This window comes from Lutra lutra, chromosome 13, assembly GCF_902655055.1.
Source record: "Lutra lutra chromosome 13, mLutLut1.2, whole genome shotgun sequence".
Taxonomy (NCBI): Eukaryota; Metazoa; Chordata; class Mammalia; order Carnivora; family Mustelidae; genus Lutra; species Lutra lutra.
Genome location: NC_062290.1, coordinates 92388094 through 92455472, shown reverse-complemented (window position 1 = coordinate 92455472; position 67379 = coordinate 92388094). Strand labels below are relative to the sequence as shown.

At 63.9% G+C, this 67379-nt stretch overlaps 2 protein-coding genes across 19 annotated transcripts; one reads left to right on the top strand and one right to left on the bottom strand.

Moving 5' to 3' along the window:
- The first annotated feature begins 33599 nt into the window (after positions 1-33599).
- EGFL7 (EGF like domain multiple 7) lies at positions 33600-46115 on the top strand. Of its 17 annotated transcripts, none has more exons than XM_047698831.1 (10): positions 34503-34523; positions 38655-38746; positions 42263-42384; positions 42642-42758; positions 43565-43680; positions 43847-43942; positions 44083-44247; positions 44837-45016; positions 45504-45666; positions 45847-46115. In XM_047698831.1, the coding sequence occupies exons 3-10, from the start codon at positions 42305-42307 to the stop codon at positions 45980-45982; spliced, it is 1053 nt and encodes a 350-aa protein (XP_047554787.1). In that variant the 5' UTR covers positions 34503-34523; positions 38655-38746; positions 42263-42304; the 3' UTR covers positions 45983-46115. The 17 variants fall into 17 exon arrangements, 15 of the variants coding, with proteins under 15 accessions (XP_047554795.1, XP_047554793.1, XP_047554800.1 ...); XM_047698829.1 differs by lacking the exon at positions 34503-34523 and adding an exon at positions 37168-37218; XM_047698830.1 differs by lacking the exon at positions 34503-34523 and adding an exon at positions 37171-37218 and having other exon boundaries at positions 38652-38746.
- A 317-nt stretch (positions 46116-46432) lies between these two features.
- AGPAT2 (1-acylglycerol-3-phosphate O-acyltransferase 2) lies at positions 46433-60140 on the bottom strand. 2 transcript variants are annotated; one of them, XM_047698848.1, is made up of 6 exons: positions 59811-60140; positions 50723-50856; positions 50086-50261; positions 49751-49846; positions 48010-48082; positions 46433-47167 (listed from the first exon to the last, which is right to left on the bottom strand). In XM_047698848.1, the coding sequence occupies exons 1-6, from the start codon at positions 59990-59992 to the stop codon at positions 46992-46994; spliced, it is 837 nt and encodes a 278-aa protein (XP_047554804.1). In that variant the 5' UTR covers positions 59993-60140; the 3' UTR covers positions 46433-46991. The 2 variants fall into 2 exon arrangements, with proteins under 2 accessions (XP_047554804.1, XP_047554803.1); XM_047698847.1 differs by lacking the exon at positions 59811-60140 and adding an exon at positions 59062-59315.
- Positions 60141-67379: the final 7239 nt, after the last annotated feature.

Genomic DNA, 67379 nt, shown 5'->3' with positions numbered 1-67379 from the left:
GTGCTGGGGGCCGGGCGGGGAGACGGTGAAGATAGGGTTTCTCCTGAGCTGATGAAAATGTTCTAGAATTGATTGTGGTGATGCCCGTATTTATGAACACACTAAAAATAGTTGAATTGTAGACTTTAAATGAGAAATTGTATGGCATGCAAAGTACATCTCACTGATGTCGTTTCAACAAAAAAAAGACTTCGCAGGCCCCCACGCGGGCTGTCTCTCCATCACTGCGGCCCTCCCCGCAGCGGCTGGGGGTGGGTGGCTGTGGGAGGCCAGATGGGCTGGGAGGGGGATGGCCTGGGCCCGGCTCCATTTGCGGGAGGCACTGTGGTGTTTGTTCAAGAGGCCCCGGGCCCTGCTCCTGACCTGGCCAGGGGCCTCCTCCCAGCCTGCCCTTCTCAGATCCTTCCCAGAAGGATGTTTTTCCAGGGACCTGCTGAGCAAATGGCATTTGGATTCTGGCCTGGGAGCCTCGTGGGGAGGGACCCCACGTCCCAGCCCGCTTGGGAGTGGCCTGTTTCCTCCGGACACTTGGATCTGGCCAGAGCCCGGCTCTGAGTCCTCCCACCCCCTCCAAGCCATGGGACCCCCGGGCTACCAGTCCCATGGGTTATCCTGGGTGTCAGAGAGGCTTCGGGCAAGGCCTGAGCCCCCAAGCGGGAAGCTTTTTATCACTAGGGCCCAGGGAGGGACTTAGGCAAACCCGATGTGGCCCTCCCCGGGGACATTGGGTCCTGACTCAGCAGGAAAGGCCAGTGTACAGAGCTGGGGAGGTCCAGGGCTGGGTAGCCTCAGTCTGGAGGCTCAGAGAGCCCAGCCCAGCAGCCCATCTGGTCCCTCCCCTGGGTCCCCTTCTCCTCCCCCAGACCCCAGCCCCTAATTATAACCACACTTCCCACAGCTAGCCCCCACTTGGCCAAGCTCCACACCATCCGGATCTGCTGGGGTGGGGGGGGGGTGGGAGTTTTCCCAGAAAAGGGCCTGTGAGTCACCAGCCAGCCCAGGAAGTGGCTGCCTCCTGTCCAGCCAGCTCACCACTGGGGCTCCATTTGGACCAAAGCGCAAGAGGCCATTCACGCATGACCTCAGAGTTGACCGAGAGCCTTCTGCACCCAGGCCTCAGAGAGCTTGGCAGTAGGCGAGCCTGCGAGGCAACAGTGATGGGCCCTGAGGGGTGGGGAGGGGCTTCCCAGTGGAATCAGCTGGTGGGGAGCCCTGCGGTCAGAGCAGACAAAGCCCAGAAGGGAGGCCCGGAGGCTGAGCTAAACCACTCCCCAGCCTGAAAGGACAGAGCCACCAGAACCTTGCTTTCCTGGCACTCAAGGCCCTCCATGCCTACCCTGTAGCCAGACTTCCCCTGCACACACTGCTCCCGCACTACCTCCGAGCCCTTGCCCCCCTCTAACCCCTACCCTAGCCCGGAACGTCCCCTCCGGCCCGAGGCAGCCTTGCCCTGGCCCTCGCTCTGTCCTGTCTCTCTCTCCGTCCATGGCCCTTTGGGATCTGAGAGCACAGATGGCTAGAGCCATTGTGGAGCTTTCTGTGTACCTGGGGGACACTGAGGCAGGGGAGTCCAAGCGTTTGCCCCAGTAGACAGACTGACCTCCGCTAGCCTCACCAGCCCAGCTATACCCATGTCCTGGTCCTAGCTGCAGGCGGGGTGGGGGCGGGGATTGCACACCTCTTCCCGGTGCCCCAGAGCGTACCCACCCCTCCCCTGCTTTCCAGAGCCCCAGCCAAGGTGGGTGGGGGGCCCAGGGCAGGAGATTCTCCGTCGCACCTGTGCCCGTCTTCTGCTGCCGCCCCACCCCTGCCAGAGGGGACAGTGATGGAAAGGATGTCGGGGGGGCTTTGCTTTCTGGGGTCAGGAAAACATCGCTTTACCCCCCATCTTCCTGCAGGCCCGGCATGTGAGTCCTCCCAGACCCCCAACCGACAGCAAATTCCGGAGCCCCCGCCCTCCCTCCTCCCTGCAGCCGAGCTGCCCTTCCCGATGGAGGCGATTTCCTCTGCTCAGTCCTCCCATGCCGGCCTCCAGAAAGACCCATTAAAGCTGAAGCCAAAGCCAGGCAGGTCGCAGGCCAACTCTGGGACCTCCAGCTGTGCAAACACTCTGCGGGGGCTGGGGAGGAGACCGCCTGACCCCACTCCTGCTGCTGGGGAGCGGCCAGGGGGTGGGATCAGCAGCCGGGGCCTCGGGCCCAGTCCTCCCTACACTGGCCTGGACTCCAGCCTGCCCCATCCTGGCCGGGGTTTATCACCATGGTCGGGTTTAAGCCCTGGGCTGGGGAGACCCTCGGGCTCTGGGAGGTAGGGGAGGCCCACAGCTCTGGGCCACCACGAGGGTATGGAGGAACAGGGGGAGGGACAGGTTTGGAGGCAGGGGTCATCCTTGGGGTCCAATGGGATCTGGACCCAGGCAGGCCTAGAGACACAAACCCCCTAGTGGGGAGGCCAGACGTGGTGGGGCGCGTGGCTCTGAGCTCGGTGTGGGACCCATAGCGGAGAGTGGACACGTCGCCCATGGCCATGGTTTTTGTGGCCTTCTGCAGTGGGGTCCTCCCTGCGGGGAGTGCTGGTGCATATGGGATTGTCCGTGTCTCAAGCAGGCACCGGGACCACAGTGGGCCTGAGGGGGTCTCCTCCAGGGGGGTGGACTTCGAGCAGGGATGGATGGAGTTGAACGTGCCAGGATAGGTGGCTCCTGAGCCCCCCGAGGGAGGGGACAGGGCAGCTGGGTGCAGGACTTGATGAACCCAGGCTTCGGGGGTGGGGCCCCCAGGAGGGGGTGGCCCAGGCGGCCTCTGATGGAGCCCTCAGTCTACCAGGAATGGGTGCTGCCACGGCCCGGCTGCCTGGACAGGCTGCCTGGTGCAGGTGAGCTCACGGCCCGGAGACAGCAGTCAGGAGCTCTGGGGGGCGGCGTGGGGCATTGGTGTGAGTCTCAGTGCTTCACAGAGGCCATGGGTGAGAAAGGGGCACCAGGGGGCTGCCATCCGCCGGGTGACTAGAGTGCGTCTGCCCCCCTGGTCCTGAGATCCTCTGCTGGGGGCAGGCGCAGCTGCTAAATGAAGGAGATGGTAGAGAAGGGGTCCTCCATCGGGTGCGGCTGCAGGGCGATTGCTGGGTTGGGGTGATCAGGAGTCTTCCCGGAAGAGCTGGCCTCTGAGCCTGGACCCTGTGGTCAACTGTTCCAGGGGCTCCCTGTACGGGGTCTGAGCCAGGGCACGCCTGCGAGGACAGCAGACAGGTGCAGGGCTGGCCAAGCCGGGCGAGGCGGCTAACCGGCGTTTCAGGGCAGGAAACTCCCCACCAGCTGAAAGGGAGGAAGGAAAGGGAGGCCTGGGCCTGCCTGGCTGCAGGCAATGCGGCCAGAGTACCGAGTGCGTGGGCTACTGGTCGGCCCCGCTCATTACGGCGGGGAGAGGCGTGGACAGGGTCTGGTCCGAGCAGGGCTTCATGCTTTCAAAGGAAAAGATGCTGGGAACTCGGATTTATTGTCAGGCAAGATGTGTCGGAGCCTCCGTAAAACAGAGAGCAGGACCAGCTGACGGGGCAGCCTGGCTCTGTGGGAACCGGTGGGGGGTGGGAGGGGCGGGAGGGGATGGCGGGGGCACGGGGGTCCTGGCTTCCTCCCTTCCTGCCTCCCACCGTCTGGCCTGGCTGTGCCGTGATCAGGCCCCTTCAGTCCCCGGCAGGAGACCTCTCCACGGTGCTGCCTGTCCAGCTTCCGTGGCAGGTCCTCATGAGGTGACCCTCCCCCGGGGCTCGGAGCCCACGTGCAGGGCCATGAGGCCCGGCTCCCAGCCCAGAGCCTCCTGCCAGCACGCTGACCCAGCAGCGGGAGCATCCTGGCCTCGGACAGCCCCGTCACCTCCTGCGTCCTCACTTCTTCTACCAGTGAAGAAGCTCGGGAGATCAGTGAATGCTTGGGGAGGGCCTCATGTCCCCCAAATCTGGCGAAGAAGGACAGGGAAAAGCCAGATGTACATACAGGCTCCAAATGGCCCCAAAGGGACCACTAGTGCGTGGAGAAGGGCTCAGGGTGGCTATGAGCAGAGGGGCAGCAGCAGCTAGGACAAGACTCCACTTTTAGGGAGGCTGAGACCTCTTCTAGGTGGAGTAGTCCTAGAGGACTTCCTGGAGGAGGAGGAATTTCAGGGGCCCTTGGAGGCTAGACATCTCTCTGGGCCCTAGTTTTCTCCCCTGTGAGATGGAAAAAGAAGCTTGTCCTATTTGCTGCATGGGCTTCTCATAGAAAGGAGCAGGTGAGCTCACGGCCACCCACCCCTCCCCCCTCTGTTACACCATGTGCAAAAGGGATCCCAGAGCGGTTGCGTCCCAGTGAACACAGGGACCCTGGAGGCCGAGCCCTGGACAGACTGAGGCTGGCTGGCACTGGGGATCCCCCTGGCCTGCCTCACCGAGCCCGGGAGCAGCCTCAGGGCCTTGCCACAGGCTCACGAGGCTGAGCAGTAAGAGGGCTGCACCCCCACCGGCCCCAGCTGGGAGAACTGGGTCCCTGCTGGCTCCCGGCAAGGCGTCCGCAGAGCAAAGAGGAAGTGGGGCTGGTGCAATTCGGTCCTTCGTGTCTGCGATCTCACAAGCTTGTGCAATGAATGCGACCCGGAAAGCCGGCTGCCTGAGGCCACACGCAACAGGCAAGCCGTGGGTCACTCGGGAGGCGGCTTGCGCCTTGGGCGGCCACAGGTCACCCTCGCCCAGCTGGGGCCAGTGGGATCCCAGCTCCTTCGGCCCTTCTGGCTGCCGAGGCCCATGCCTGCCCCAGCTTCAGTGCCCCCTGCCGTGGGCTCCGAGGGCTGTTCTCCCCACTCATGCGTGTGTGGCCACTGTCCTCCCGCTGAGCAAGGCCAGCCTGTGTCCCATTGCCCTTTGTGCCGTGACCCCCCCAGCACAGAGCAGGAGCCTGGCCCTGCTCCTGGGGGAGCTGGTCTTAGAGCCATCCTGGGTTGGAGACCCAGCCCAAGGTCTGCAGCAAGACCCTTTCCACTTATGTACTCAGGGGTCATGGACGGATTCACCCACAGAGCCAGAGAGAGCCCTGAGAGAAGGCCAGGGCCACACACCAGCCCAGGGCCATGCCCGTGGCCAGGTGTGCCCTCAGGGCTCCTGTTGGAAAAGGGGAGCCAGGAGGGGTTCCAGCACGGCTCCGGGTGGAGCATATGTAGATGGAGCCAGGAGAGGTCAGGCCACGGGGGCCATGACACAAAGGCCAGGGAGCTGAATGTGGGCCCAGTTCTGCCCAGTGGGCGCTCGGAGGAGGCCCAGGCTGCCCCAGATCCACCGCCGGTACCAGTAACACGTGGTGGGAGGCCAGCGCTCCTCCCGCGGCACCCAGCCGGCACGACCCTTCCCAGTCTTTGCCCTGGTACAGAGTCAAGATGGCTTGGGCACCCCCAGGTGTGATGGCCCCCCCAGAGGACAGCCCAAGCCAGCTTGGGTCTGGGCTTGGGAGGGGCCGCGAGAGACCTGGTTATCTAGGCTCCCCTGACAGGGTGCTGGATACAGAGCCCAGAGCCCCCAGCCCAGCCAGTTATCAGGGGGCCGCTGCCAGCGTGACCTCACTAAGCCCATGTCGGGCCTGGGGGCGGGGGTGCCCGAGGCGTTCCCAGCCCTCCCAGTGCCGGCAGCCTCGCCCGGCTGGCCGGAGATAGCTGCCCCAAGCAGAGATAGGCTGGGAACCCTGCCACGGGGCCGGCTCCCAGCTGGGGCTGCTGGGAAGGGCTGTGGGCGCTGGGAGGGGCTTCGAAGACTGCGTCCTGTCCTCGGAGCAAGACCGAGGGGCTGAGCTTGCGCATCTGTTGGAGAGACCAGAAAAGGGAAGGGGTTGCAGGGGGCCACCAGGGTATTTGAGCAGGCCCAGACTAAAGCTTGGTCCCTGGGTCCCTGCCCAGAGCGCCCTCCTCCCAGGACCCTGGCCTCTGCAGGAATTGGCTGGGTGCTGAGGGAGCTGCAGGGCAGAGGGGACAGGCCCCGCTCCCATGGCGCCAGCCCACACGCAGCTCCCGGCCACACAGCTCTGCCTGGCACGGCTGGCTCGAGCCGGTGCCCGAGGCAGTGCCTCCTCTGTGCCAGGCCCTGTGTGTGACTTGTGGCCGGGGAGGGGGAAGGCCACACCTGTTACACACCCACCTCGAGCCCTGGGGCCTGGCCTGGGCTTTGAGAAAGCAGAGTGGGGCCAGCCCCCCCAGGGGATCCCAGAAAGCCCCTCTTCCCATGGGGACACCGGGCCCACCTTCCCGCCAGCATCCCTGCTGCCCTCATGACACCAGAGTGAGTGCCGGGCTGTGGCAGAATCCCGAGTCCCAGCTCTGGCCTGACCGTGTTCCCGGCTGCTCTGTCTCCAGGGCGCTTCTCCCTAGGTGAGGAGAGGGAAGGGGCACCCGGGGCTCGGTTCCCCTGCGTCCCCACAAAGGCCTTGTCCCGCCAGTGGATAGGGGTGTGAAGGAAGGAGTCTGGGTCTGAATCAGCCCACTCCCACGTCTCAGACTCCCCAGCCCCCGTGCCTGGGACTCTGCCCAAGAGCTCTGCCCATCAGATGCCTCAGTGGGCACCCCCGGCCACAGGGGAGGGGGCAAGCTGTGCCGCCTTGCCCTCTGACACTGACCCCTCACATTCGGGACCCACATACTGTTCGTTTCCTAGGAGCCGCTGTCAGGTAGGGCCGACGGGAAGGGGACCCTAGAGGTCAAGGGGAGATGGCGGGTTCTGCCCGGGCATGTCCAGGAGGCTTCTCCAGGACAGGTGTGATTGGAGCTGCGGAGAAGCAGCAGGTGTGGGTGGCTGAATGGGCGCTGGGGGCCCCCAGGACCTTCCAGTCCCAGGCCCAGCCTTCCTGCCTCTTCCTGCTCCTCCCGGGTGGAAGGGCAGGTGACCTGCTGCCCTTGGCTTCCTGTTCCCAGAAATGGCCACCGCAGGTGGGGCTGGTGACAAGGGCCTTCCTTCCTCCACCACAGATGGCGAAGGAACAGTGGTGACTGGAGATAAACAAGCCGAGGCCCCTCCCTGTGGGGAAGCTGCCTGGCCAGGGTCTCCCAGGTGGGCTCAGTGGGGGAGGGGGTCGGCCCTGCGGCCAGAAGCCCTCTGGAGGCCAGCCGTCTCTGCACACCAGGACCAGGGCCTTGGGCTGCGGCCCACACTGAACCGGGCAGGGTTGCCCTGTGTGATTGTGCAGGTTGGGCACTGCTCTCGGACTGCAGGTTGTTGGTGCCGCTGTCCTGCCTGCATAAGGCGTCTTTCTATAGAGCTTTCTAGAGCAGCTCCAGCTGGGCGCGGCACCCTGCATCCTCTGCTGGCCTGCGCCTGCTGGCCTGCGCCTGCTCCCCACAGCTCTCCCTACATGGCTCCTGGGGCCTCCCCTGCACCCACCACCATGGCTCTCAGCCATGGTCTCCCTTTCCGGGGTGGGGGGTAGGTCGCGCTGGCTCTGTGCCTGCTGAGACATCTCTCCCCCTCCCCTGAGACTGTGGTGCTGAGTGAGCCTCTGGGCAGGGCCTGAGGACAGCCCCTGCTCTAGGTCCCGGAGGCTCCCTGCTGCTGTCCTGTGGGGAGCAGAGCCCAGACTTTCTGTTCAGGGGCCTGGGCGTCCCCACGCCCGAACCTGGGAGGTGCCTACCCAGCCACAGGTGTAAGGCCTGCCCGTCCCTCAGGAATAGCTCTGTTCGGCTGCCACGCCGGGCCATCCTGGCCTTCGGGAAGGCAGGACATGGGCCACTTCTTCCCGGGAGCCCCTGGTGTTCCTGGCCAGAGCCCGTGTCTCCCCGAGGTTCACGGGACTCCTGAGGGGCCTCTGTGGGGCCTAGCCGGGCTCTCGGGACATTTGAGGCTTGGGGAACATGGGAGGCCCTTGGCCAGGGTCCTGCTGTGAGGCAACCACGCTCGCTGACCCTGCTGAGCCTCTGGCCTGCCCAGCCCGCGCTCTCAGGCAGCTCAGAGAGCGGGCGCTTGCCCGGGCAGGGCCCCTGCACTCAGCAGCTCCGAGGACGGCACTCCCTTCCCCCTGCTGGCTTATGCCCCCTCAGGGGTCAGCATTCAAGGAGCTGCCCACCCACACGTCACACCCATCTTGCTCACTCCTTGTCTCCAGCGTCCCAGCGATGCATACAGGACCCAGCACCACTCACAGGACACAGACACCAGGCCTTGGTTCCCCCGGCCCCGAGACACCACCCAGGAGCTGGGGGCCCCCTGTCCTCCTCTCATGCTGGGGGGCAGGGGGTTCTCCAAGAACTCTGGTTCCTCTCAGGCCTGCACACCTGGCCCCAGGGGCCAGCACAGCTCAGACTTCAGTGACTGGGACCAGGAAGGAAACGCTCTGGCAGCGCGGCAGCCCCTCGCTGGCCAGTGGGCCACGCTGCCTGGTTCAGTCTCCTGGTGGAACAGGTGCCAAGCGCCTGCTGAATGCCGCTGGGGGGTGCTTAGGGGGTGCGGGAGGACTGGGGGAGCTGCAGCCAGGAGCCAGGTCTGGAGGGGCCGGAGATGGCCGTGGTGTCTCCAGGCCAGCTCCAGAAAGGGCCAGGGCTGGGGCTGACCTCCTCCTCCAGGCACGTGGAGGGTGGGGGCTTGCTGGGACCCACACCCCGGCCACCTGCCACACCAGCCTCCTCGGCTCGGGATTTTCTCACGCTTGAAGCTGGCATGGGGGAGCGGGCCAGGCTGGGACTTGTCCTCCCGATCCTAGGAAGGTGGGCGAGGCTTTCCTCTGGGCCCAAGGGCAGGGGCCGATGCAAGTCCAGACGCGGCCTGGGGCGGGCGGGGGAGGGGGGGTGGCCGGCTTGCAACACCGGCTTAGCAGCTGCCCTGGCCCGCCCTGACACCCACCCCCACGAGCCAGGGGAGGAGGCAGATGGGGGAGAAGTTCCCATCCTTCTGAGATCGGATGCAGGGACACAGGCCAAGGCCCTGACCCTCTCCGGGGCTCAGTTTCTCCCCTTTGAGACTGAGGCTCATCGGAGTGGTTTGGGCACCTCCATGGGTGATGTAGGCCCCCGACTTGGCACCTCGACGGAGCCTGTGCTGGGCTCACCCTGCAGACCTCAGAGCTCCCCTCCGGAGAGTGGGGTGCTGGGGTCGTCACCCATGCTGTGGGGATACTCCAGGAAGAAAACCATGTGTGTAAGGCCTTCACCCTCCTGGCACTCCTGGCTGTGCCTCTGGAGCAGGAAGGACATCCTAAGGGCCCCTTTCTGATGGGCTGGGAGTGGGGGGCAGAGGCAGGTAGCCCCCGATTCCTGGGCCTCATCCAACCCCAGGCTGAGATGTGAGATCCATCTGGCCAGAGCTGGTGGCGTTGGCCCCACCTGAGGGGCCCTGCCCCACTCACCAGCCAGTCCTTCTGAAGCTGCCGACCCTCCTGGTGAGGGACCAAGATCCCCAAGCAAATCCATTACACTTGAGGTCAGGACAGCCCACGGGTCTCTGTGCATCCCACCCGGTCCTGAGGGGCGGGGTCCGTGGTTTTAAAGACCAACAGGCCCCTCTCTGGGCCCCCCCACTACAGCTCCCGTGAGCCCCTGGCTGTCAGACTTGCTGTGGTGGGACATGGGGCAGGCTGGAGGATGCAGTAGACAGACCCTCCCTGCTCTGGTGTCACATGGGGAAACTGAGACCCAGGCCAGTGCAGGCCCCCGGCGGGGTCCGGGAGACAGGCTGAGCCCCCCTGGGGAAGTACTTGGCCATTCTGGCCTTGGTGCTCAGGCGCCCATCTCGTCTGCCCCCTCGCTGGGCAGGAAGGAGGGCGCCAGGGTGCGGTGCTCTAGGCAAGGGACCCCACAGGCTAGAAGCTGCTTCTGCCGCAGTCTTGGGCTGCGGTCAGAGGCTGGGGAGGGCAAGGCGCGGGTCCTCTGGGAGGCAGCCCCTCGACACCCCAGAGCTCCCCAGCAACTCCCCAGGCAGGCGTGGGAATGTGACCGGTGGGGGCAGGTCTCTCCCCCGGGAATGAGCTGCTGGGCGCCAGCCAAGGACACTCAGATCCAAAGAGGAAGCAAAACGTCTCGCGGCAGTTCGACGAGAGCCACTGGGGGCACAGACGAACCCCGGCCAGCCCCGACCCCAGACAGCCCCGACCCCGGCCACAGACTGACCCTGGCCACAGACCGACCCTGGCCAGCCCTGACCCTGGCCACAGACCAACCCCAGGCGGCCCTGACCCCAGCCACAGATTGAGCTGCCACCCCACAAACAGACTGAGCTTTGACTATAACCATGGACTGATTCCTGGTCCCGGGTACAATTTGACTCATCATCCCTGTCACAGACTGAGCCCTGACCTCGGCCTGAGCGGAGCCCTGATCCAAGTCATGGACTGATCCCTAATCCCAGCTGTAGACTGAGCCTGGCTCCCAGCAGACTGGTTCCTATTCCCGGGTACAGACAGACTCTGGCTCCAAGCAGAGCTCCAGCCCCACGTCTGCAGACCTCAGGCTGCTCGGATGGCCCCATCCCGGCTCTTTGTCTTCTCACAGCTGGAGACCTCCCTGGGCAGCATCAGCAGAGGCCAAGCCCCAGCACCTGGAAGGTGGCCATACAGTCTGCTGGGTGTTGTGTTCCTTCTTGGTCCTGCATTTTCAAAGGGGACTCAGGCCAGCTAAAGCGGGGTGCAGAGGGGAGACCAGAGGGCAGGGGCTGGGTGCAGAGGGAGCCAGGGATGGCCTGTGTGCAGGTGGGAGACTGGGTCACCCTGGTGGGACCCACTGTTTGCTAAGCATTCGGTGTGTGTCAGTATGTCCCTCCACAGGCTGTCTTCCCAGCCAGCCCTGAAAGGTGGTGAGTGCCCGCCCCACTTTGTGGAAGAGGAACCTGGGTCAGTGACAGGGTCAGTGCTGTGCAATTGTCACGTGGCCCCACTCAGTGTGACCCGAAGCTGGGCCAGTCAGCCGCTTACCGCGGGGAGCAGGGGCTGCTGGGGAGGCTGGCGTGCCTTGCAGGGGGGAGGTGCAGCAGACACCCCTCTCTGGGAAGTCCCAGTCCCAGCGGGATGGGGGCGGGGGTTCAGCCCGGGCTCTCAGGTCCCTGCAGCCCTGAGCTCCAGCTCCCTGGGCCTCCCGGGGTCCAGGCTGGGAGTCCTGTGCTTGGGCTGGGCGGGCGAGGGGGCGGCGCTGCTTATTTGCGGCTCTAATCTCTGTGCCTTATCTCTGCCTATTTGCCCATCAAGAGTTCAAACACGGCAGAGGTCACAGGGGGTGTGGGGAGGGTTGACAATATTTGCTCGGCTTCTCCCAGCGGCGTGACAAATAGCAAGGAGCGTCTTGGCTTGGAGGGATGTCCCTCGGGCACCAGATGCCAGGTGGCGAGCTCGCGGTGTTGACACTGCCGCCCGGCTCGAAGGCTGACTTCCGATAGCGTCCTCTGGGGCGCGGCTAAAGGGGCCGTTCTCATAGGAAAGCACTGAGGAATCACTGCACCCCGCGCCGCTGCAGCCCACACCTGCCTGATGGGAAAATCCACCCCCGGCCCTGGCCCCTTCCCCTGGGCTGCCGCCAGCAATGCCCCCGGAGGAGTCCGGGCCCGGCCAGGGCTCCCAGCTCTTTCAAAGGAGGCGGCGCGCGCTGGGGGCTACGGTGCTGGGATGTTCCGGAGGCCCGCATGGAACTTGTGCGGCTTGTTTCCCAGCTGCTAAATGGGGGCCCTGGGGCCCCGCATCACAGAGGTGTATGGAGACTGAGCCCAGCGGGGCCCTTGTCCATCTCCCTCCCCAAGGCTGCCCTGGCCCCCCTCCTGTGAGTGGGACTCAGCCCGCCCTGCCCCGAGGTGTGCTTGGCTGCCCGCACCCAGCCACGCCCCGACTACTTTTCCTTCTGGGTTTATTGGGGTTTAATCACCATCACCTGGCTTACGTGGCCTCTGGGTCGCTTCAACCTTCCCTGGGCCCCCAGTGATGGGTGTCTGCCTGCCGCTCCTGGAGGCTGAGGGGGCCCAGCACACAGGCTCTAGGGAGCTGCCCGCAAGGCTCCCCAAGCTCACGACCTCACAGGGGCTACTGGACCCACACAGGGCCTCCGCTGGTCCAGTGGGCGCCGTGTGGAACCCAGGCCAGGCTCACAGGTCTGGGCAGGCAGGCCCACCCCAGGTGAGGGAGCCCATGTGGCCAGCATGGGCTGGGGTGGGCCCGGGCACTTAGCCTTCCCGGGCCCCTACCTCCGTAAAAGACAAAAACAGTGAAGGTAGGACTCTATGGCTGCGTTGGTCTAAAGACAAATATATTAATATTATATGTGAAAGCACTTTCTCATTCTAAAAGCTTCAAATTTTTTCTCCTGACTTTATTTTAAAGACTTGGTGAGGAGACGCTAGGACTCAGCCTCACCACCACGAGATCGCGACCTGAGCTGGAGTCGGGAGTCAGACACCGAACCGCCCCAGCCATCCAGGCGCCCCCTCCTGATTTTATTTTTTATTTATTTATTTTTTGGATTTTACTTATTTATTTGACAGAGAAAGAGAAGAGAGAGAGAGTGCAAGCAGGGGGGGCACAGCAGAGGGAGAGGGAGAGGGAGAAGCAGGCTCCCCGCCGAGCAGGGAACCCAACGCCAGCTCGATCCCAGAATCCCGGAATCATGACTTGAGCCGAAGGCAGACGCTTCACCGACGGAGCCCCCCAGGCGCCCCTCTCCTCTCCTGATTACCCTGAACCCCTGAAAGTCTCTTGGGCCCTAGTCCCTGGGCATGATGAAGGAGTCTGCCCTGGGGACAAGGAGGAGCCTGACCTGGGCTGGGGGTCAGGGAAGCAGCTCAGAAGATGCGACACCAGAGCAGGGACCCAGACTAGGGAGGAGCCAGCTAGGGACAGGGAGAGGGGGGAGGGGAAAGGGGGGGCTCCTAGAGTTGGGCAGAGCCTGGAGGGGGGCAGCCTCCAGGTAAGGAGGTTGAGGTGGGGCCTGTGGGAGGAGGGGCACAGGGAGCCGCCCTCTTCCCTGGGGGCGCTGGGTGGGTGCTGTGTGATGACACGGGGGCCCAGCGGGCTTAAGCAGGAGACTATTGGACATGTGGGGGAGGCTGTGAGGTGAGGGTGGAAGGCTGAAGTCACAGCCTGATGTCGGGGTGTGGGAGGAGACGCAAGGGTCCCAGCAGGAAAGGGAGTGGGCAGGAGGCTGACTTTGCCCCAGGCCTCGGTTTCCCCACCTGCACAAGGAAACGTCGGGCTAGCCGGGCTCCAGGGAGGCTCCTGGCGGCTGTGGAAGGACCTGTGGCCCTAGGGGGAAAAGCGGAAGTTTTCCAGCTGAGGGGTCCTCACCCAGCATTCCAGGAGGAAGATGGGGGGGGTGGGGGCAGGGCAGCTCCCCACTGAGGCTTCCCAGACACAGAGCTCTGCCGCCTTCTGCCCTCCCTCCTGGGGCTGGCTGCCGGCCGGATCCGCCTCCACCAACCAGCACCTCCCCTCCCCCCGTCCGGATCCCTTGGCCAAACCGCCATCAATCAGGCTGGCAACACCTGCAGCTCTCCGCGTTCCCACGTTCCACTGCCTGCCCCGCCTCCCACTGGACTCAGGGGAGCACAGGCACCCAGCAGCCCCTCGAGGACCCCGAGGCAGGGCTGCCCAGGCCTGGAGGCGATAGCTCTCTGTCCTGCTAACCCCGGGGAGAGCCCTCAACCAGAATACTTCCCAGGAGGAGCCTGGCCCTGCAGATCCTGAGCTGGACTTGCCATCCTGTCTGACAGATGAGAAAACTAGGGCACAGACCTCCCAGACTTGCCTCCCCTCAGCTTTGCGCCTGCAGAGGAGAGGAACACAGGTGGGAGAGGGCCAGACACCCCAGATAGATGGGGACACTATGGGGCCACTGACAAGTGCTTGCGGAGCTGGACAGGCAGGGAGGTGCTGTGCTGGTTCAAGTCCGTGTGTTCCAGGGTTCCCTGAATCCTGTTAGGGGGACCCTAGCCCAGGCACTGCCCTAACCAGCTTCCAACCCTGTACCTCAGTTTCCTGGGCAGGACCAGGACCTGTGGCATCCCTGACCCTAAGCACAGACTGGACGACCAGGAGGAGACCGGCCCCTGGGACGAGACCTCGGAAGCTTTCCAGCAGCTTCTCTCTGGGCAAACAAAGGGCCTGCAGACCATATGCTGCTGCTCTGATTTGTTTGGGCTGGGACAGCGGGGACCGGCGTGCCCCACCCGCCCACCTGCACACATCACAAGCTCTCCTGAGCCTGTGGAGGCCTCCCTACTCAGGGCTCCCACACCCCCAGACTCCCCCCAGCCAACCAAGCTCCCTCCCTGGCTGCCTGGGGGGTGGGATCCATACCACACCGTTAGCAGGGCCTGGCTCAGCTAAGTCTAGCGGATACGCTGCCCTGCTCTAGCCCTGGAGAGAGGAGGGCAAGTGTTGGCTCCCTGAAGTGTGGCCTCCTCCCCAGGGCCCCCAACTTATCCCCCTCCCCCAGGGACGGAGCCCCAGGTCACAGCACAGTGGGGTCCCTACATGCTCTGCCCTGCCCCTCCTGAGCCCTAAGCCCCCAGACTCCTCCCTGTTCCCCTGCCCTGAACCTCCCTGGCTGGGCAGGTCCCTCTGCTCCCCTACCCCAGCACGGAGGAGGGGGAAGGTCCTGTGCTCTGTCCCTATCGGGAGACCACTTGGTGGGGTCTGAGACTCCTACCTGGCAGGTGCACCCCCAGTCCTTGTCTCCAGGCCCCACTCCTCCCAGTCTTCCCCCAGCCCCGCCCCTAGGGTGATTTGTTAAAGACCATGGCATGGGAAAACATCTCAGTGAGGCCTGGAAGCACCCCCACACTTCAGACCAGCTCTTGGGGCTCAGCCCCCCCCCCCCCCGTTCAGAGGAAGCAGTCCCCAGTCTCTTACCGCAGAGCCCTCCCCTATCCCACCCCTGCACCTGCCCACAGGATCTGTTCCCAAGCTCCTGACGCCACCTGCCGGGCCAAGTAGGTGTTGCTGGGGCTCCAGCAGGGAGGGCTTCAGGAATGGAGGGCGCTGGGGAGGGGAGCGGTTTGGGGGAGGGGAGCGGTTTGGGGGAGGGGCTCAGGAGAGGAGGAATGGGGGGATTTAGGAAGAGAGGGGCTGAGGCAGGGAGATGCTCAGGTGAGGAGGGTGCTCAGGAGGGGCGGGGCCTAGATGGGATGGATCAGAGGAGTCCTGTGAGAGCTTTGGGCACGTACACACACACACACACACACACCCAGCTCTTCCTGGCCCAGTCCTATCCCCTCATCCCCTACTCCCCCACCACCAACCCCCTGACTCCTGATGATGGGCTGCTCAGACTCAGCTGCCCAATCCCAGAGGGCCTCCAAGGATTGCCCTGGGGGTGGAAGCCACGTGGAGTATGGAGACCCCAAGGTCTGGGTGAGCGCAGAGCCTGGCGAGACTGGGACCCCTTGCTCTGACAGTCTGAGGTAGGGATAGGGAACCCTGGATCCCACATCTGGCTGCCCACCTCCCGGTGGGAAAAAGGGAAGAAGACACAAATGATGAGGACAGGCGCAGAAGGCACACCTAACCAGAACCCAGCTGCGTCTGTTACAAAGACTCCATATATAACTTAAAACCTTGCCACAAAGAAAATTCCTGGCCCAGAGACTTCCCTGGTGAATGCAACCACACGCTCATGGGAGAAATACCAATTCCACGGAGACTCTAAAAGAAAATTAAATATCACGAGGCCACAATATCCCAAGACCAAAACCAGATAAGATATCCCAAGAAGAGAAAATTAGGGACCAATATCCCTCATATACATGGACACAGACATCTTTTAACAAAACAGGGAATCTAATCCAACAAGGTACAGAAGAGCTTCTACATCTTGACCAGGGAGTTTCCCCCAGGAAGGCAAGGCTGGTTCAACATCCTCAAACCAATCCGTGTAAACCACCACACTACAGCCTCACCAAGAAAACCCATATGATGTTCTCACCGGGTGGGGAAAAGCATTTGACAAAATGCAGCACCATGCGTGGTATGGACTCTTAGCAAACTAGGAAGGGAAGGGAACTCACTAACATGCTGAGAGCTTCTGTACAAAACTGATGGCTTGAGTCTCGTTCGTGGTGAGAAGCTGCAGCCCCCAAGGCCAGGAGAAAGGTGATGACGTCAGCTCTCCCCGCCACGGCGAGAAGGCGAGAACAGGGATAGAAGACATGATCTTATGGGTGGATCCTCCTAAAATCACGACAACAGCTGAACAAACAAGACGGTCCAATTTAGAAAAAGGAGTTACATTTCTTTTGGCTAATAACAAAACACTGGAAAGTGACCTCTGAAAAATTTTACAATAACATCAAGACATCACATGCATAGGAACCAAAATAACGAGGAAAACAAGCAGAGAAGAATTTCGAACAGGAAACTTGGCTGAGAGAAACCACGAAAGGCCTGAGATCTCAGCGAGATTAGAAAACCCGGTGTTTCTAAGAGATTGATTCTCTCTGAAATAATGGGTAGACTCACTGCAAATTCTATCAAAATCTCATCAGGTTTTTAAAGTTTTCAAAGAGGGACGCCTGGGTGGCTCAGTCGGTTGAGCGGCTGACTCTTGGTTTCGGTTTCGGTCGTGATCTTGGTGCCCTGACATCGGGCCCCACGTCAGACACCACGTGCCACGAGGAGTCAGCTTGGGATTCTCTCACTCCCTCTGTCCCTCTTCCTCTCTCTAAAATAAATAAATTAATTAAAAACAAAGTTTTCGATGAGATGATTCTAACTGGAATTGGAATTGCAGAGGATTTAGAACAGCTGAGAGAATTCTGAAAAAGTAGACGAGGTCACAGGGCCTACATCGTAAAGACCACCAAGCAAAGGTTGTCTAGACAGCATGGCGCTGGCGGAGGACAGATGAAGGGGTTCGTGAAGACAGAGTGAGGACTCCGGGAACAGACTCACAAACACGTGGCCATCTGATTTCGAGAAGCCACGTCAACTCAGTGGGGAAAGAAAATCTTTTTAACAGATGGTGTTGGAACCACTGGATATCCACACAGAAAAAAATTGGGCCTCAACTCTCAGTCCCCTCCTTGCCCCAAAACGAAATTGGAGTGGATCATAGGCCTGAACATGAAACCCAGAACCTTCTAGGAAAAAAAGCATAAGAGAAAATCTTCTCAAGCTTAGGATAGGCGAAGATCCCTTTCAGGTCACAAAAGCACCAGCCATACAAGAAAAATCAATAAATTGGTTCTCATCAAAGTAAAAATTTTGTACTCCTCAAAAGATACCACTAACAAGGTGAATAGGAAATCTGAAAGCTGGGGGAAAATTCACAGCACAGTCTTTGACAAAGGATTTGTGTTGGAAGATGTAAAAAGCGCCAATGAACAAAATACAGAAAACCCAATTTTCTTAAGCAGACAAAATATTGGAATCAGCATTTCACAAGGAGACACACAAATGGCCAGTAACTCACGGAAAGGTGCCCAGCACCTACAGAGGTCAGGGTAATGCACAGGAAAATCACAGTGAGACACTAGTACGGGACCCCTGGAAGGGCTGAAGTCCAGGCTGACAGCGCCGACTAGTGGTAAGGACCTGCAGCATGGGCAGCGCGCGGATTTTGCCCACGGGAGCTAAGACAATCCAACCACTCAGACTCCATGGGAGAAGTTTCCAGAGTTAAGTGTGCATCTGCCCTAAACCCCAGCAGTTCAACGATCGGGTATGCATCCTGGAGAAATGAAAACATGTGTCTCTATCATCTGTTTCCGGGTAACAAATCGCCACCAGCTTGGCGGCTTAGTGCAATCCCACTGGTCCACTCAGGGATCTGTAGGTCACAAGTCCCATCTGGGCTGGCTCTCACAAGGCTGAAAAGGAGGGCGGGGTCAGGCTCTGCGGAAGCTCAGGGCAGAATTGGCTCCCACGTTCATCCAGGTTGTTGACCAAATCCAGTGTTTGCTTTGCAGGACCCAGACCTCCATTTCCTTGCTGGTTGTCTCTGTGCCTACGGGCTACCCTCACTCCTTGACAGATGCACCCCTATATTTAAAGCCGGCGACAGAGTCCCTCCCTACCTCCACCGGAGAAAACCTGCTTTTAACAAAATTGTGTGATTAGATTATTCTCACCCAGACAATCTCCTTTGGCCCCGTGCGGCAAGCTGGGGCAGGAGTAGCATCTGGTGGCATTCACAGGTCCCGCCATGCTTGACACAGAGGGGACACAAGGGCCAGATTATCAGGGCCGGTCCTAGAATAGGCCTACCAGGGTCACCAAAAACCTTGTACTAGAACGTTCCAGGAAGCCTCATTCAGAAGAGCCAGAACATGGAAACCTATGGAGCGTGGGTGGGCGGGTGGGCAGCTCGGTGTAAGGACTGCCTGGGTCCAGGGTTACACCGAGCACTAAAAGGACCTGCAGTTACACCGAGAACAGTGCAGGGGTAGGACTGTTCCCCAAGGGAGCACAGGCAGCAGTTCTGAACCCACGACGCTGTGACCCGGAGCAAGGAGGGAAGTGGCCGGCTGCCGGAGGAGGCGGGCTGGTCTCTGTTGGAGCAGGACTGACAGCACAGCGGGGAGGTGCTGGAGTGCCCCACATGGGGAAAGGTCGGCACAGGGCGCTCATGTTAGACTCCTATAAATGCTGGGGGGGGGTCCCCTGTGGAAACGAGTGTCCACACGCAGGTCCTTGGGTGCATATCCACTGCCCAGCTCACCTGCTGAGAGCGTTTGGAAGATGTGGCTTCCGGTGGCAGCGAGCACACCCGCATCCAGGCCTGGGTGTCCAGCGCTGCCCCCCGCCGGGAGGGACGGCGGGTGGTGGGGGGTGCTCCTTGCAGCAGCGCTGACCCCTCGAGGAGGCGGGAAGTCCGCGCAGGGAACCTAGAACCTCTCAGAGCCAGAAAGTAAGGAAGTGCTCGGCCCCCAAATAATGTGAGGGGGTGTGTATCGGGGGGGCCCGGGGGGACCCTGGACAGAAGAAAATCTGAACAGAGCACACACTTAGAGCGAATGACAATGTACATTCAGGGGTCAGGTCTACCCGGCGCACCAAACCAGTGGAAGGTGTTAATAACGGACGTGGGGCGGAGACATGTGGACCTCAGCACCGCACCGTGCTGCGGCTTCGTGTGAGTCTAGCCCTGCCCGCAGCTCGGCTGCAGCTCACGGGCCGCAGGGGCAGACTCTTAAAGTCCAAGCTGCACTCCCAGCAGCTCAGTTTCTGCTTCTGGGTCAAGAACGTCAAAATGAAACCACACCACAGGCTTCTTGCTAACCATGCTCAGGACAGGGTTCGGGTCTGGTTTTATTTTATTTATTTATTTTAAATGTTTTATTTAGTTGTTTGAGAAAGAGCTCTCAAGCAGGAGGGCAGAGGGAGGACTCACGGACGGGGCCCCGTCCCAGGACCCGAGATCGAGGCCCGAGCGGAAATCAAGGCTCGGGTGCTTCGGGCTGAGCCGACCAGGTGCCCCCCGGGGCTGCTTTTCAAACTGTCCTCCTGGGTCACACCGGAAGAGTCCTCAGTCTGCCTGGTCTCGGCGCAGGCCCCGGAGCCGGGGGCGCCCAGGCGGTCTTCCTCGTGGTGGAGGCCACCCCTCCCTCGGGTGATGCCTTCCCTGTGTCCACTTCACTTTTTAAAAAATTATTTTTAGTTGTGGTAAAATACACATGACAAAATGTATCATCTTCACTGCTTTTAAGTGCACAGTCCAGGGGTGTCAGGCCACTCACACTGTTGTGCGCTGTCCCTCTGTCCGTCCCCTCCGTCCGTCCCCAGACCGTGGTTCTCTGCCCAGACTGGACTGCGTCCCGGTACACACGGGCCCCCTTTCCCAGCCCCCACCCCCCAGCTCCCCCCCGCCCCTCCCCCAGTCCGCAGCCCCAGCACCTGCTCTCCGCCTCTTGAGTCTTTTTCTTCCGGCTCTCCCTGTGTTGCGGGAAACACAACATTGCATCTGCTATCTTGACCGTTTTTGAAGTTTTGTGGTTCAGTGGTGCCAGGTGACCGGCCACCGTCCACCTCCGGGACTTGTCCTCAGGTCCCTGTGAGACAGCAGCTCCCATCCCCGTGTCTGTGGGTCCCACGGTCCCGGAGCCTCACGGGGGACGATCCTGAGGCATTTGTCCCTCTGCGTCTGGCTGCTCTCATGGAGCGCGGTGTCCTCCTTCACAGAGCACCGCGTGGGCTCCCACCTTCTCGGGCTGAGCCACGTTCCACGCCGTGGACAGACCACGTCTGCTTGCCCATTTACCCGCCGATGGACACCTGGGCTGCTGCTACCTCTGGGCTGTTGTGACTGTGGGGTTTGGGTATCTCTTCCAGACCTTGCTTTGAATTCTTTTGTGCAGACACCAAGAGTGGAATCGCTGGGTCGTATGGTAACTCTGATTTTTTTTTTTTTTTTTGGTAACTCTGATTTTTATATTCTAAGGATACTGCACGCTCTGCCCCGGCCGCCACCGCGGTCCTGGTTGTTCCTGCCCACCGTGCAAGGGCTCCCACTTGCCACCGCTGAGTTTTTGAGTCTTGCCAGTAGCCGTCCTCCTGGGGCGGGAGTGGTGTGTCACCGTGATTCTACTTGACTTTGAGGGTACGGAACCCAGGTCTCATAATTGCCCCGACGGCCCCCGGTGCTGACCGGCTGGGACACCTGCGTCAGCTCTGGGCTGCTCTGGGGTGGCTGGTCCCTCTCCTTGTGCGTCATCTTCTCCTGCTTCCTTGCACGTCCTCTCCTTTGGCTTGGATGCCAGACGTTGAATTTTGCTTTGTCGGGTGCCGGTGTTTTGCATTTCTGTCAATCTTGAGCTTGGTTCTGGGGAAGCAGGTGCACTACCTGGGAACGGTGTGTCCTTCCAACCCACGCTTTTCTGGTTGGGTAGGTGCCCAGTTGGGGGCCAGTAACTCCGCACCACAGAGGCAAGCCCTTCCTGAGAGCTCGGTCTACACCCTGCAGAGAGTCTCTGATGCGGCCACTGGGAGCCGGTGCTGGGTTGGGGCATGGTTCCCGCTAAGGCAGATGCTTCCTCCCCTGCGCCCGGGCACGCCCTCCCAGGCCGGATCGGCCAGTCCTTCACTGGGGGCTGTGGACGGCCAGCGCTCTGTGCGGCTCTCCCCCTCTCACACTCCCTCATATGAGCTGTAGCCACCTGGCCCCCAGACTGTCACCCAGGGGTCCGTCCCAGGCCAGGGCAACCCCCTCGAGGCAGTGAGCTGGGACAGGGGTAGGGCACATCCCATTCCTGCCCGCATCTCTCAGGGGCCGCCATCACGTGTCACCTAGTGTCCAGCCTTAGAAGCTGCTGCTTCATGTTTTTTGTTTGTTTGTCTGGTTTTGTTTAGGGTTTCAGGTAGGAGGGTAAATTCTCCATCCCAGCTGGAAGAGAGTCTCCTAGGGTAACGAAGATACCCCACGTCTGGTGCTGTAGTGACCACACGTGGTACTCGATGGACAAAACTCTGAGCTCGTGTGGCCCAGCAATGCCACCTCTGAGTAAATGACCGGCAGCATTGCACACAGGAGCACAGACCCTCCAGCTCCGCGGGGCGTCCCTCACTGTGGCCACCATGTGGAAGCAACCCAAGCAGTCGTCGATGGAGGAGTGGCTGCGCTAGACGTGGTCCATCCAGACAGCAATAACAACACTGTAGCAGTAACGGTAGCAATGACAATAATATAATGCATGAGGGGAGCCTGGGTGGCTCAGTGGGTTGGGCTGCTGCCTTCGGCTCAGGTCGTGATCTCAGGGTCCTGGGATCGAGTCCCGCATCGGGCTCTCTGCTCAGCAGGGAGCCTGCTTCTCTCTCTCTCTGCCTGCCTCTCTGTCTACTTGTGATCTCTCTCTGTCAAATAAACAAATAAAATCTTTAAAAAAAAAAATATAATGCATGAGTAACAATGACATAATAATAAAGACAATATTATTCAGGTTTAACGAGGAAGGGACTTAAGACACCTGCCACCCTGTGGATGAAACTTGCGGGCGCTGTGCCCAGTGAATATGCCACAAAAGGACAAATCCTGTAGGGTTCTGCTCACGATCGGTGTGAGGCTTAATTTGTGTGTCACCATGACTGGGCCACGGGTGCCCAGTATTCGGCCAGACAGTGTCCAGCTGTTTCTACGAGAGGCATCCTTTCAGCTCAGCGGACGAGTGGCGCAGATGTGCGGGCCGCATCCGATCAGACGACCCGACTAGAACAAGGAGGCTGACGCCCTGAGCTCGAGAGCGTTCTTGCTTCCTGACCGCCCTAACGGGGACACCTCCTGCCTCGGACCCCCAGGAAAGCCGCCCCCCCCGCGCCTTGTTCCTGCAGATCGGGGGGGCCGGTGCGCCTTCTTCACTGCCTGCGCCAGTTGCTTGAAAAGTGTGTCGTCTGCCCACCTCGGCTGGTTGTTTCTCTGGGCAAACTGTGACCGCCCTCGAGTCGGAGACCCACAGACGAAGTGGGCGGGGCCGACGGAGGGGCGTGGCGGGAGGGGAGGGGCTGAGGGAGGTGGCAAGGCCGAGCCGAGGGCGGGGCCGTTGCTGAGGAAGGGCTGGGGGGCGGGGGGAGAGAAGGGGCAGGGGACCCGAGGGAGGGGGCGGGCCAAGGCGGGGCTGAGGGAGGGGCGTGTCGGGGTGGGGTGCGTGGGAAGAGGGGTGGGGCGGGGCCGCACTGAGGGAGGGGCCAGGAGGGCGGGGCGGGACTGGGCCTGCAGGAGGAGGCGGGGCCGAGCGGGGTGGGGGCGGGGCAGAGGGCGGGGCGTGTCGGGGCGAGGGAGGGGAGTGGGGCGGGGCTGCTCTGAGGGAGGGGGCCAGGAGGGGTGGGGCGGGCCTGGGGCTGCAGAAGGAGGCGGGGCCGAGCGGGGCGGGGCGGGGGGGTTGCGGCGCGGGCGGGGAGGAGCTGTGCGGGCCCGGGGCAGGGAAAGGTGTGCGGGGGCTGGGGGAGGGGAGAGGTCCGTGTGCCACCGGGCAGAGTCCGGGATGGGCAGACGGCCGCGTCCTGAAGGCGGACTCGGCCGGTGCCCGACGCGGGAGCGCTGCCGCCCCGACTGTGCGCGTGGGAGCAGGGAGACGGCAAAACTGCGTCCGCAAACCGCGCCCGGAGCAGCTCGGCCCCACGGGGAAGGGTCGCAGGGCGCCGCCCGCGGGCCGGGTCCGGAAGTCGCCGCTGCGGCCGCCAGCGCCCGGGCCTGAGGGACGCTGCGGCAGAGGCCGATGGCCCTGTGACCGCGACCTTGCCTGCCGGCTGCAATGGCCTCCGACTTCCAGCAAGACCTGCGGCCCGGCTCGTTGCCCAAAGCCGCGTGGTTCTCAGGAGGCCGCCGCCGGGAGCCCTTGGTCCCCTGTCCCCTCCGCACGGGCCGCTCTTCAAGCCCACGTTTCCCGTCATCGCGGGGAGGTTCCTGTGCGCTCCCCCTGAGGGTTAGGGAGTTAAGAGCCAGACGGGCCGGGTGCGGAGCCACTGTTTGTGGGAACCCCCCCACCCCAGCGGCGCAGCACAGCCGGAAGCCTTCGACTAGCCACACCCTCGCGCTCCTGGGGGAGCGGCCGGTCGGCCTCCTGCCCTGCTGCTCCCCCCAGGCGCCTTATGACCAGGCATGGCCAGCAGACACGGGGCACTGTCAGGGAGTGCGTGGCCCAGCGCCAGAGGGCTGGGGCCCTGGGATTCCCCCTGAGGCCTGAGGCTGATGTGCTTCCAGCGATGCTGAGATCCAGCTGCTGGCCACTCGCGGGTGGCAGGACCTCAGGCAGAGGCCATCAGCTCAGGCAGGTGGTCTGGCACCGCTCCTTCACCTGAGGGTGAAGCCTCAGGTGAGCTCCCTGGGAGGGTGCCCTGGCCGTTCGCGGTGTAGATGGGGAGCCCCACGTGCAAAGGGCAGGTTCTCATAGGCAGAAGGAACTGGCCTTGGCCTTCTGGGCCCCTGCCATCCTCCCCACCCGCCCCCCACACACATCTTGAGTAACTTTGGCAAGAAAGGACACAGAAGACCGCCCTGTACAGTTGCACAGGTTGTCAGGGGAATGTGTCTAGCCATACGTGTTCCACACTCAGGGTCCCAGGGCTGCCCAAAACCCTGTCCAGGTTTAGAGTGGCCCTGGCTGGGCCAACCAGCCCTTGGACATTTCCGTGGCCTGGAGTCTTGCCCACATGGTGAAACACTGCCACCCAGTGGGCAGTGGCCGAGCGCTGCCCACAGAGGGGCACAACTGTCACCTGATCCTAGGTGAGGTCACGGAGGTCACATCCCACAGCAGAGGCAGGGTGTGAGCCCCACGACCAGGCCCCCTTGTTCCCCATGTTTGAGTGACTGGCCGGCCCCTCCCCACCCGCCTGCCCCCATCGCCCAGAAGGAGAAGCATCCAGGGCTCCTGCCGACGGCTCTGGTGCCTCCTTGAAGTCTGTGTCACTGGGACAGCCTGCGTAAGCGTGGGTACCTGGAGCGTGGCCACCAGGACCCTGTTGTCCGTGGCTATGCACTACCTTCGTCCCGTCCCCCAAGGCCCATCGTCCATTCCCACCAAGACAGGGACTCCCCCCCCCCGGGCCTCACACGGGCACCCTCCAGGAGCTCCCAAAGCCCCCACTGCCCAGCCCCTGACCCTAGGGTCAGCTTCCCCAGGCAGAAGGACTGAGAAATCTCTCTGTACTTGGTCGGTTTCTTAGGGAAATGGGAATGATTAGCCCCCTGCGGTTTACACCATGAAAGGGCATAGGAGCTGGAAACCTTTCAGACAAGGCCTCAGCCCGGCCACAGGGGCACCCCAAGCCACCCTAGCCACCAGGCCCCAGCAGGTGTGTAGGGGGAGGGGCGGAGCAACATCACGTCCAACCCAGGGCTTGGTGCTGGGGAGCAGTCACACCCACCTTTGGGTTTAATGTGCTGGGGAGATGCGGGGGACCAATTGTACTACTCCTGACAAGCCCAGAGGACCAGCTGTGTCTCCTCCAAAGTCCCTACCTGCTCCTGTGTCCTCCAGGCAGGGTGGGGAGGGAGAGGGTCTTGTGGGTTTCGCCTAGGGTGGGACACATGGGGGCTCACTGGGAATCCTGCCGCAGCTGGGGTACAGCTCTGCTGATGGGGTTAAGGCTGGGCCTGGCCACCCCACCTCAGGGTGGGCAGTCCCCCGGCAGATTTCATGCCATTCCCCATGCGCAGAAGGTCCCAGAAGACCTGGCTGCTCTGGGTCCCCCCACCCTCACCAGCCCCAAATCCTGCAAATCTGAACTTAGGAGGGAGGGGGAGGGAGTATGGATGCAGCCACCAGGGGCCCCAGCCTCAGCCTGACCCAGTATACCCCTGCATCCACCAGAGGGCAGCTGGGGCCTGGGGTGGGGTCGCTGGGCCGGCAGCAGGAGGCTGGCTTGGCTGAGACCTCACAGTTTCCTCTATGAAATGGAGCCCATGGCGCCTGTCCCCCCAGGGTAGTATGAAGGATCCGCAGGACAAGGCCAGCCGCCTGTCCCCCGACCCCCACAGCTGACCCTGCGTCCTTGCAGGAAACCCCACCAAGCCCCCAACACCCGATACCTGCGGCACCTCCTCATGTGTGTCAGTCCAGACGCACCAGGGTGTGGGGCAGAGGGGGAGGGGGACGCAGGCTCCCCACTGAGGACAGAGCCCGACATGGGACTTGATCCCAACACCCTGGGATCATGACCTGAGCCAAAGGCAGACATCTCACCCACTGAGGCACCCAGGTGCCCCAATCAAGACAGTTTTTTAAAAAATAAAACAGAATGTGCAGACCCTGGGTGTACAGTGGGGTGGGCTGTAGCGGCGAGCTTCCCCAAGGGAGCCCCTGTCTGTTCCCCTCCCATCCCTGCTGCATATTCCCAGAGGGACCAGAGCATGAGCTAGGACCTCGTCAGCCACAGCTGCAGGATTGCTGAGCCTTTGACTGCGCGAGGCGTCTGCTGGGCCTGGTCACTGTCACTCTGGGCCGAAGCTTCCTCGTCTGCCCGCTGGGGGGCGGGGTGGGGGGACTGTCGGCTCTCCCTCAGCGGGCAGTGTGAAGAACGCTGACACTTCCACGAATCACCGTCCAGAACCCCCGAGGCCAGGTGGCCTGCACCCGCCGCCCCCACCGCATCAGCCCTGCCAGCCTCCCCTCGCCCCTGCCCAGTGCCTGGCGGGGTGGCCAGGCGCAGGCAGGAAGGCGGGCAGAGAGGAGCGTTTCCGCAGAGACCCGGCAGCCCGGCGGGTGCAGGCCTGATAAGGGCCCACATGGCCAGCCGCACGTCCGCCTTTTGTCCCCAGCCCCGGTCAGCCTTTCCTGCCGGGGCGGGAGGACCAGCGCCCGGTAGTGGCCCTCCTCCTCCTCCCCCTCCTCTCCACCCCTGTGCTCAGAGGCCTGGGGGAGTTTGAGGCCCCAGGTGGCAAGGGCTCCAGGCCCAGCCAGGCCTGGGCCTGGGCACCTGGACAAGTTGCCCACAGCCACCGAGGCTTCCTTCCTGCCCGGCCCCCCTCCTTGGCCAGGGCCCTCTCCCAATTCTTGGGAAGCAGCAGAGTGGGTCCCCAGCCCTCCCAGCCCCTCTAAGCTCCCTGCTCCTGTGACTCAGGCCTGTCTCAGGGGCCCTCAAGTACAGATGCTGCTCATGTCCCCGCTTGGGGTCCCAGGGAAGCCTGGGCCTGGCTCAGCCCGTGTGCTGCCCCCTGGGGACCCACCCCCCCAAGCTACTCCACCTGCCACCTGGCCTAAGATGACCTGGTCATCACGAGTCTGACGACGGGCAGAGGGAGGATCGTCAGCTGTACCCCCACTGCCCACAGCAACCACGACCCTTGGCCACACAGCAGGTGTGGCGAGCCGGGCTGAGGGAGGGATCCTCCAGCCCCAGAAGGGGTCTCTTCACCCCGCAGACTCCAGGGGTCACCCTCAACTGGGGGCCACCCAGGCCCGAGGTGGGCAGTGGGCAGCACGGATGCTACAGACAGAGCCCAGAGAGCCGGGGCCAAACCATGCCCCTGATGTCTATTTCTGGAGCCCGGACAGAGGGCCTGGGCCCAGAAGATGTGCCCTCTGGTGCTGAGGTCCCCCTGAACATGCCCCCACATCTGATGGGGTTAGTAAGAGCCAATCCCCAGATGCCTTCCAGGCCATCAGCAGGACCAAAAGTCTATCCTCTCCCCAGCCGGAAACTCCGCACCCCTCAAACGCTGAGTGCCCAGGGCCTGTCCCCAGCCCCCACGAATGCATTTCCTGTCTCCACGGACTTGCCTCCACCCCACAGCTCCTGTAAGTGGAACCAGACGGTGTTTGTCCCCGTGTCTGGCTTCTCTCACTCTGCAGGTCCTCGAGGCCCGCCCCCAGCTGTAGCGAGGGTCTGTATGTCTTGCCCTTTCATGGCTGAATAACGTTCCACGGTATGGAAAGGGCCCAGTCTCGCTCACCCATGGACTGACGTTGGGTTTGGTGAACCCCGCAGGCAGCAGGTGTCCCACGAGCCTGCCAGAGTGCCCGCTCCCAGCGCCTTCTGTGCGCACTCAGGAGCAGAACGGCCGTGTCAGATGGAAACTCAACATTTGCTCTTGGAGAAACCATAAGTGAGCCACTGGTTTTCGAGTGCATCTGTTATAAACCACGGTCAGCCCGGGGAGTCCCACCCGGCCTTGGGCAGGAGCCTGGCCCAGACCCACACACAGCACGGAGGGTCTCAAAGGTGCCGAGGGAGCGGGGGGTTCTGCGGGGCAGTTCTGAGCAGAGTGAGTCTGAGGGAGCGTGGGGTGCTTTGGGCCGGGCCGGGAATGTCCCGAGATTCCGGGGGAGGGGAGCTCCTGGGGGAACACGTTGACCAGAGCTGTGAAACCGAGCACTGGGCACGTGCACCTCTCGGGGTGCTTGGGCAGGAAGCACGCGGGTCTGTGCCACCACACGTCCGCCCAGACCTACGGGTGGACGCCCTGGAGCGGCCCTCGTGCACACTCTGGACTCTGGGTGGTGACCGCGCGGCCTTGCGGGGTCGTGGTGCAGCATGTGGCAGGCGCTGATGGGGGCAGCCAGCGGGGGAAGGCGGGGCGTCAGCGGGCACTCTGCGCTTTCCTCTCGATATGGCTCGGAACCCGAAACTGCTGTAGAAAGTCAGATCGACCAGAAAATGTGCCATGTCTGGTTGTGAGCGCTGAACGTGACTTGGAGCCTGGTGCACTGGACCTGGAGGACGCAGCAGCTCCCGTCAGCCGCGCACCTGGCCGGAGGGGCCGTGCACACCCGGCGCCCTCGCTTCTGGGCCCAGCGGGGCGCTGGGGCGTGCAGGAGCCCCGAGAACTGCGGTTCCTCTCGCGTGCCTCCGTGCTCCGAACGCACTGGCTCTTTCGAAAACTGCTCGCATGACTTCACAGCCCGGACAACACACAGAGAATCTCCTTTCATTTTGGAACGGCAAAACACTGTCTAAATAAGGGACCCCCGGCCCAGAGAGGCCTTCCTGTCCCCCCCAACCAGGATCCAGCTGACTCCCCAGGGCAGAAGCCTCACCCCTGGCCTGTGTCCCTCTGCGGGGAGGCTGGGGTCCAGCAGCACCTGGCCTCGGGGAATCAGCCCGAGGAGGGAGGTGCATGTCTTCCTTCTCCATTTGGCTTCTTTAAAGTGGGGGGAGCTGAAAGGGGTGAGGGTTGGGGCGCTCCCAAGCGTCCTGAGCTGGACCATCCCACACCTCCCCAGCATGGCTCCAGATGACAGTTCCGAGCCCTCTGCGCTTCGCCCCACGGATCTGGTGGAGCCTCCTGGCCGGGACTTGCTGGATCGGGGGCATCCCTCCCTGACCACGGAGTGAGGGTGGGCCTCGGGCATGATGGCCGGCTGTGGCCTGCTTCCTGATCGCCCTGCCAGCCCCGTCTCCCATAGGGCGGTGCCGTGGTCCACCCAGAGACGGCCAGCCAGCAGGGCCCTCAGGGCCACCAGGAGGGCTGGCCCTCCCGCAAAGCAGCCTTCCCACCTCTCCCAGGGCCACATGTGGCCGCCTGGACCATGGCCTGAGCAAGGCGTTTCCGGCCATTGTGCAGAGCAGGGCTGGCTCAGGAAGCCGAGATCCGCAGGCAGGGCCTGGGGGGCTGCCGTGGGCTCCGGGGCATCCTGGCTGAGAGGCAGGCTGGCGTCATCTGGGACGGGATGGCAGTCCCCAGACTTGGGGTGACCCCTCACCTGTCGCCTGCTCGGATGCTGCAAGCGAACTGTGGGACTGGGGACAGGACGGCCCTGCTTCCCCTCCCCCACCCAGAGAAGGGCACGGGGACACCTTCACAAGGTCATACACAGGGGCAAGTGGGGAACGCCGAGCTGTTCCCCAGAACAGGGATGGGGTGTTGGTGGAGAATACACAGGGGGTCAAGGACAGTGGGGACCCAGCACCAGGCACCCGACTCGGCTCACCGGGGACTACTTTGATTCCAGAACAGGGTGGGAGGACAGTGAGTGGGCTCCCGCTGTGTGGAGGGCCAGGGTAGCCTGGATTCTAATCCCAGCTCCGCCGTGAGCCACACAACCTGGGGGGCACTTGCTTCTCTGAACCTCAGTCCACTCCTGGCACAGTGAGGGTCAAGAAGGAACCCTAAGATTTACCACGGGGTGGCTGACGAAGGATATCGGGGCTAGAGAGGATGGGGGCTTGCCCAGGATTGCCCTGGACCCAAGGATCCTGAACGCACAGCCACACACCAGACCCCAGCTGCCCTCAAGCTGGTGGAGGGGCCCTGCCTTCCTGTCCTGGCTTCAGCTTAGGGAGTGAGGCTGGAGACACTTCCCAGGCTCTGAGAGGGGACAGCGAGACGTAGGCAGGGCCGTCCAGAGGACGTTCCGAGGGACTGCTGGGGAAACCTTCGCCTTGCAGGGGCTCCACGGCCGAGTCCAGCACATCCAGGGCAGGGACAAGCTCCCGTGGGGTCCAGATTTGACCTCTGACTCCAAGTCTGCAGAGAGGGGACAGCCCACAGGCTGCGTGACATCCCTAGAGAGACTCCTGGGGCCTCAGTTCCCCTCCAAGCTGGCCGAGAGGAGACCACAAGGTCCACATCTGCCCATGCCCTTCCTATTCCGTCCCAGGGTCCTGACGGGAGCGGAGTGGCCCCTTCAGCCGTCCTGGGGCTGGGCAGGGGGTGATCAGAAACCACTGGCTTGGGAGATAGTTTGGGGCAGCTCCTCAGACAAGCAAGCAGAGAGCTGCCACCCGACCCCGGAACCCACCGCCAGGCACGTCCCTGGGAGAGGCAAACGCACTGGTCCACACAGAACTTTGCACAAGCACTCATGGAGGCCGGGCTCACAACAGCCAGTGGTCGAAATGACCCAAATGCCCCTCAGCTGTGGGCCCCACACACAGGAAGAGGCAGACCGACACGGACACATGCGGACATGCACAGACACACAGACGCGCGGACACGCATGCACACGTGCACACGCAGACCCACACGCACACACGCTGTGGCGTGCACGAGCCTCCAAAACAGCAGGCGGAGTGAGAGGAGCCAGAGGCCAAGGGTCACACAGCGCACGACATCACTTGCGCGACCTTCCAGAACAGGCACGTCCAGAGGCAGGACAACAGCGGTGGCCTAGGGCTGGGGGTGGGGACAGGACCCGAGGGGGAGGGGAATGACTGATAAGAGGTTCGGGGTGCTTTTGAAGCAAGGAAATGCTCAAACTGGCGGGACATCGGCCGCTGGGCTCTGTCACTGGACTGAGAGCCGCTGCCTTGCACGGTGGAAATGGGCACACGGGGTGCGGGGTGAGCTCCAGCCCCAGAAAGCTGCCCGGTGCTGGAAAGAAGCCGGCAGCTGCATCTTGGTTCTGTGGAGTCACAGCCCCCCTGGAGCCCCGCCTGAGGTCACGCCGCTATGGGGACCGAGCCAGGCCGGGCACAGTGCCCAGCTTGCCTTTGCCCTCCTGCCTCTGGGAGCCCTGCTTTCGCTAAACGGGGAGGCACAGGGCGGCGCGCTGGGGCAGGGTGCCCAGCAGGCAAAGGGGCACGAGGGAGGCATTTCCGCTGGCGTCCTGGGCCTGGTGCGGGGTCTCTGTCCCCCATACAGGTGGGCCTTGCTGGAGAGGATCTGTGACCCTAAGCAGGCAGGCAGGGGGGCTTCTTCCCCACACCCCAGGACCCTGGGGCCAGGCTCCTCCCCTCTGGACCTCAGTGTACCCACAGGGGAGAGGAGGACATGGACCCATGGACCCTAAGACCCCAGGAGCCACCCAGGGACCAAGGTGGGCCTTGTGCCCCCTTCCCCCAGCAGTGGGGCATGTGAGTTTTTCATCAGGAAAGACCCAGACTAAATTCATGCGTGGGCCGGAGCAGGGCTGTGGAGAGGTCAGGCTCAGCCCCCCGCCCTGGCCTCCTGACGCAGTTCCCCTTCCCCTGGGGGTGGGGGTTCCATTGTTCTGGCAGCCGGGCTCCCAATCGCCCGGAACATTCACTTCCTGTTTCCTGGCCGAGAGGAAGCCGAGATTCCTGGCCCCTTTCCGCTCTCTCTCTGCGCCTGTAAGGAAATTGAAAGCTGATGACACTAACAGGCGGCTGCGGAGCCGGAGCCGAGGTTGTGGACTGGGGTGCAGGGGGCGCCTCAGGGCCCCTCCCCCCGGCTCTGTACTTGGGGTCACAGGCCCCTTGGGCATCTGGTGGAGTCTCAGATCTCTCTTCCCTGAGCCCCAGGAAAGCCCCAGCACAAACTGCCCGGCGTGCTGGGGTTCAGAGGCCTCCGGACCTGTCCCAGGGCTCCCAGACCCTCCATGCCCTGATCTGATACTTAGGGAAACTGAGACAGGGAAGACTTCCGGCTCCTAATGCCCCTGACTTCACTGGTGCCCATGACGACCCCAAGGGTGCCAGCCAGTCTCCCTGGGGAAGGGACTCCCGCGCCCCTGTCAGTAGCCCAAGCCTCCACTGACCGCTGGGATGATAGGCAGTCACGGACAGGGTGCCAGCAGCCGGCCTGGGGGACAGGGACCAGCTCATCTGTCCCCCAAGCGTGGCACACCCCCCCACCCATGTCCCTCGCAGAGGCCGGGAGTGTTTTGGCTTTGGGTTAGAGGTCAGGCTCTGCCAGTGACTATCTCTGTGGCCCCGAGAGGTCATTCCTCCTCCATAAATAGGGTCCGATCCTGACCCCGGGCTCGCTCGAAGCGGGAGCACAAGCATGGTGCTGACGGGCCTCGGTGTCTCTCTTGTTAGCTTCCCAGCTCTCCCGCAGTAGGCAGGGCGGTGAGACAGGATGGCCCCCTCGCGCAGGGCTGGACCCTCGCCCACTCCACCAACCTGCCCCCTTCGCAAGATCTTCCCTTTCCGTCCCAGGAGATAAAGTGTTTTTTCCCCGTCCACATGGATGACCGCCCCATCCTCCAGGCTTGGCAAATTGTAGCCTGACTCTGAGTGGGGCTTCCGTCCAGGAAGCCAGGAGGGGAGGGCAATCCCCCTTCCTCAGCCCCCACAAAGGAGGAAGCCCCAAGGGGTTGGGGGTGGCCTCCACAGCCTGGAGGAGCCTGGGTTCCAGGCGAAGCTGGCACTGGGACAAACTGGGGGTTTGGGGCTGAGGACCCTGAAGGTGACCCTCCAGGGTGGGCAGGGGGTGGTGGTGGTGCAGGGTTTGGCCTGACCATAAACGCCCGCCCCCGGAGCTTCCAAGCAGGACCCAGTGTCCACCTCAACCTCAAGCTGACCAACAGCTCTGGCACAGTGGAGGGGGGGTCTCCTGGAGGCCCCCGGTAGGCAGGGACACACTACACACTCACAGCAGAAGTGACACAGGGGGACCCCCTCAGCTCACTCTCCAGTGGGCGGCCCCTTCTCTGTCCACTGTCCAGACCCAACACCCCGGGACATTCACTGGGCCTGTAGCTTGCAGGCTGATCGGACAAGCTGAAGCCCAGAGCTCGGCACCCTCGGGACCATGTGGCCCCCCACGTGGGCTGGCTCTCAGCCCACCCAGGTGTCTCGTCTATAAAATGAGTCTTTCTCCCAACGTTACAGAAAGAATAGTGCGGTGCTAGCCCTGCAAAGTCATCAGCATGGCTGAAATCAGACACTAGGCAGTAGCAGGTGCCAATGCGGGTGTGACCTGGGCAGTCCCTGATGTCATGTGTCTCCTAGGACCAGTAATTCTCCTGGAGAAGGCCCAGATATAGGCACCCAAGAGAAATGCCAACACCCCGGCACAAAAATGTTCAGAACAGCACGGCTGGTAACAGCCAAAAGCGGCAGTGTGTGCACAGCCCTGCCCTCCCTGTGGAAAACGGAGCTGCCCAGAGGACCGGCAAGCCGCCGCCAGCCACACAGCCGCACCCAGAGTGTGCAGACACGCCTGGAGTGGGAGAGGCTGGACCCACGGGCACACCACGCCGCACCATACTTAGAACTCAAAGCGGATGAACCATGCTGTGCGAGTGGGGGCACGGGCACCTGGGCGGGGACGGGGGCATCCCCTGGGGGGATGCACGCTCACACTCCCCCCCACGCCCCCGTGCACAACTCCATGGCAACACGCACATGGAACCGCCTCTGGGCCGGGCGCCCATCTGGGCGGGGTGGTGGCGGGTGGCCCTTTGCACCCCTGCTAGGGGCCAGCTCTGTTCCTGAGGGAGCGAGGCAAATGTAGTCTGTCTCTGCTCCAGGGAGCTGGTGCTCAGGAACGGGGCTCAGGCCACAAGTGTGAGGGATCAGACGCGGTCCCCAGTGTCGTGGGAAGCCCTCAGTTGTGCTGAAGCTGGGAGGTCACATGAACTGATGTCACCTTCACAAAGAACTGGGGTGCGGCCAGGGGTGCCCCATAGGCTGAGGAGGAGGTCCCCCAGGCAGGAAGCATGGTGGCCCCGACCAGAATGGGACAGCAGCAGGTGGGACACTCTCTGGAGGCAGAGCCCATGGGGATACAAAGACAGGGCTGTGTCCTGGGCCTCCGGCCTGAGCAGTGGCGGACCAGCAATGGGAAGGTTGTCATGACTGCATGGACAGTCCCCAGCAGGTAAGGTCTGGGAAGCAGCGCAGAGAAGGGTCTCTCGCTGCTCACCCTCAACCCCCAGGCTCCCCATCCAGGGCTCCCAGTTCCCACTGGCTGATCTTGGACGAGCACGTTCCCCTGGGGGCTTCAGTCACATCACCGAAGGTAATTTCGTGAGTGCTGTGCACAGAGCCTGGCCTGGGTGCTTCCAGCAGGCGCACCGGGCAGGGGGCAGCGGGCAGTGGGGGAGACGATGCAGCACGAAGACCCCTAGGCTCCCTAGAAAACCTCTGATTCCCTTTGGGACCTCACCCAACTCAGATGCAGACCCGGCCCAGGGGTAGCCAGCTTCCGCTGTGGACGGTCACTGGGCCGGCCGCACCCCTTGGTGAAGGCTCAGCACATCTGGTGAGAGGCCGGGCCCAGCCTGGCTGACGGAGCCACCCTGTCCTGAGGCCGCGGCTGCTCTGGGGGAAACAGGAAGCCCCATCTCTCTGCCGGTGGCTCTTCTCGCTCCTTCCTGCAGCCCGGCTCACACACCTCGCCTGGGGCCTCTCGGCCTCAAGGCGGCCTCTGCTGGGGGCCTGGTCTACCCCTTCCTGGGGCTGCAGAGGCCCAAAGCTCAGGGGTGGGGGGTCCCAGGAGGACCGCGAAGGCCCTGGTGGATCTCTGCCACGCCCCACGGCCTGACCAGCACGCCCAGGGAAGGTAAGGCAGCAAGACCCCTTTCCAACAACTTCAGAACGTTCACAGCTGGGGAGGTAGCTGCAACCATCCAGCCCTACTGACCACGGGGTGGATGGGGAAACTGAGGCCCAGAGCCTCCAGCAACAGAAAGCGAAGCTGGGACCAGTTCCCCCAGCCTTGGACGCCATGCCGGAAGCTGGCCAGGCTCTAAGCCCAGGTCTCCGAGCTGCCCAGGTGTGGACAGCGGACTGCCAGGGCCCACCATGCCCTCAGGGGATGCAGGCCCAGGTCAGACTCCTTCCAGTGGGGACTCCCTGCCGGCGAGACGTGTGTTCCCGGACCCTAAACAGGGACCATCAGAGGTGGGAGGAGGCCCTGCCTCTCGTGGGAGGGAGGGTGGTCCCAGCCTGCCCCAGGTGGAGCCTCCTTCCACTGTCCCAGCACCCTGGGGTGGGCCTGTGGGGCATAAAGCACATCTCGCCCCTCTCTAGGGCCCCGGGACCTCCTGGAGTCCAAGAAAGTGTCACTTCCACCTCTGTCCCCCACCTGTACCCCACCCCCAGGGCGGACCCTGAGGAGCTGAGCCCTGTTTAGGGCAGGACCCTAGGCCTCCTCCTGCACTGGCCCTTGAGACTCTAGGAGCCTGAGTGCAGCGCCTGGTGCGGGGGTGAGTGGCAAGTCGGGGCGAGGCCATCTCTTGACACCCTGATCCAAAGCCGGCTCTCCGTGGATCTGTTCTGATTTCCGCTCAGGGAGGGGCTGGGGGCAGGGCAGAGCCGGTCAAGAGGCAAGCGCGGACCCGTGGGGGGCTCACAGAGCCTGCGGGCAGCAGGCAGAGCCGGCGCCCCACCCTGGCTGGCTCCCAGGGGTTGGGGAGACTGACTTTCTTCGCTCTCGCCACGTATGTATTGCACGTCTGTGCTCTGGAGTGTCTTTCCAGAAAGTTCCCTCACATGGCCAAGCTTTAGAGGGAGGGTGAGACATTCACCATCCACTGTTTGGCTCATTAGCTACTCCCAGGTCAGCCCGCCCCTGGCAGGGAAGGTCGGGGGACTGGGGGCTGCCCCCGAGGGAGCCCCCTCTGAGAAAAGAAAGCAGCTGTCTTGATCCTGACCCATTCTAGCCCTCTGCCTCGCTGCTCACCTGGGGCAAGTCTCTTCTCTCTCCCAGGCCTCAGTTTCCCTGTCTGTACACAAAAGAGGCTGGCTGCAGCCGGCCCTGGTATCTGCAGGGGCTCAGACCCCATCTCTGGGTGTGGTCTGGGTGGGGCGGGCAGTGGGGGCAGAGTCCAGCTTGGACCCTACCCTCTAGCAAGGCCCCCAGCCCTGTGCCTGCAGCAGACCCCCAACCTGCAAGCTGTGGGGGAGGAGGCTGGTCCCTCTTGCTCTCAGCATTCCCGTGGGGGATTTTCCAAGCGGCTCCCCCTCCTCCCTCTTGGCCAGGATACCCAGCTAGGTGGGGCCAGAGGGAGGTAAGGGCGAGCAGGGGTGTTCTGGCTGTGGGTGGGCAGGGGCTGATCCCGGAGCAGGGCACAAACTCCGGGGACAACCTGCAGAGGTCTGGCGTGGCCCTGCTGGATCAGGGACCCTCGGCCAACTGTGTGGTCCAGGTGCGTCCTCAGCAGCTGCCCAGGTCCCCTTGGGTCTCCAGCCACCCACGATCCCAGCAACTGAGGTCCAGCCTGCGGGCTCCCAGCACCACCTAAACGAGGACACCGGAAGTTAGTCCAGGGGCTGGGGGTGAACACCCCCAAGCACTCTTGGTGGTCTCCCAAAGGCCCTACATTCCTCCATCTCCATGCCCAGCCCTGGCACTCCTCTGCCTGCTGGAGGCCGAGGGAGGGGAGAGGGCTGGGGGATGTGCTCTGCCTGCCCCTGGGAGAGGACCCCGGTGGGTGCATCTCCGGGAGCAGGGGGCTCACTGCCCCCCGGGGTAGCCCCTTCCTGGAGAAGGCCCGAATCTCTGGGCTGGTGACTGCCCTCCCTGATCCCCCCTCAGCCACTCTGGGCCTCAGGGGCTGTGTCCGGACCACCAGTCTACCTTGCCCATCCCCAGGTCTCTTCCGGCTGGGGCCCCCTCCCAGGGCGGGAGTCCCTCCAGATTCCCATGCTGGGCATACACATCTGGGGGTGCAGGTGCCCGGCCTGGGGAGAGTCCAGGGTCAGAGCACAAACAGTCCCTCCTGTGGAACTTTGGTAACATGGCTGATGGGGCCAGAAGGTGGCTTCCCAGTGTGCCACGTCCTCTGTCACACACTGAGACCCGCGGGTCCCAGGCTTGCCAGCCAGGCCTGCGCCTGGTCTCCGGCTGCTTCAGAGTTAGACTCTGAAATCCCAGGGGACCGCTCCCCCACCCCTGCCCACAATCCGACTAGGCCACCCCCTGGATGGCCCCCACCCGTCCCAGGGCCTCCTGTTTGTTAGCTGGCCGCTCCCTGTTATCAGCGAGGAACACACACAGGAAGTCCGGCCGGGAAGGGCCCATCCCAATCCTGATTTACACGGGATGAAGCATAAAAAGCCACCCTTCCTTGCCCCGGGAGGAGCTTCCCCGCCCGCAGACGGCTGCCCCGCACGGCCCAGCTGAGAGCTCCGCGGTCAGGCCAGGCAGGCGGCCTCCGGAGGCGCTTGGGGCGGCCAGACAGGGGAGGATCCACCTCTGGCCTGAGCGGGCAGCGATGGGGGCCGTGGCCAAGCCCGGGCCCGGGCAGTATCAGGTATGGCAGGGATGGCCTCGGGGACAGGGAGCGGGCCAAGCGGGGTGAGCCCACCCTTGGCTCCCACCGACCTGCTGGCCGAGGCACCTGTCGGCTGGGTGCCCACCCGCCAGCTCCGCACCCTGGCCTCCGGGCACCATCTCGATCTTCTCCCTGATGGTGCCATTCCCACCGCGTTGGGGACACTCAGGCCCCTTGGCCAAGGGCACCCGCTGTGGGTGGCCTGGTCTAGACTGACTCTGGCCGGCCTGGCTGGGACACTGAGCCCTGGGTAGTCCAGCAGCCACTGTGACTCCTGAGAGGAGAAGCCCGACGCGGCCTGTGGCCTTCCCCTCCACACGCCCTCCAGGCCGACTGCCATCCTGGAGAAGCTCCTAAGGTCGGCTGGGCTCTCCTCTCAAAGCCGGGGTCCCAGGGCCATCCCCCAAGTGTGGGCAAGCTCTCCCAACGTGGGTCTGGGAGGGCAGGTGGAGGGGGCTCTGGCCTCATGCAGAGGAAGCCCAAAGCCAGATGTATGGCCAGGCTCCTTGGGTGCGCTGAGCGGACACGAGCGGCCCCCCACGTCCTGCTGGGCTGGCCTCGGGGGCATGGGTAAGGTCCTCAGGCACAGGGACGGCCCACCTGGGACCCTAGGGGAGCCCCTGCTCTCCCTCTCCCCTCCTCCAGCCAGAGTGCCCAAGTCCCCAACCAAGACCCCCGGCCGCACTAGAGGCTTCTCCGGCTTCCGCTGCTCCCGTAGTCCCAAGGCCATGGCCGAGGTCTGTCTGGGGAAGCCCCGTGGTTCACATGAAGAAGCAGAACACGAGGCCTCGGCCCGGCCCAGGGTTAGCAGCTGAGTGAGGGCCAGGGGCCCAGCTGGGTTGCAGGGTCAGGGACAGGATGGGGTCAGGGGACTGGGTGGGGAAGGTCTCCCCTAGGCCTGGCTCTTAACTCTTCCCTGCCTGGGTCTGAGTGAGGGCTGCCCTGCTCAGGTTCAGGGGCCAGGGGACCTGAAGTCCTTCAGCGGCAGGAGCCTGTCATGATTACAAGCATCGCAGCTGCAGCTACCCCAGCTGCCCTCAGACCATCTGCCAGGGGCTCTCAGGGCCCTCTCATCCTGGGGGCTTCTGTCCAGCCATCGGAGTCCCCTCCTGTCCTTTAGGTCCCATGTACCAAAGTGGGCCCTAACCTGACACCCCAAGCTACTAGCTCTCCAAGAAGCCTTCCCCTTCCCCAAGAAAGGGAAGCCCTGGGCTTTGCAGTCATGCCCAGCAGCCTGTCCATCCCCATCTCCTGGGACCCGAGGCAGGTCTGGCTCTGCCTGGAGGCTGAGGGTGCGAGCCACAGGCAACACTCGGAAAGACCCACTCAGCTCTGGCTGTCGCCGCCATCCCAGCCCCTGGACATCAGGGTGACCAAGGCTGGGCGCTAACCCACACTATGGCTCTGACCAGCAGAGTCCGGCTGGAGGGAAGTACCAGGACCCCTGCCTGCCGGAAGAGCAGCTGCCACCGCTGTCCGGGGGGAATGACAGAGCCACCTTCTCCAGGTGAGTCCCATAGCAGGCTTCAGATGCTCTGGGCACAAGCGGGGGGTCCAGCTGGGCCTGGGAACATCCTACAAACACATGCTTAGGTCACTTAGGTGACCGGGGTCCAGGCCCTGCTTCAAGGGCAGAAGCGGCCGAGGGGAGCAGGCCCTGCGCCTGGCATGCAATGAGGGCCGTGAGAGTCCTGGTGTCGATGTGACCAAATAATTCCCGGCAGGTGGGGCGTGCCTGCTCCTGGTTCCGGCCCCCTCCCTTGGTGGGCACTGTTGCAGGGAAGTGCTGCTTTAGCTCACCTGACACGTGCAGAAATGGAGCCCAGGAGGCCCGGCGGAGGGGGACCACTGGGGGTGGTCTTGACCCTAATCCTAACCCAGTGGGAGTCCCACAGAGTCCCGAACCTGAAACGCTGGTTGAGAGGTCGCACCTAGGCTCTGCCCAGGCTCCACCAAGCCACAGCTCTCCGTGTAACCTCGTGCAAATACGGGTGCCCGGGCCGCGGGGGTCATTCTGCCCACCCTACGGGTGACTGCAAAGTCGCGGTCAGCTTTAGTCCGTGCCTGCTGCCTAGTGAGCTGGCCACCCCCTTGCGATGGCCATCCGCACGGTTCGGTGCCCAGCCTGGGAGTTCGAGGGCCTCCCCCTCCCCCGACCAGAGCGGGCTCCCCACGCGGCCTCCGGACACCTGACTGCGTCCCAGTCCTGCGTCCCCTGCGGCCGCGCGTCCTGCTGCGGGGTCGGAGCTGGCCCGGGAGGGGCGGCGGCGCGCTCAGGCGGGTGCGCGTCGGGCGTCCCGGGCTCGGGCTGACTCACGCCCTGCCCGCGGGGCGCCGCGAGCCGCGGGCCTCAGTGTCCCCATCTGCGCAATGGGGGTGGGCGCAGGGGCTCGGAGCCCACCCGGGGCGGGCGGGGGGCGGGGTCGGGGCGGGGCGGCGGGCGGGGCCGGGGCCCCTCGGCGCGGCGGCGGCGGCGGCGGCGGCGCGTGCGCGCCCGGCTCGGGCGGTGAGTGCGGAGGGAGCGGGCGCCGGGCCGGGGGGTGCAGGGGGCGCGGGGGGCGCCGAGGGCGGGGTTCTCTCGCCGCGCGCTGGGGCGGGGGAGGCCGGGGGCCCGGGCGCGCGCGGAGCCGGGGGGCGACGCAGCGCGACCGCGGGGAGCCGAGAGGTGAGCGGGCCGGGGGCGCCGGGGCTGCGGCGCGGGGGCGCGACCCGCAGCCCTGCCGGGCCGTGTGCCGGGTCCGGAGAATGGGCCCAGCGGTCTCCGGGAAGGGCGCCCCCTGCCGGTAGCAGGCGACGAGCGGGGCAGCGCGGGGGGCGGGGGCGGTCGGGGCCGGGGGACGCCGCAGCCCCTCACCCGCGTCGGGCTCTGAGCCCCCCGCAGGGCCTGCCTCAGGGCCTCGCAGGCCCCAGACCCCGCGCCTCTCTCCATCCTCACCCCCACCCCGCGGTCTGCCGCGCAGGGGGAGGGGAGCTGGGGCCGGCGGCGGGGAGGACGCTTCCCCATGGCCTGTCACCCCGCCTTTCCGCCCTCCCAGGGTCCTAACGTCCAGGGCAGCCCTCCCGGCGGAAGGGGGGCCCCCCGGGGCGCAGCTCTGCGACGAGGCTGGCCCCTCCCTCTGCGGCCTCAGCCCTCCCGGTGGGCGCTGCGGGGGACGCGGCGCGGGCAGGTGGGCGGGAGGGGGGCGGGCTGGGTTGCTGCTGACCCTCGGGGAGGGCGGGATGTGACCGCTCATCCACCTGAGACGCCGCAGCCGCCCCCGCTCGGGCTCCCCCGCCCCAGATGGGCTGCAAAGGGAAATGAGACTGTGGCCCAGCGCAGGCTGGCCGGCGGCCTCCGGGGCCCAGGAGAAAGCCTGACTTGGAGAATTGAGTCTCCTCTGTCACAAGCGCGGGCCACTTCTAAGCGGCTGTCAGTGAGTGGGGGCGGGGCTGGGGTGGGAATGGGGGACCCCGTTACATCTGCAGGAGGCAAGTCTCCCCCTACCTCGGGCAGGCAGGCACAGCCTCCATGGGACCCTGGTGTGCGCCTGCCCAGCCCCTGGGCCCTGCAGCCACCTCTGCTTTCCCAGGGCCAGCTCCCGGGGCCCACTTGTTCCCGTCCTTTCAATTCTTGCCTAGACCCCCAGGAATGCCCCCAAGAGTGTGCTCCCCACACTGTCCACTCCCAGAGTTCCTCTTCCCACACTGGCTCACAGGACATGACCTTGCCCCAAACTAAGTCCCAACACCGTGGCTTTCCTTCTTGGGCCCCCACAGAGAACAGGGGGTGCGGAAAGGACTCTCCTCCAGCTGCCTTCTGCCTCACCTGGGTCTATGCGCTGCCGTGGGCCAGGGCGAGGGCTCCACTCCCAGCAGACCGTGTGACCTGTCACAGCATCACTCTCCCCATGCGGTCAAGCTTGGCAGGCCTGAGCGCTCAGCAGCGGCTCATGGTGGTCACTCCGTATGGGGCCAGCTGTCAGGTAGAGGAGGGGTCTCTGAGACCCTCGTGGTGTCTTTGAGGAAACTGAGTCCCAGAGAAGGGGGTGACCCCACCCTGATTCCACCTCCTGCCACACAGAAGTCCAGATATCTTCCATGTCCTTCTTGCTGGATGCCCTGCAGGGCCAGGGGCTGCCCGCCTGGCCAGAACCCAGCCCCTTGGGGGTCTTGGTGGGGTGTCTGGAGGGCCCTGTCTACCCGGGTGCTTGCCGCACATGTGGACAGCCACCCCCTCCCCACCACCACACAGGCCCCTGGGCTCGTTGCAGACCATTAATTCTGGGTTGGGCTTTCTCACATTCCCAGGAATGCTCTCCCGGGTCCCTGGCGTCCCTCCCCAGAAGAGAAGGATGGCATTTGGCTCCACTGGCCTGTGGGGAGGGCAGCTCCAGTCCCCCCCCCCCAACTGTCCTGGGAGCCCCGGAACAGACTGGTCAGACTCCAGGGCAGGAGTGCCCCCTCCCACGCAGGCTCTGCCCCACTCTGTGCAGGGCCATATGGCTCCTCACACTGACCCCTCCTAGACTCCCAGGCCACCCCCCGTGGCTGGCTCCCCATTCAGCAGGTGAGGACATTGAAGGCCAGAAGGACCAAGCCAGCCGGGCTGGGTTCCAGCTCTGCCCACTCCCACCCCATCTGCAGACCGGGATGGGGACTCCCCTGCCATGACACGAGGGCACTAGATCCAACCCAGGTGCTCCCCCTGGGCCCCCACCTTCCTAAGTGAACGTTGCTGGAGCTGCAGCTGCCGTCAGGTTCACCCAGACCTAGACGCCTCTGGCCCCAGGAAAGAGGGCCGGCTTCTGTTGCTGCCATTGGGGCCCTTCTATAGTTCCCAGCCCTTTGTGCTGGGGAGAGGGCTGGCCTGCCTCGCTGAGGTGGGTGGGAGGAGGGGGCAGCTGCCGCTGCCACTGCCCCTGGGGGCTCTCCTGCAGTGGGAAGTCCCAGCAAAGCGGCTGAGCTGGGCAGGTGTCCCAGAGCCAGGAAACGGGCTCCAGGAGGGATCTACAGAGGGGTTTATGGGGTATGCCTTGTGCTCCAGGCCCCCTTGAGGAGAAAGCCATCCCACCCGCAGGCGCGGGCCATGTTCAGCCCCAGGGAGCTGCTGCTGCTATGGTTCCTGGTGCTGGTGGTGGGTGGCACTGAGCACGTCTTCCGGCCTGGGTGAGTCAGAGTGGGGGGGCCTGGGCCTCTGGGTGCTGCGGTGCTGAGGGCGGGCAGCCAGGAGCCCTCAGGGCAACCCCCAGTACTGGGGTGGGGGGCATGGCTCTTCCTTGTCACTCTTGATGAGGGTCCTTCCCGTGGGCACGCTGGGAAGCCCCTTCCCCAGATTCTTGGCTCCCTTGGTTCCGGGGCTGGAAGGCTCTGGGCTCTGGGCTAGGAGCTGTGGGACTGACTGGCCGGCGCCCTCATCTCCATAGCCGTAGGGTGTGTGCCGTCGGGACTCCCAGGGGCCCTGAGTCAGAGTCCTTCGTGCAGCGAGTGTACCAGCCCTTCCTCACCACCTGTGATGGGCACCGAGCCTGCAGCACCTACAGGTGAGCGCCCTGCCCCCGCAGTGCCCCCACCCGCCACACATCAACCCCCCCCCCCCCCGCCCAGGCCCTCGCAGGAGGGCTATGCAACCCCAGGTGGGAAGCCTGGTCCCCACGTCCCAGTGGATGGCCGAGGCTGATGCTTGTTTTGACTCGGACAGTCTTGGTCTCAGGATGTGGCTGGCTGTAGTAACCTCAGACGTCAGCCCCTTTTCTGCTCCCCCACCCTTGTCTCTGGGGGGCTCACCATCCTGTCTGCTGCCCTCTGCTTTTGGGGTGCTGGCTACAAGTTCTTATCCATTTGACATGATGCCTGCCTCGCCAAATCCTGCCTCAAGCTCCAGTGGGCACCCCTCTCCCCGTGACGGCCCCCGACGGTCACCCCCCTGGCTGACCTCCTGCACAAGGGGTGTGTCCTCCGGCGCTCAGCTGTGGAAATTCGGCTTAAGGAGATTCCGCTGTCTGTGGTCTGTGGGGTTCTCAAAGCCCTTCCTGTGGGACATCCCACCCCCCCACTGACCAAGAAGGTGGGAGCAGTGTGGGTGGGGCCCAGCGAGGGGCGGGGCCCTGCTCCCTGTCCCTTTCACTGAGCCGGCTGGCCTAGGAGGGGCCCGTTGGTGAGCGTCCCCCTTCCCCACCTGCTCAGGGGAGGGCCCGGGAGTCCGGGACTCTGAGGCTGTGGTTTGAGCAGTGCTGGTAGGGGGCATCCTTAGCATCCATGGGCCCAGCGCCCAGGGAGGAAAGGCGGGGTGGAGAACCTGGGAGACCACAGTGCTGCCACTGACTCGCTGTTCCCACCCACCGTGCAGGACCATCTACAGGACTGCCTACCGCCGCAGCCCTGGGCCGGCTGTCCCCAGGCCCCGCTACGCCTGCTGCCCGGGCTGGAAGAGGACCAGCGGGCTCCCCAGGGCCTGTGGAGCAGGTGAGAGGGGCACGGCTGTCCCCAGGGCCCCACAGACCCAGGCGGAGCACCTGCTACTTCTATCTGAGCAGATTGTCTCCTTGCTGTATAGCCCCCCTTCCCTGGCTGCCCCCCCATGGCGCCCTGGGGACCTCCCTCCATTTGTGACGGGCCCTCCCCTCGACAGCGATATGCCGGCCACCGTGCCAGAACGGAGGGACCTGCGTCCAGCCAGGCCGCTGTCACTGCCCTGCAGGATGGCAGGGTGACACCTGCCAGACAGGTGAGGCTGCTTGCCATCCTCCCGGAGGGGAAGGGTCCTCTGGGGCTCTCGCCAGGCTTCGGGGGTGGCCCACGAACAGGTCCGGGTTGAGGGGGATCGGTGTGGGTGCCACTCCCTAGCGGACGTCCCTTTTCCTGCAGATGTGGATGAGTGCAGGGCTGGACAGGGTACCTGTCCCCAGTACTGCGTCAACACTGCGGGCAGTTACTGGTGTCAGTGTCGGGAAGGGCACGGCCAGTCTGCAGATGGCGTGCTCTGCCTGCCCAAGACAGGGGCCCCCAGGGTAGCCCCGAACCCCACAACAGGTAAACGTCTCAGGTGTCCCCCATCCTTGCTGCTCTGCTTAGAAGGGGTCGGGGAGGTCGGGGGGAGGGGGTGGGCCTCATCCTGCCAATTGGCACTGGGCACACTGGGGACTGCAGGGGGCTGTCTGCCCTGGGCTGCTGGCCATCTCCCCAACCTGGGCAGAAGTGGAGATGTTCCCCAGGGCAGAGGTGGGGGTGATTCTTGGGGGGCACTGTGGGGACGGTTGCCGAGAGGGGGCCTCATCTCAGCCGAGAGAGTAGAAGACGGCGCCCCGGGGTCTTCTCCACATCCTGCCACTGCAGCCAGGAGACGCCACACCTCTGCTGGCGACGGGACATTATTACTTTTGGTACGCGCTGTGACACTTCAAACTCGTACCGTGAGTAATAATGCGCCGTCGGCAGCTCGGCACCAGGAGCGCCCCATGGACCTCGGCTTGGACGGCTCAGCGTGGCAGGGACTGTGGTGCAGAGGGGCCGGGCACAGCTGCCTGGGGTGTTAACGGGGCTGGGCCACCCCCCAGATTTCAGGCCGCCCCAGCTGCCTAGGATGGGGGAAGGGCTTGAGCCCCATCTGCCCCCTCTCCAGGGCTGTGCCGCCACACTCTGCGAGGCCGAGAGGCCTCGGCATGGGGACCAGAAGCCAGCCTGGGGTGTGGGCCTGGGAGCCCGGCCTGCCTGACTCAGGGCTGGGTTCTCCCCAGGCGAGGACAGCGCCGTCGAGGAGGAAGTGCAGAGACTCCGGTCACGGGTGGACATCCTGGAGCAGGTGAGGCCTGGCCCCACACTGTCTCCTGTGGTGCAGCTCAGGCCCTCAGGGGTTGTGGGGCTCCGTGGGGGTGGCCCCGGGAAGAAGGCCTCCTGGGTACTGACAGCCCAGGCCAGGCAGGGCGAGCAGGCCTGGGGCCCCAGAAGAGGAGGGGCTTGGCTTGGCCCTGCCTCCACCCCCAGCAGCACAGAATTCCTACCCCTACCTTTGTTCCTGCAGCCCAGGGGCCGTTGGCCTGATAACCCCTTGGAAGCTCTAGCACAGCCCCCCCCCCCCCCCGCCACGCCCCAGCTCCTCTAACCCGGGACTCCAGGCTTTGGAGACCACAGCCCCTCGGGCTCCCAAGGTGTCCGTCTGCCCATGCACCTGGCTCTCCTGGCACAGACACTCCCTCTGGTGGACATCCAGGGCCCTGCAGAGCCTTTACTGGCCACAGAGGTCCCTAAAAGCCTTGTGGGACAGAGGGTCTCTTCTGCTTGGCCCACAGAAGCTGCAGCTCGTGCTTGCCCCACTGCACAGCCTGGCCTCGAGGGCCCTGGAGCATGGGCTCCCAGACCCCAGCAGCCTCCTGGCTCACTCCTTCCAGCAGCTGGACCGCATCGACTCTCTGAGCGAGCAGATCTCCTTCCTGGAGGAGCAGCTGGGGTCCTGTGAGTGCCACCCCCTCCCCACAGAGCTCCCCGGGAGCATGGGACCTGCGCCCAGCCTGTGCCCACAGAGACCAGAGACTGGGGCAGGGCAGCCATAGTCTGAGGGAGCGGATCTGCCTGGAGTGGGGGAAGGCGGTGGGGAACGGTGACCCCTGACCTCAGCCCTTTGTCTGTCCGCAGGTTCCTGCAAGGAGGAGCTGTGACAGGTGGCCCGCGTCCTTGGCTCTGGCTACTGAGAGCCTCGCCCACTGTGCTGGGTCAGGCAGGAGGGGCGTTTCGAGCCAAGGCAGGGTGGGAGGAGGGGTCCTCGGTGTGATCCTGCCGCAGCCGGGCCAGCAGCAGGGAGCAGGCCCGTGGCTGGGGGTGGGGAGGCATGAGGGTCTCGCTCGCTCACTGGGCAGCATGTTGGGGGACTGCTCGTCTGTGTCAAAATAAAACGAGGTTCAGGAGCTGCTGTGTCCTTGGTGGGTTCTGGAGGGCATTCTGATGGGGGGCCGGCTGTTGGCTGTCAGGAGGGCAAAGGGGCAGCCGTGGGGCACAGAAGGGGCTCCAGCCACACCCGGCCTTCCTGCGGCATGGGGTCTTGGTTCCCCTCTCCCAAAGGGGCTACAGCCAGTGCTTTCTGGGAAAATGACAATGGCTTCTCGGTGACAATCTTGCTCCACTAGCCCCTCCCCCCCGCCGGCAGCCAAAGAGCAAACCTGTCTCCTCCTTCCCCAGACCCCCAGCGTGCCCGCTGCCCTGAGTGACCACAACTTACCAGGTGTTTCCAAGAGTTCGTTTATTAAAAAACCTGGACGGAGTGCAGTGCCCACTGGGCAGCTTGCTCCCAAGGCCCGTGGAGCAGGGATCTCTGCTCCGTGGCTCTCCCTGAGGCCCAGGCTGCATGAGACCGGGGGTCTGGCCGCCCCCCGCAGAGTCCCGTTTCTCCCAGAGGGCTGTGGGGGTCGCCCAGCCTGCCTCTGCGCCCCGCAGGCTCAGGCAGGAGGGTGCAGCGTCTCCCGAGGCCGTGCAGCTCAGCCCTGCCTGTCCGCCCAGCTGGTCCCCGGCCTGCTCCCTCGTCCAGGAGGCACCAGTGTGGGCTTCCTGGGGAGCTTCCAGCCAACTCTCCTTTTGGGGAGACATCAAAGGCCTGGATCCGAGGCCAACTACAAGAGGCAGCCTCCTGCATCCAGAGCCCTGAATGAAAGCGGGGGGACCCTCGGGGACACAGTGATCTTGAGCAACCAGGGCAGGGAAGACGTCCCTCTGTCCCGTCTCCAGCCAGGCCCTGCCCCTGGCCTGGCCTGTCCTGTCCCCAGGTCCTGCCCCAGCCCAGGCCTCAGCTACTCGGCTGGCTGGGAACCAGGCCCTGCGGTTGCCCCATTCTCCTGGGGTGTCTTGGACACACGGAGGAAGGTGGTCCTCATGGCCTGGTGGCAGGTGTCCATCAGCTTGGGGACATCGGCCACCATGAGGCCCCTGGTGGGGACGGCATCCAGCACTTCCACCTTGATGGTTCCTGTCAGGAGCGGAGCAGCATCAGTGACCTGGGGCCCATGCTGCAGCTGGTCCTCGATCCCGCGCCAGCTGAACCCCCTTCTTCCTCCTCCTCGGCCACCTACTGGCCTCCCTGGGGAGCCTCCCGAGGGCCCAAGGCAGGGCTGGGGCCTTTCCCGGACACCCTGGGCTCAGGCAGCTGGTTTTCAAGTGCGAGTCACCAGTACAAGCAAACCCGCAGCTCCAGACCCCGCACTCCGCAGGTGCTCACAACCATGTGCCCTCGCGAGCCCTGCCCGAGGTCCAGAACATTCCTCTCCCCCTGAAGTTGCCCCCACCCCCTCCAGGGCGCTCCACACCCACCACTTGCATTCTCCACCCTGGTCTAGGTGGGCCCCGAGTCTCCCATGTCGGGGGGGGGGGGCAGGGAGATGCAGCCCAGCTCCTCCCAGCCCCCGCCCATCAACCTTCCACCCCTCCTGCCCAGGCACCAGACACCCACATTCGGGAGGCCCCGAGCTCCATGGCTGGGGGGCATGGGATGGGGGCGGGAATAGTTAGGACACCTGGGAGGCTGCTTTGCGGCCTGGGCCTGTGTGTGTGTGTGTGTGTGTGTGTGTGTGAACCCACCCCCTCGGGATTCCAGATTCCTTCCTCTCCTCACCAAGGGATCACTGACCTACAGCAGCCTCCCCGAAACAGGAACTACCACCCCAAGGGCCTGGGTGTCTGTCCCAAAGACTGAGAATGAGCCATGCCCGAGGCTGTGCCCAGGTGGAGGGTGGGCACGCAGGTGGGGGGTGGGCACGCAGGCGGGGGGGGGCACACAGGTGGGGGGGGCGCACGCAGGTGGGGGGCTGATACCTGAGGTGAAGAGCTTCGTCTTGGGGTTGTAGAAGGAGGAGAAGCTTGAGTATATTACGGGGATGATAGGCACCTGTAGACAGCAAGCCATGGTGCCTGAGGATGCGTGGGAGCCCACCCCCAGCCCCCCTGAGCCCCAGGATGAGCTAGTGGGGGGAGCCTTGCCACCTGCCTGCCTTCTGCCTAAGGAGGTCCCAGGAGTCCCTGTGGCTGCAAAACAGGCAAGGTGACGTGCCTCAGGGCCCTTCCAGGCACTGACCCTGTGGCCTAGGACACCTTCCATGCCCTGTTAATGATTACCCAGGGGGCTCTTTCTGAGGAAAGTGCTTCCAGGAATACCAGCAGGCCCTGCCCCCAGCATTCCGTAAACCCCTCCCGCATGTCACTCAAGCACCCTCTCCACCAGGAAGCCTTCCTGGGCTGGCACATGTCCCTGCGATTCACGTCTGTGCCCCCACTGGGTCCTAAGATTGCCCAGGGGTGCAGGGCCCTGCACAGTTTAGCTGGAGGTCATTGAGGTCGTCCTAGGGAGACTGGGGGCAGCTGTCACCGGGGAGGGGACAGGTTCTGCTGGTGTTGCTGGAAAACAGCACGGTCAGAAATGGCCCCTGGGGGTCATGGTTAACTCTGGAGGTCAGGGAGCCTCTCCCTGATACCAGCAGGGCGCAGGCTTGGAGCACAGGTAGGCTGCAGGCCAGGAAGCCCTGGGAGGAGACGGGGGGAGGGGAGCGGAGAGGACAGGGAATCGTGTCCCATCTCCCAGCTGAGGCTGCACTAGCCCAGCCTCACCAGGGCCCCCTCGGTGTCCTCTTCCCTCTCCCCCAAGGTCCTCTCTCCCATGCCAGCAGCGAAGGGAAGGGACATCAGCCCCAGGAGTGTGGCAGGGGTGCCCTCCACCTCCCAGCTGGAGGGGCCGCAGGCCCGGGGCTGAGCTCAAAGCCTGGGCTTCTCCTCCACCCCATTCACCGGCTGCTTCTCCCCCCACTCTGGGGGCCTGAGCTGGAGCCTCTGAAAGGAGGGCTAGCTGCTCAGGGCCAGACACCAGGGGATGCTGGAGGTCACTGTGCAGGGGTTGCGGGGTGCCAGGAGCAGACCCTGCCCAGCCATCACCCAGACCCTGACTAGGCAGCACGGAAGCCCCGACCCTGACTGCAGATGACCACTGTCCCCTACACGAACTGGGCCAGACCACCCTTGCCCCACCAGGAGACACTGCCCTGGGGCTGGAGGCACCCCAGCTCGTCAGGGGTCACTCCTGGGGCAGACCGCGCCCTGGAGCTCAAGGACGAGTAAAGCCGAAGGGCCCAGTGCCGGGTTCCAGGTCGCCTGTCGTCCAGGGCCCGCGCCACTGGCCCCCGACCCCACCCCCAGCCTCAGGCCCTGCTCATCGGCCCCACCCACAGTCAGCAGGGCCCAGCAAGGGCTTGGCCTGCTGAAGAGCCCAGCAAGTAGGCCTGCTGCCTCTGCCTCCCCTGGGGCCCTGCCCGCCAGCGACCAAGGCGGGTACCAAAACTGGGTGCGGGCCCCATCGGCACTAGCCTTGGTGCTCAGAGTGGGTGACGGGCGCCCCCCCAGCAAGCCAGAAGCCAGCTGCTTGAGGGGTGAGGAGGCCTGGCGCCTGCCCAGTGGGCGGTGGTCCCCGAGCCCCAATGGCCCCAGCCTGGCCAGGCAGTCACCTTGGGCTTTAAGCCAACCTGGACCCACTTCCCCGCCCCGCTAGGAGGGCAGTGCCCCAGCGCACCTGGGTCTGGATCGCCAGGTAGAAGGCGCCTTTCTTGAAGGGTAGCAGGTCCCCGTTGTCATTCCGCGTGCCCTCAGGGTAGATCCACACTTTGAGCTGCGGGGGAGAGAGGCAGCGGCTGTCCCGGACTATCCCTCACGGCCCTGGGCCGCCCCCTCCTAAGGAGCCCCGCCTCTCAGCTGAGGCCACCACTGCCAATGTGCCAGTGTGCCAGTGTGCCAGCACGCGGGCTCAGCCCCCGACCTCGCCGGTGCCCTCGGGCAGACGTGCCGTCTGGCACCTGCCACTGGCGGGGGTGTTCGCACAGCCAAGCAAGCCCCCAGCCCCACACTCACGTTGTCCCTGACCATGTGCTCGCCCACGTCGGCCATCACGGTCATGGCGGTCCTGGAGTGCTGCCGGTTGATGAAGAAGATGCCCCCGAGGTACATGATCAGACCGACGGGCCCCAAGAAGATCAGCTCCCGCTTGGCAATCTGCACGCAGCGCTCGGGCAGGGCCTCCATCAGGCCTGCAGGTGGCCACGGGACACCAGGCAGGTGGGGGTCGGGCTCAGAGCCAGGCAGCCACCTCCCCGGGGAGGAGAGAGCCAGCCCTGGGCCTCGATTACCAGCAGGCCTGGGCCAGGTCATGCCTTCCTACGGGCTACCCGGCCAAGTCATGTGGACTCTCGGCCTATTTCCCGCCTGTAAAGGGAGGGGTGAGGCAGAGCTCCCAGCTGCCAGAGTGAAGGCAGCAGAGCCCCGTCCCCAGCCTCAGGCACACACACAGTTTTGTCATGCAGCCGGAGGCAGGCGCTGGTCCCCCTGGCCTGGGCTGACCCCCCTTGCCCACCAGTCATCTGGCCCAGGCTCCACCTCTCTGAAGCCCCCCTGTTCCCCTTCCCCCATCCCGCAGAGGCCAGAGCAGTGCCCTGGGCTGTGCCTGCAGCCAGGAAGGGCCAGCTCTCCCACCAGCCCCTCCGCGGCTTACCCATCATGTCCAGAATGCTCTGGTGGTTAGAAATGATGACACAGGGGTGGTCCACCTCCAGCTTCTGGAGACCCTTTATCTCGAAACGAAGGCCGAACACATACTTGAACTTCAAGACAAACCATTTGATGATCCTAAGAGGGGATAAAGTCGTTGAGCAGGGGCCCCCTGCCCTGCACCCCATCTTGGGCTCTGGCCGGGAGCCGGGAAGGGCTGTCGGGAACAGACAGCAGACGGAGCCCAGCGGGCCCTCTCCCGGGCTGCTGGCGGGACCCTGAGTTCGCCTTCCCCTCCAAGAGCCTTCGGGTCCTGTCCCTCCAGGGGTCAGCGCGTGCAGCCGGGCCTCCTGTCTCCCTGGCGGGAACAGGAGTGAAGCCTCTGGGGACTCGGCACCAGGCGAGGGGGGCTGTCCTCTTGTATATTTGCTTTGGGGGAACCTGCTGTGGGGCCCCGCCCTCACCCCACACCCTGCTTGTCTAGTCGGGGCGGCTGGAAGGGGCTGGAGGCTGAGAGCCCCAGGGCCGGGCTGGGTGTGGTTCTCAGCCGCCTGGGCATCAAAAAGCCTGTGTGGAAGGGATCAGACCGGCTCAGTCAAGGGAGCAAGGGACTCCTGATCTCAGGGTCACAGGCTCGAGGCCATGCTGAGTGCAGAGATGACTAAAAATCTTCAAAAAATAGCAAAATAGGGGCGCCTGGGTGGCTCAGTGGGTTAAGCCTCTGCCTTCGGCTCAGGTCATGATCCCAGGGTCCTGGGTTCTCTGCTCAGCAGGGAGCCTGCTTCCTCTTCTCTCTCTGCCTGCCTCTCTGATCGCTGTCTGTCAAATAAATAAAATCTTAAATAATAAAATAAAAACCCAACAGAGAGAGAGAGGGATCCCTGCTCCCTGCAGTGGTGGGCCCCCACCTGTAGGCTCTGGGGAGAAAAACCTGGCAGGGGACGTAACCGTCCCCTTAGGGCAGGGCCACACCGCGAAGAAGGTGCCCACATCAAGGGGAGGCCTTCGCAGGGGCTGATGACTGCTCGGGAACGAGGGGACCTGCCCCCCCACCCCATGAGGAGAGTAGGGCAGTAGCCACGCTGGGCTGGCACCCTCACTCCCACCGCGGCACCTGCAGGGGCTGCCCTAGGGCATCGGGGACCTCAAGAGTGGGCGTGCATGGCTGTGGGTACAGGGATGAGTCCGCAGGCGCTGCGGCCTTGGAGGACACGGCAGGGACGAGCGCCCTACCTGGGACGGCCTCTGGTAGGGGTCAGCCTGCGGGGCGAGGCTCAGCGTCCTGTGACTCCCTGCAGGGCCCGGTCCTTCCTGTCCCCGGTGGGGGCTGACCCACCACTGACCCAGGACCCTTGCACTGCTCACAGAAGGCTCGGACAGCCCCCACAGCCCCCCAGGCATCTGAGCCCCTCAACAGCGCCCACGGTGAGGGAGCGATTTCCCGTTTTACACACAGGGGTGAGTAACGAGCTGCCCAAGGCTCGGGGATAGTCCTCGAGAGAGGAGAGCCCTAAAACGCACCCTCCAAACTGTTTTGGGCACAGCTCGGGGACGTCAATGCGCTCCCATGGAGCTGTCTGCCCCTCCGTCCCTGCAGAACGCGCCCTTCCCAGACTGGACTCAATCCTGTTACGCACAGACCCCCTTCCCCCGGCCCTGCCCCCTGCGTCTGTGGATCCGTCTCCTCTCCTCTCAGGCCTTCTGGGAGTGGAAGCCCGGGGACCTGCCCTCTGGGTCTGAAAGTCAGGCTCTCAGTCAACTGCCCTTTTGCAGAACAGACTCCAGCGGGAGGGCCACTCTCCCACCATCCCATGCTGCAGATGGGGACACTGAGGCTCAGGGAGGTGCGGCCACAAAGCCCCAGCTGTCTGCACGATCAGACCGGCCATCCTTCTTCCTGGACCTGACAGTCTTGGCTGGCTCAGGCCAGACGTACCCCCTTGTCCCCTCCCGCTCAGAAACCTGCATCCCAGCCGGCCCTGGACACAGGCTGAGCGCCTGACCAGCTGCTTCATGTCCGCGGGCGCCATTTCTGACCTATAGAGACCACTTGTCAACCACTACGACGACTGAGGGGACACGGAGGGGACACGGCGGGCGCTTCACCCAGGGGAAAGACAGAAAGGTCCAAGAAACATGGAAAATCTTCCCTCTCACTAGAAGTCAAAGCGACGCACATTGAAACGGGAGCCCCGTTTTCTTTCTTCAGGTTGGCCCGGACCGAAGAAAAGGCCAGTAACTCCACGAGGGGTTGGTCAGGATGTCGGGACGGCCCCGCAGCTGCTCACACGGCTGCTCAGGGAGGACAGGCCAGCAGCGCCTGGGCAAAGCCGCGCGGAATCTGGTCTTGCAGTGCCCGGGGGTGGGGCGGAGCCGGTCGAACGTCCACTCTTGGTTTGCCTCAGGGTCATGATCTCAGGCTCGATGGGGAGTCTGCGTCTCCCTCGGTCCCTCCCGGGCTTGTGGGTGCTCTCTCAAATAAATAAATCAAGAAAGAAAGAAACAAAGGGAAAAAAAAAAAAGGAAAAGGGGAAAGAGAAGGGAAGGAAAGGAAGAAAGAAGAAAAGAAATCTGGTCCCTCTCCCGGGGTCTGACGCGAAGGCAGCGAGCCGCAAGAGGTAGGCCTGCAGCCCTCAAGTGTGGTCTGGTTCGAAGACCCGGAGGGCCACCGTCTGCCACTCTTGATCTCAGGGTTTTGAGTTTGAGCCCCACGTGGGGTTGCAGGGATTACTCAGAAATAAAATCTTTCAAAAAAAAGAAAAGTCCGAGACCATGTGAACGTCCCCCGCTAAGGAGAGGCGAAGTGGCGATCGGATCCGACCGGGCAGCCACGGGGAGACTGCGACGCACGTGCTGCAGGTGCTGGCAGCGAGCGCCCCCGCCGGCCGCGGAGAACCCCGGCCACATCCGTACGCGGACCGCGTTCTCTCTGCTGGAGGCGTCTGCAGGCTTCTCTCTTCCTCTTTCAAAATTGTGGCAAAATACAGGTCACATAAAATTTATCATTTTAATCATTTTTAAAACATTTTATTTGAGAGAGAGGCAGAGAGAGCATGAGAGGTCTCTGCTGAGCAGAGAGCCAGACGTGGGGCTCGATCCCAGGACCCCAGGATCACGACCTGAGCCCGAGGCAGACGCTTCACACTTCACCGACGGAGCCGTCCAGGTGCCCCCATCATTTTAATCATTTTTAAACATCCGGTTCAGTAGCATGAAATGCCCCCTCGGTGCTGTGCGACTGTCCCCACCCTCTGTGTCCGGGACTCTTCCCTCCTACTGCTTGCACTTCTTGGTGCACGTAATGTAGGGACTGACCACAGATGGGGTTTCTGGAACCGTGGGAGATGCTGCTCACAGACCTCGGCTAGCGGCCTCCAGGGGGACAAGCGTGTGCACCTGCTGCTGTGGCAACGGGCAGTGGACGGGCCACAGGACAGGCGCCGGTCGCACGTGGATGCCTGTCCCCCTGTCCTCTTCCCGATGCCACATAGTATCAAGGTTTTTTGTGAAAGTGGTGACGACGTCTATTGTTTTCACAGTTTTCTCAATGCAGAAGGCAGCCAGCCAGGCTCTGCAGCAGCTCCAGGGAGAGAAAGCCAGGGAAGGGTCCCTGCCCGGGAGAGCAGAGCGCACGGCCCACCACCCAGGCCCACCGTCCAGGCGCACACAGCACCTGCCTTGGGCCAGGGCGTGACAGGAAGCCTCCTGTTTGGCTCAGGGAGCGAACCCACAGGGTGGGACACTCAGAGGTGGTCTAGGCTAAGTGGAAGTGACTTTCCCAAGGTCACGCAGCAGGGAACCCAGGATGGGCCGGAACCACCTCCTTACCTGGTTTTTGGAAAACACATGAAAACTGCCAGGCAAAGGGCACCCTGGAGGTGGGGTGGGGTGAAGACCCAGGATTGCGAGATGGCATTCCAGGATTGCAAAAGCAAACCTGTCTGTCTCCCTTCCCCGAGGCTCTGTGGATGCCACCTAACGCCCGAAGGACTGGAGGATGTGGCCGTGCCCTTGGCCGGCCTACAGCAGCACCCTGTCCTGAGCACCAGCCCCACTGCGCCGAAAGCCCACCTAACCCGAGTGCCCCTCCACCAGCCGCAGGGCTCAGGAGCTGCCCCTCGGGAGTCAGGATCCCAAAGCTTGAAGCAGGTGTCCCTGGCACTGGCCCTGGGACATGGGCTTACACGTCTGGCTGCTGCCCTCCCTCCCTAGCCCCCAGACCCCCAGGGGAGGTGGGCAGGGGTGCAGCCAAGGCTACCCGAAGCCCAGGCGGCCTGGGATGCCTTGGGTGCCTGGTGCAGCACTCCAGAAGCACCCACCAGCAGTTGGTGGGACGACTGACGCCACCTTTCCACCTCAAGGCCCCGGGAGCAGGGCTGTTCCTCCAGCAGATGGGATGTCCTGGCCCTTCCCGATCTTTCTCACGGAGCCCTCGACTTAACCCCAGACAGGAACTGCCCAGAATGCCCAAGCGCTTGAAACACCACAGATCTTTCTAGCGCCCACAGGAGTCCAGCCAGCATCCTTGGACCTTCTGTGTTCAGCCTGAGGACCCCCCCCCCCCCCCCCCCCCCGGGGCCTTCCCAAGCTCTGGGTGAGACAGATCAGATCCTGGCTCCCCGCTCCCTAGCCATGACCTTGGGCACTGCCCTTGACCCCACTCCTGGAAGCTTTCACTCCTGCTGGTGAAAGGGGAAGGGCGTAGAGATTGTGCCCAAGAGGTTGCCACCCGGGGAACAACGGGGAACAACGTCACAAGCAGATAAGAAGAATCCAAAGAGGGCGGCCACAGAGCCCCCACCCGGCCCCTCCCCCCACCAGCATGCACCCCGGCTGGAAGGAGTTCAAGGCCAGGCCCTGGCCACCTGTGGACCTTGCCCTCAGCCCCTAGCCGGGGGCTAGGTTGCTCCCAGGCGATCTGGGTGGCTGGAGTCCTCAGCTAGACCCCGCTGGGTTTGCCCCAGAGAGTGAGGGGTCTGGGTGGGGCCCACCTGAGGGCAGCGCTGTCAGAAAGGCCACAGAGAGCCAGCGATCTCCTCGGGGACAGGAGGCCCCAGAGTGACCATCTGGCAAGAGCAGAAATGTTTTCCAACAAGTGTCTTTGAAGCTGGAGCCGGAGAGGGAGAGAAGGAGAGTGGGAGGGACTGGGAGCCGGGGCGGGGTGGGGCGGGGCTTCCGGCCTGCCCAGAAGCCCGGAGGTCAGTCACAGGAGGGGTTGTTGGGAATGGGGTGAAGAGCAGGGGGCTGGAAGCTGGTGCCCCCGGCGAGCCCCTGGTCCTGACCCAGGATCTCCGGGGCTCCAGGGAGCTGGGCCTGCAGCCGCACGTCCCAGGGAGGGAGTCCGCCCCTGGCCATCCTACTCCAAGAAAAACAAAGCCAGACTTTCCTGCAAAACCAGGATTCCCTGCCAGCCCCCATGTGCCACGGGGCCCCCCGAATGCACTCCATCCCCACCTGTGCACCCCCTGGGACCACACAGTGGCTGGGAGCGCTGGCTAAGAGGCTGGGCTGTCCTGGGTTCAAATCCTAATGGGTATCAGTAAGCCCCAGGTCTCTGGCCCAAGCAACCCCGTTCTCCCCTCCTCAAGGTTCAGCAGGCAGCAGATGGAGTGCCTCGTGGCCCCACCTCCCCTGAAGCCAAGAGCCGCGCCACCCAGGACCTGGCCATTCAGATGGACTCGGAAGCATGTGCTCCAGCTCTCAGAGGCCCTGCTAAGGTCGTGTATGCACACTGGCCCCCCATCGTAGTAGAGCCACAGCATGGAGGCTGGAACTCATCTGCAGGACATGGGCCGCCCAGCTCTGGTCTCCTTCGATGCAAGGAAAAAGTGGTCTCTTGGTGAGGCCACCATCACTAGGGTTTCCCAATCCTGCAAACTGTGTTCCCATCACACAGCTGGGCCTCACTCTCGTCTCCCAGGGCATCTGCCTCCTGGGACGAGCAAACAGGGCCTAGGACTCCACCGTGCACAACCAGCCTGGGAGGGATCCTGGGGTCTCGGGCCACAGGGGCTCAGAGGCTCCTCGACTCTTCTGTTCCCATCGCTGTTCCCTGCACACTCGGAACTGGAGTCTAATAGGCAAAAGCCTCCTTAGGTTGCGGCCTGGAGCCCTGTGGGGAGGGGCCGCTGCTGCTCCGGGGGAAGGCAGGAAAGCAGGGAGCAGGTAGGGCAGGGCTGCTTCCCCAGCCCCGGCCCCAGCTCCGGGCACCCACAGCTTGGGTCTCCAGTTCTCAGCACTGCCGCCGCCCCTAGCGCCGGTGGGCACAGAGGGAACACAGAAAACATGCACTCTGGTGGCCCTTGCGGGGGGTCTGCACCCCAGCTCTGCCCCGTCTTAGCACTAGGAGCCCAGGCAACGGCCTCCTCCCACCCCACCCTTGGGCCTCCCGAGGCCTTGGCTTCAGGGAGCGCCTCAGACCGTTCGTCAGAGGACCGAGGCACGGAGCCCTGCTTGTCCCACAGGGGGTACCTCCACTCGCCGCCGGAGATGGGAGCGGACGCTGCAGTGCCCAGCGAGGTGGACAGTTTCCAGAAGTCAGAGCAGGGCCGGAAAGGAAAAGAGCAGGGGTCCAGGAAAGACTGATGGGTGAGGATGGGGCGCATCCCTGCCCCTCACCTCCATGCTCCTGGGTCCTGTCCTGGATCCCGGAGCCATGCAGTAGCCCCCCAGTCTGTCTCCCCAGGCCGTACCCCCCCGGGGGAACTTTGTTCCCAGCAGGCCCCGCCCGTACCCCCAGTTCAGCTCTGGCTAGGGGGTCTTCAGCACCATCACCATGACCCACCCTCGGGGGCTGGGGCGTCTGGGACAGGAGACTGTGGCCTCTCCCTGGGGCGAGCAGAGCACCTCCTCTTACCCCACCAGCGTCCTGGGGTGGCCCCTTCACAGAGCCTGAGTCCGGGGACTGCCCTGGAGAGGGGAGAGCAGCAGAAGCCCCCACCCAGTACTGGCCCAGCCTCCAGGGTCCCCAGGGGTTCAGCCTAGCTGGCCAGAATCTCAAGCCCCAACAGGCCAAGGGAAGGCCGAGTGTGACTAGCCCCCAAATCAGAAAGCAGCCTGGTGACTTCTGATTTGACCCCAGCAAGCAGCTTTGAAGTGTGAGTCAGTCCTTTAAGAGGCGAGGAAGCTGCTTGTACAGACGCTTCCTGATGATACCTGTGGCGGAGAGGGACGAGGACCATCAACTCCTGGTTCCCTCCCTTCTGCTGCAGACTGCTCTGGGGCCAGCTCTCCGCCAGCCTCCTGCCCCCCATCCTGCCACCTCAGAACCACACATGCCATCCCCTGGCCTGGCTCCGGGGGTGGGGGGACAGCACTGCCTCCAAGTAGCCCACCAGCCTGTGGCTCCCTGAACCCAACGCCCTCCTCTGGCTCAGAGGCCAGCCCCCAGCAAGGCTGAGCCCACAGGGGCTCCAGGACTCCAGGACCCTAACCTCAGGCCCGCCTTCGGAGAGGTGCACAGCCTCCGGCTTCCCCACCCTCAAGTGGTGCGGGCCCAGCTTTGAGGAAGCCCCTGGAACAGGTCTTCACATGGGAAAATGGCCAGGAGGGCCACCAGAGGGCTGTCCCTGGGGTCCGCACTCCCTGGGATGGTGATCTGGGCTCTGCTGGTGGTAGGCGGGGCTACCAGAGACCCACGGAGCATGCTCTGCTCTGGGTACGGCAGGAAGCCACAATTCCCTAAGGACAGGGCCTGGAGGGCCATGCAGTGTGGGCCAATCCCGGCAGCATGGGCCCACCTGGATGGACATGTCAGCAACCCTCGCCCACTGCCCTGTAACCACATGGGGGCGGGGGGCAGGGACCACAGTATCCTCACGACAGGCCACAGCCAAGAAGCCATTGCAAAAGCCACAGAAAGAAACGTTAGCAACAGCCCTCCTGGGATCAGACACAGGGAGACAGGGCAGGAAGAAGCCCCCACCCCTTAGCCTCTAACCCAGTGAGGCCCACCATTCTTCAGCTGGGCCTGACCTCCTTACCCCATGCCCACCAGCCCACACCACAGTACTGCCCAGTTCAGAGGTGTCGAAAAATTCCAGCACCCCTCCCTTCCTTCCACCCTGAGGCTGGACCTCAGGGGTCAAACCCACCCTTCCCCTCCAGGAGCCTCCCACCTCTTTAGGTGGACAGGCCAGGAAGCAAAGAGAGTCCCATCCGGGGACCCATCTCAGGTGCATTCATCAACCAGGCCAGACGGGGGTGGGGGGTGCGGTGCAGAGAGGACAGGGATCAGGCATCCGGAATCCGGGATCCCCCCGCCCGTGCGCCTCCTCCAGGCGGGGGCGGTGCTCCAGCAAAGCCCCCCTCACCCCCACCCCCCTGCAAGCCCCGCGGTCCCACCTGCTCTTTCCCGGCTGGTGGAGCGGGACGGCGCCTCCCCGCTGGCCCAGCGTCCTTCCCCGCCCAGGGCCGCTCAGCCACCCGCCGCCCAGAACGCCCTGAGCGTCCCGCGGGGCCCTTGGAGGGTCGGAAGGACACGGCGACGCTGGAGACCGAGACCATCTGAAATCCCTCGGTGTCCGCGCGGGACCGGGGCGCGGAGACATTGTGACGTGGGCTCTCGCGGACCCGTGCCCGCCGCCCGCCGCGAGCCGCGCCGCTCGGGAGCCCCGAGATCCCCAGGCGGGGCAGGAAGGAGGGACGGGAGAGTAGAAAGTTAGGAAAGCGGAAGCGGGCTGCGGCCTCGCTCTGCGCCCCGCCCCGCCCCGGCGCTGTTCCCCCCGCCGGCGCGGTCCCCATGTCCCCCGCGCCCCGCCCCGCCCCGGCGCTGTCCCCCCGGCCGGCGCGGTCCCCGTGTCCCCCGCGCCCCGCCCCGCCCCGGCGCTGTTCCCCCCGGCCGGCGCCGTCCCCGTGTCCCCCGCGCCCCGCCCCGCCCCGGCGCTGTCCTCCCACCCCGGAGCCCAGGTCCCCGTGTCCCCCGCGCCCCGCCCCGGCGCTGTCCTCCCACCCCCGAGCCCAGGTCCCCGTGTCCCCCGCGCCCCGCCCCGCCCCGGCGCTGTCCTCCCACCCCCGAGCCCAGGTCCCCGTGTCCCCCGCGCCCCGCCCCGCCCCGGCGCTGTCCTCCCACCCCCGAGCCCAGGTCCCCTTGCCTCATGTTCTCCACTGTCCGGCCGCGGTGGCGCAGCAGGCAGACGACCGCGGCCACCGTGGAGGCCGAGACGCAGAGCGCGCAGTACAGGGTGATCTTGGCGTAGAACCTGGCGGAGCGGCTCAGCTGCACGAGCAGCAGCAGCAGCAGCAGCGCCGCGGTCAACCACGGCCAGAGCTCCATGGCCCCGCCACGCCCGGACCGCGCCCCGGCGGCGGCGTCCCGGGAGCCCCGACGGCGCGGGCCTCGGCTGCAGCTAAGCTCCAACCTGCGCGAAGACGACCTGCGGGCTGGCGACCGCGGGCCTCCTCCTGCGCGCCCGAGCCCCTTATTGCGACGGCGGAGGGGCGGGGCGGCCCGGGGCGGAGAGAAGAGCGAGCGCGCCCAGGAAGCTGCTAGGTGAGGCGCGGCCCGCCCCGCCCCGCGACTGCCCCGCCGCCGCGCGATCCGGGGCGCCGCCCCCGCCCCGCCCCGCGACACTCCCCCTGCCCCTGCCGCCGGGTCACCTAGCCCCTGGAGGCGCGATCCCGGTCCCAGCCTGGCAGCCACGCGGCGAATCACCCCGGGCTCTGGCGCCGCTCCCCCGCGCTCGGGGCCTCCCCGCCCCCTACCCCCCTTGTGTTCCGCGCATCCCCGCGGCCCCTTATCCCAGAGCATAGCTCCAAAGTTACCCAAGGACGCGACCTCCTTGGCAGCCCGGTCGCCACGCAAAGGAGCCCCTGAACCGCGCCCGGAGGGACTGCCACCTGGCCACCTGCTCCTTCCGGTCCCCTGGGGCAACTTCAGGGAGAGGGGGCTGGCCCTGGGGTACCTCACTCTCCGGGCCTGATGGGCACACCCAGTCCGGGTGGAGGCAGCAGGAATGGGGCAGGTTTCTGGGCGCGGCTGGGGGTGCCCGCTTTGGGTGCCAGGACAGTGTGTCACCATGGCCAGGAGCAGATCCAGCCATTGTGCTCACACCTGAGCTCCATCATCAGCTGGCCCAGGGTGGAAGGAGGGCCATGGCTGGGTGTCCGGGTCACAGCTGCAGGGGCAGCCTCGGGGTCCCAGAGAGCAGACTGAGGTGGCACCTGGCCTCTTCCAGGAGGTCCGGCCTGTCCGGAAGTATCTGTGCGTCTCTGGGGTTTTCAGGTGCTGAAGCAGCCTGTTACTGACATGCTCTCCTGACAGCCCTGAAACTACCTGGTTTCTTTACTTTTCTTTTCTTTTCTTTTCTTTTTTCTCTTCTTTTCTTTCTTCCTTCCTTCCTTTTTCTTTCTTTCTTCCTTTCTTTCTTCTTTCTTCTTTCTTTCTTTCTTTCTTTCAAGATTTTATTCATTTATTTGACAGAGCGAGAGACACAAGCAGGCAGAGCAGCAGCAGGAGAGGAAAAGCAGGCTCCCTGCTGAGCCAGGAGCCCGATGTGGGGCTCCATCCCTGGACCCCAAGATCATGACCCGAGTCAAAGGCAGTCGCTTACACAACTGAGCCACCCAGGCGCCCCAATCTGTTTTCTTTTCTGTTTTTTCTTTCTTTTTTCGGTGCAAAATGGTGGTTTTGTTAAAGCACAGGGACAGGGCTGTGGGAAACGAGCTGCTGTCTCAGAGCGGATCTGTGCACCCACAGATACAAACGCTTCGCTCCTGGGCTCAAGGAGACCTCTTGGTCTTGGGCAGGTGGGCTCCCGGAGTGGGTGTAGAGGCCGTTCACAATGTTCCTGACGTGTCCCTATGGGAGGATTGCTTCACCTGAGTTCCATGCATGGTGTTTCTCCGTGGGACCAATGAGAGCCTCCTGGCTCCGTCTCCGTGCATCTGTGGGGACACATCTTTGTGTCACACCATCAGTACAGCTCTGGTCTCTTTCCCTTCTTGCGACAGGCTCATGCTGCCCCTCCAGGGGAAGCCGGGAGCCCTCCAGGGAGGCTGTCGGATCCCTGGGCCCCTGGGCAGACAGCAGCAAGACTGGAGAGCCCATGGGTCGGTGGGCGTGGGTGGCCACCACACAGGGCTGCAGCCGCAGTCGGGAGGGGGCTGGGTCGCAGCGGGCTTCCCTGCGGCTGCTAGCAATGCCTGCGGATGTAGTCCTCAGGGGTCCCGACAGGGTGCACGGAATGCAGGTCTCACCAGCTGCGCGGGGCTGAAGGGGCCGCGGTATCCGAGGGGATATCCTTCTGGTCCCCAAGCAGCGCCCTATCCAAGGGGACCCCTCCAGCTCTAGCTCCCCCGCCCTGCCCCGCCTCACCCTGCCCCACTCCCAGCACTTCCTATGACTCGGGTGACGCGATTGTAGGCCTGTGCTGAGCCCCCCTGACCCGGCGGGGCCCGTCTGTCCTGCTCACAGGGGCACGACCAGGGCTGAGACCCACGCCTGGCTCGCGGCGGGTATGTACTCCCTAGCAAGTGCACCCCCACTTTACAGGTGGAACCTCCCAGAGGCGAGAGTCCGAGGGTCGCCCTGCTGGAGTGACAGGGGAGGAGCCTGGTCACTGTGTCCACACCTGCTGCCCGAGGTGGCCAGTGGCCGGGGCCTGCCCTGTCCTCTGGCTCCCAGGGGCAGCAGTTCTGGGATCACTGCTGTGTCTTCATACAGACAGAAAGTCTGTTACCCAATCTCACCTTCTTCCCCAGTTTCCTCCTGGGGAAATGTTGAAAGAAAAGAAACATTCTTTCCCTGATGGGATGGGGGGGTTGGGGGCTGGGGACACGCCCCTGGCGTGGGGCGTCAACTCCCCGGGTGTGGTCTGGTCTGAAAGAAATACTCAGTACCGCCCAGTCCTATTTGGAAAGCTAACAAAACCCTTTTTGTCTCTGGAAAGTGAAGCCCGGGAGAATCTTTCTGGGTTGGTGGAGAGAGATTTTCTCTTAAATCAGTGATTCTCAGCTAAGTAGGGATGGGCATGGCCCCACTCAGTTTCCACCCCAGAATGGGGAAGACTTGGTCCAATGGGCAGGGATGCCTGTCTGACCCTGCCAGGAGCCTGGGGTCCCTACGATGACCTGGGGGCGTGCTGGGGAGCTCCGGACTAAGTCGGCCCCAGTCCCCGCCTGGTAAGAGCGGAGAGCCCTGCTGGGCCCTCCTGGGCTCATCCAGACGCCAGCAGACACAAATGAAGCTGAGCCATCCCACCTCCCGAGGCCCACAGGAGCTCACAGCCTAGGAGAGGGACCATCACTGGATGCCAGGTGCCGGGTGCTGGGCCATGGGAAACCAGCTGGCTCCCATGGGCAGAGCTGCTGGAGGCTGACCAGCCCACCTGCCCATGTACCCAGGGCCTCCTCCTGCCAGCACCCCGGCGGGGCCCTGTGTTCTCCAGGTTTCTCTCCACTTGGGTGGCGTGTCTGAAGGGAAGGGCCAGGGCTGTCCCTGCCTGAAGCTGAGATAAAGTGAGCACTGAGTGACCCTCCCCGCCATGTGGCACCTGGGGCAGGGTCGGGGCACCCGGCCTCTGATGTTCCAAGATGTGGCTTCATAGTGCAGTTGCCCAAACCACCCAAGCCTCGGCTTCCTAGTCTGTAAAACGGGGACGCTAACTCACCCAGCCAGGCTGGGATGAACTGGGCCATGGCCCAGGCTGGCCCGGTAAGGGCCTCTCCCGACTTTGCCTTCAGCTTGTGGAGGTAGGTTCCTCTCTCCTGGAAACTGCCAGGGAGGAAGTGAGACAGGAGCATGGTGACAGCTCAGGAAGGGCTTCTGGGCAATTCTGCGAGATCAGGGTGCGGGCCAGGGAGCCGCCGACTGTACAGCTGGGCACGAGCGTGGTGGGGGGAGCTTCCTATGACCCCTGCTCCCTCTGGGGAGGAGGGCATCTCCAGGGGGCCCACCACCTGGGGAGAAGACTCCTGGAACGCAGGAGTCAGGCTGGATGGGAGGAAGGGAGGAAGCTCAGAGAGCCTGGCAGGTGGGGTGGGGGAGAGGGGCACTCCTCGGTTGGTCGGCGCCTCCCAGGCCTGCAGGGCTTCAGACCTCTCTGTGGCCGAGGCCCTCCGCCACCTGTAAATAAAGCAGCCTGTGAATCTTTCATGGGCTTGTGCTTAAAAATAGATGAGGTAAGGCCTCTGGGCAGACTCCCAGGTCTCTGCCCTGGGCAGTGTCCAGGCCACAAACTCCCCAGGGAGGTAGGGAGGGAGGGAGGGGGAGGGCTGGCAGGCTGGGGTGCTGGGGATGGAGCTGGCCCTGGGCACACGGAGCCTGGGACATGTGACCCTGAGCTCAGGGGCCAATGGAAAGTCACCATCTGGTTGTGCCCTCTGGAGCAACTGGGTCCCAGGCTGGGGGGAGGAGGGCCTGGGAGGGTCGGAGCAACGGACCCATGGGTAAGTAGGACCATGGGACAGAAGAGGGGAGACAAGGCCCCAAGAGGAACTGGACCTGGAGGTTCTGGTCTTGGGGCTGAGGCCCGTCCAGCTCTACAGAAGAGCTGGGCCCCCCACGCGGCAGCCCCCCACACACCCCTCGCACCCATGGCACACCAGTCTGACCTCCACGCTTGCATCAGCAGGCTCACCGAGCTCTAATGGCAACCAGAACCCTGGGTTCCAGATGTGCCCTTGGAGGTAGCCTCGCCCAGCCCCCACTGGAGAGACAGGAACACGGGGTCCTAGAGAGGACAGCTCTGGGACTCCAGCCAGCAAGATGGAGCAGGAGCCCCCTGGGTGATCCGGGAGCACCCCTTCCTCACAGGGCCTCAGCTTCCTCGTCTGAGCTGAGGGGATGTGGATGGGCCCCTAGGGGCCTGGGAGGGTAAAGGGGGTAGGCCGTGTGCGGGATGCCAGGCCTGCCAGCGGCTCCTTCTCAGGCAGGCTGCCCTCTGATCACCTCACCCCTGCCCAGCTGGCATCTGGACCAGGTCAGCTGCCCCAGCACTCCCTGGCCAGTGCACTGAGTCGACGGGGCTGGGGCCAAACCGGCTGCCCTAGGCCTTGCCCCATCTACTTCTGGCTTTGGCTGCTGACTCAGGGGCTGCCTCTGTGGGTCAAGGGGCCCTGGAGGCTCCCTGACCCTGTCTCTCCTGCCTCCCATTGGAGGAGAGAGAGGAGGCAATGAGGGCCTGTGAAGGCCAGCATCCTGCCTCCAGCACTGGGGTGGGGGCAGGGAGGCTGGCTGGGAGGAGGCTGGAGTGAGGAGGGTGGTGGCCTCCCAGCCAGTCTTCCTTCACCTTCCCACGACCACGCGGAATTCCCGCAACCCTGGAGAGCTCACGGGGTCCTCTCCCGTCCTCCTGACTTCGGGGACTGGGGTCTACCCCATGAGCCACACCCATGGCCAGTGATGTGGCCGGTCCAGGCCTTCGGGGGCACCTCGGCAAAGGCAGGCCGGAGGCTCAGTCTCGCCGACTTACTAGAGAGCGAGTTTCCCCCTTTCTCAGGGTTGTCCATCAGGAAGATGAGGCAGGGAGTGGGCAGGAGGGAGCCCAGCTCCGCAGTAAGCCGGCCCGAGTTCCGCCCGCCCCGCCCTCCGTCACTGGCAGGCGACTCTTCCCCTCTGTGGGCCCCCGTCCAAGCTGGCCAAAGGGGAGCGATGAGGGACTCAGGAGATGAGGCTCTGACCACGGGACTGAGAGTCCTGCCTCATGCGGGTCCCTTTGCTGCTGTCTCTGAGTCCCAGAGCCATGCTCCTGGGGGGATCTGGGTTTCCCAGGTGCCCCGACTTCTGAGGCCCTTGGAGCCTCAGCCTGTCTGCGCAGCTCCCCACTCCATCCCCAGGGCCTTGGGGCCTCAGGCTCAAGACAGGCTCCCGCAAGTCTTTGGCGACAAATGAGTGGTAGAGAAGGTGAAGGAATGAAAGGAGACTTCCCCCCCCCGGGGTCTGGAAGAAGGGCACGTGAGCTGCCCAGAGAGTCGGCTCACAGAACCTAGGTGGGCCCGCCGGACGCCTGCGCAGCTGAGTGGACACGCTGCCCGCAGAAAGGGACAAGGAAGTCTGGAGGTCAGGGCCCCCGGCAGGAGCGGCGGGTGTGCATCTGTGCACGCAGCGGGACATCCAGACACAGATACACAGACACAAGAATGCAGCCATCGTGGGAAGGGGCGCAGCCAACCCGCACACAGGTCTCGGATACCCGTCTCTCTCCCGCTCCACTTTCTCGCCCGGGGGCGAGGTGGGGTGTCCGAGCTCTGTCTCTGCCCTTCTGTGCCCGTGCACACGCAGGCTTGCTCAAATGAGACAGTGGGTTTGGGCCCGATAGCCCTGGGGCAATAGCAGACCCCCAGGGTGGAAAGTGAGTCAGAGCCTAACTCCGTCCACGAACCAGGCAAAATCCAGGTGAACTCGCAATGGAGGAAACTCCTGCAGAAACACAGAGGCCTTGGTGGGGAAGCCTGGCAGATAGAGATGGGAATCTGGGTGAAGAGAGAAGCAGAGACACTGCTTGGGACCGCTGGGCACAGTTATGTGGGTTGTGCACTGCCCCAGTCTAGATCTGTCAACAACAGCAAGTACAGCTGGGGCCACCCTTTCCCAAGCAAGCTGACCTGTTCTCCGGCCTTCAACAGTTGCCACAGACTTCCCCAGCCAGAAGCCCTGACAAATGAGTTCGAGAGTCTAGGAGACTGGGCCCAGAGGTCAGAACAAGGCACCCCAGCTCAGCGTGAGCCACCCTGATGCACCCTGCCTCTGCCTGGATGTCTGTCAGCACCACAGCCGACACCCACCTGCATTGGCGCCGTCAGACCCAGTCACTGAGCTCATGAGCTCGGAGCCAGAGCGGCGGCCCCGCCCTGACCCCGGCCACCTCCACCCGGCCGTCCCCCTGCCCCCGACCCCGGTGGGGTCACCGATCCAGCACGCTGAAATGCAGGACAGCGTCAGACTTGAGTTTCAGATGAAGAAGGAATACGTTTTAGCGTAAGTGTGTCCCCTGTGATAGTTAGGACGTATTTGTACTAAAAAATGTGATTTGTTGTCTACCCGAAATTCAAATCAAACTGGGCGTCTTGCACTGGATCCGGTGACCCCTTCCCCAGACTAGGGGCGGATCCCCTGCGCCCACCCCCGGGTCCTCCCCGTGCACGTCCCGCTCTCGCTGCCCCCACCCCAACCAGCCTGCCCTCTGCCAAACACCGGGCAGCACTGCCCTCTAGTGGAAAGACCGCCGCAGGGGGAAGGAGCCCAGGCTGCATGGGAGGAGTGGAGGGAGGCGCTCCCGGGGCTCTTGCCCCCTGCCTGCAGGGACACACACTGGGTGGTAAAGCAGAGCCCCAAAACCGCCCAGGGCCGGCAGCCCCGACCCATCACCCCTGGACTGCAAGCAGGGTGGACCCACCCAGAGGCCCCCAGATGGTGCTCGATGCTGGCCTGCAGGCCCTCGGAGCTCTGTCTGGACCAGACTGCCAAGGGGCCTCCAAGGGCCAGGATGGGTGTGGTACTGGGGGTGGGGGCCTCTGCAGGAGCTTGCCCTGTTTAGAGCTTCACGGCCTCCCTCTGAACCGCCCAGCCCCACGGGCCCTCCGCACAGACATCTCTCACTGGCCCCTCTGCTCCCCCAGGTGGCCGGGGCTGCTGGCACCCGGGGTGGGGGGGGCTGGAGGCAGGGGCAGCAGAGACCCCAGCCAGCCACCGAGGCCGCTGGCTTGCAGCATGCTCCCTGTTT

Excerpts from the sequence above, each read along its gene's own strand:
- EGFL7 (XM_047698831.1), top strand. The coding sequence starts at position 42,305 with ATGTTCAGCCCCAGGGAGCTGCTGCTGCTATGGTTCCTGGTGCTGGTG. Across the intron at positions 43,681-43,846 it reads CCCCAGGGCCTGTGGAGCAG|CGATATGCCGGCCACCGTGC; the intron begins GTGAGAGGGGCA and ends TCCCCTCGACAG. Across the intron at positions 45,017-45,503 it reads GGGTGGACATCCTGGAGCAG|AAGCTGCAGCTCGTGCTTGC; the intron begins GTGAGGCCTGGC and ends CTTGGCCCACAG.
- AGPAT2 (XM_047698847.1), bottom strand. The coding sequence starts at position 59,267 with ATGTCTCCGCGCCCCGGTCCCGCGCGGACACCGAGGGATTTCAGATGG. Across the intron at positions 50,262-50,722 it reads GAGCATTCTGGACATGATGG|GCCTGATGGAGGCCCTGCCC; the intron begins GTAAGCCGCGGA and ends GGCCACCTGCAG. Across the intron at positions 47,168-48,009 it reads GACGAAGCTCTTCACCTCAG|GAACCATCAAGGTGGAAGTG; the intron begins GTATCAGCCCCC and ends CGCTCCTGACAG.